The sequence below is a fragment of the Rutidosis leptorrhynchoides genome, chromosome 3 (assembly GCF_046630445.1).
Source record: "Rutidosis leptorrhynchoides isolate AG116_Rl617_1_P2 chromosome 3, CSIRO_AGI_Rlap_v1, whole genome shotgun sequence".
NCBI classification, from domain to species: domain Eukaryota; kingdom Viridiplantae; phylum Streptophyta; class Magnoliopsida; order Asterales; family Asteraceae; genus Rutidosis; species Rutidosis leptorrhynchoides.
This window is the reverse complement of record NC_092335.1, coordinates 35,176,931-35,249,019: the sequence shown is the minus strand read 5'-3', so window position 1 is coordinate 35,249,019 and position 72,089 is coordinate 35,176,931. Positions and strand designations below refer to the sequence as shown.

The window sequence follows — 72,089 nt, the reverse complement described above, 5'->3', positions numbered from 1 at the left end:
TACTTACTAAACCTATGATTTCACCAACGTTTTCGTTGACAGATTCTTCTATGTTTTCTCAGGTTTTGAATGCTTAGTGATACATGCTTCCGCACTCTTTTGATACTTGCTTGGATGTCGAGTATACATGCATTTTGGAGCATCTTTTGAACTTATTTAAACTGTGTCGCATAGTTTTCATTTGTACTTATAACGTTGTAACTTAACTTGTGGTCAATTACCTTTGTAAACTTTGAAACAATCTTTACACTTGAATGGATGCGACATATTTTGGGTCCAACGTCTGTTTTAAAGACTTATGACCAGGTAATGGGACCTACGTAGTCGACGCCGTCACTTGACGATTTGTCGGGGTCGCTACAAGTGGTATCAGAGTTTTGGTTGTAGGGATTTAGAGTTCATTTGTGTCCACCCCGAGTCATAGGGTACATAGGTGAATCTAGACTACAACCGGCATATAGACTGAAGTAGGAATTACTTGACTATTTGTGCATTTATACTCGAACTCTTCTATCATATCTAACTCGTATTCGATCTTGATCTTATGTTGATAAATTTTGTTGACGCGCCACCTTGACTTTATGAGGTAATGTTAAATGCACATGAGAATCAGGGTAATATAATTTCCGGGATTATATTACGGTGATTCATATGGACATTCCGACATTATGACATAAAGAATTTAAGGCGAGTCAAGGAAAAATTTTCTCTACATCATCATTCCCTATCATGATTAGTATTATTGAGAATAATAATCAACGATATTCTTGTGTCTTGAAGGAACAATGCCTCCCCGTCGCGGGCCACGTAATGAAACTTCCGAACAAGCTTTTCAACGCATGATAGCCACCGCCATAGGTGCGGCTATGGCTAGTATCTCCTCCGACATCAATAACAACCACAACCACAACAACCATGGAGCCGGTAATTCAAACGAGGGTTGCTCCTACAAAACTTTCATGGGGTGCAAACCTCACACCTTCGATGGGACCGGAGGACCGGTTGTGCTCACCCGATGGTTTGAGCAAACCGAAGCCGTTTTTAGCATAAGCGGTTGTCGGGACCAAGACAAAGTCAAATATTCCACCCACACTTTTGCCGGTATCGCTCTCACATGGTGGAATACGTATGTGCTGTCGGTGGGTATCGATGAAGCTCACACTCTCTCATGGGCCGACTTAAAGAAAAAGATGATCACCGAATACTTCCCGCGCGAAGACACCCGTAAGCTCGAACACGAACTAAGAACTTTAAAAGCAGTCGGGAATGACCTAAAGGCATATAATCAACGATTTTCTGAGCTATCCTTGATGTGCCCAAACCTCGTGACCCCCGAACCTCTAAGGGTTGAACTTTACATGGATGGTCTTCCCAAGAGCATCAAACAAGGAGTAATGTCATCCAAACCCAGTAATCACCAAGAGGCCCTGAATATGGCCCGTCAATTGATCGAAACGGTAGACGAGATTGAAGTGCCGGCACCTAAAGCCGAGGATGAGTCGGGTGACAACAAAAGAAAATGGGAAGCCCCCCAATCGAGTAACTACAACAACAACTTTGCCAAGGAACCTCTCACCCCCGTCGGCAAGAAAAGTTATGCCGGGACACGACCTTTTTGCAACAAATGCCACAAGCATCATTTTGGTGAATGTGGCAAGCTAATTTCCCATCGGTGCCAAGGTAGTGGTCATATTGCCAAGTATTGTGGAAGTACCGCCCCCGTCACTTAAAAGGGGCCCGACGCACCAAAGCCGAGTATTTGCTACAAATGTGGCCAATCGGGTCATTTTAGGAATGAATGCCCAAAGAATAAAGCAAAAACCAACGCGCGCCGTTGAACTTACAACATCGACACCTAGGATGCCCGAGACGATGATGGACTAGTCACGGGTACGTTTCTTCACAACAAACCGTATATTTCATACTTATTCGATTCGAGTACCGTTAGACGTTTTATAACCAAGGATTTGACTCGTGCTCTTTATATTCCACCTCTTTCCCCCAGATACTACTTAGACGATTTAAGTGACCGATGGAAATTATTGTGTGCCTATAAATTTTATCGGAGGATATGCGTTAAGAAATTGGACTCGACACCTATAGAACTAAGGAACTCAAAACCTATTCATTAAGGAGAAATTGTTGCCCTACATTTATGTATAGATTATCGTGAACTAAATAATTTCCGTTTAAGAACCGATATCCTCTTCCCCGTATCAACAACCTCTTGAACCGTTACACGGATCTCGCGTATATTCTAAAATCGACCTTCTTTCTGGTTATCATCAATTGAGGGTTAAGGGAGAAGAGGTCTCCTAAACCGCTTTCCGAACTCGCTACGATAGTTATAAATTTCTTTTAGTGCCGTTCAGTTTATCTAAGGCTCCGCCCGTATTCATAGACCTCCGGAACCGCGTATGCAAACTTATCTAGACAAATCCGTTACCGTACTTATAATTATAAGCTATTCAAGCGGAAAGGAAAAACGAACAACGTCTCCGTCTTACGCTCGAACTCTTGAGAAAAGAGCAACTCTATGCCGAATTCTCCAAGTAAGAATTTTGGTTAAACGAAGTCCAAATTCTAAACCATATTGTTAGTGGTCAAGGTATTACAGTAGATCTCGCAAAAAAAAAAAAAAAAAAAAAAAAAAAAAAAAAATTTAACATTTTCCGTGTCCGGACTTTGAACGTGATTTTTCACACCAACCTTACTAGATAAATTCGTGTGACACAAAATGGAACTCAAATATAGAAATACTTCTACGTGAACGCCTGAAAGGCAACCCCTCTCGACTCGAAATCAAGGAAGCTGAAATTCGTTATTTTACACGGAGAATTTGAATACTTATTTATGGATCCGATCAATATTCTCGTCATCACGTACCACACTACATACCTCTGTTATTTCACCGTTACCGTCTGATATTACTAGAAATTAAGATAACACACAATCCAACGATACTTCACTCTTCTTTGACTTAACGCCCTTGTGTTTCTGATAATCGGCCAACTATTATTCAACCCCGAACTATACAACTACGTGTACTATCTCGTTTCTCTTTCAGACTTCAACTTTTGACAACTAGAGGCACGTTATAGCAACCTCGAGATGCAAGCTCATCCTATTCTAAGTCCTCATTTCACTCCTATCCTCATCGCTCGCATTTCCGTTAAGGAAACTCCTTGTAACATTTCTCCATGGATAGAGAAACTCCTCATATTACATTAGTATTCGCCACGAGGGTGAATAGTCCTAACGAACATTTTTCGAACCCTAACTGACTTGTTCAAACATATCTTAGGAAATTCTATTCCAACACGGTGTATCTTCGTCATTTATCCTGTATCGAAATACTCGTTTCACCTCTAGTTTTACAAGAAACCTTGGAGACCCGCTTAGACATGAGTACCGCGTACCACCCACAAACAGACGAACCGAACAAACGAACGATTTACGTCTTCGAAAGACATGTTTCAAACTTGCATGGTCGCTTTTAGTAGATCCCTCTTACAACAGTAGTTACCACTCGTGTGTTCACACGCACTTTCCGAAACCCTATATGACCGCTAATGTCATACCCCTATTCGTTGGACCAAAGCATGTGGCAAACAAAACACCGAATCTTAACTCATCCAAGGAACAACTATTGAGATAATTCAAGTCCGAGAAGGGCTCAAGACGGCCCGTGGTCGCCAAAGGAGTTATACTAATGTTAGATGAAAATCTCTCAAATTTAAAGTCAGTAACCGTGTAATATTGAAAACCACACCTTGGAAAGGTGTAATCCGTTTCGGGAAATCGAGGAAATTTATATCCGCAATATTGATCCTTTTGAAATCTTGGGGCGTATTGGAATCGCTCCCTACCATTTAGAACTGCCGACTCAATTAAGTTTCCGTTTACCCTACATTTCGTGTAACAAACTTAGAAACGTGTCCTGCGGAACAGGAACGTGCAATCCTTCTAGATGCACCAACTATTGATGACAAACTCCTCCTCATAGGAAAAACCGGCTGAACTTGTGGATCGTAAAACCAAGCCCTAATACAACGTAACACCCCGACTATCCGGATTCGTGGAATGTCCAAGAAAGTACCTTCACTCATTCGTAGAGTTACTACTCTAAGTCTCGAGTAAGAGATATCGACTACTACTTCCAACTAAATTTCGGGACGAAATTTCTTTTGAGGTGTGGATAATGTAACATCCCGCATTTTTCCGTTAAATTATTTTTTAACGCCGTCTTTTTCTTTTTAGATAATATTCCTCGTATCTAGATTCGTAACCTCCGTTAGCTAACATTCTAAATATTCTCGTTATCGGATTTTAATACGCGTTTTAAAATATTCCGTTTAGGTATTTTCCGCACCCGACTACAAACTCGAGGGACTAAAATTGACACGGGGCAAACTAGTTGACTAGGTCACCTAGTCCACCCCAATCACCACCATTCAATCACCTCCATCTCTCTCTCTTTCTCTCTAGCAAGAACACACACACAAACACCCAATTCAATCATTCATCATCTAAATTCGATCTAGGAGGCTTACAACAAAACAAATTACATAATTGGAATCCTCTCTTCATCCTCTACAATTTGATACCAACTTCATCTCGTTTGGGTAACTTTCTAAAAACTCTAGATTTCTATAAATTCGTGTTTTTGACTTGAAATTGTGTTAGTTAGTGTCTATGGCTCGTGTCTAACATGAATATATGTTTTGTTTGCTCGATTTGTGGTTTGGAGTAACTAGTTTGAGTTTTTGAAATGGGTTTGCTTAATCCTTGATTTTGGATGAGTTAATGTTGTTAGATTGTTAAAGTGCATGTTTTAATTGTGTTACTAGTATCATTAGCCACATTTTGATGTGTAGGTTGATTAAGAAAACTTCAAAAACCCGATTAATAATTTTGTGATGTTTGACTAGGGTTTGATAGTTCTTGACATGAACTTTTGATGCTTGAATGCCATGAAATGTTAATTGTTAGTGTTTAGTAGTAATGTATGCTTCATTACCTTCAAAACAGCATATCATATGTGTGAATTGGATTCCCGAAACTTAAAATACGTTTTACGAACTTGAAACTTTGAAAATAAACCTTTCTTGATCAATTGACGAGTTTTCGGTTATTGTAATTGATGTTTTTGCTTGTGAAAGGTAGTTAGTTGTATTCCTCGTCAAAATACCTTTTCGACGATATATGATAGGCATTATAAGTGTTTGCGGGTCAAGAGTTGGGTTGGAAAATGTTTTGGTTCGTGCATACTTTGAAAAACAGGAAAGTGTCTGCCCAGATGGTGGCGCGGCGCGCCCCATCCCCGCGCGGCGCGCGGATTGGCCTGGCCAGATTCTGCTTTGTTTGGCGCATTTCACGCGAAATGTTTGACTAGCTACCGACCTCCGATTCACATGAAACTTGTTTTAATATACTTGTATATGAATAACTAGCATAGAAAAATAGTTCGGGACCCGACCCGAACGCGTTGACTTTTTCGTTGACTTTGACCAAGTTTGACTTTTAGTCAAACTTAACCAAACTTTTATACAATCATTCTAACATGTTTTTATACTTGTTTCTTGTATGAAACTTGACAACGTGATTCACATGCTATACTTAATCGAGTCGTAACGAGCCATAGGACTAATTGAACACATTTCACCCGACCTTGTGTCGTAACCGGTTAATTGACACAACTTACTTGTTTAGGTCAAGGCTAAGCAACTTTCATGCATACGTTACTTTGTGAAGTACTTTTATACTCGTGCACTCGAGGTGAGATCATAGTCCCACCTTTTCAACAACTTTTATACTTTTAAATCGTGGGCTGAGAAAACATATACTTTGTTACATCTTGTACTACTTACTTTTATGTTTTGAACACAAGTGTGAAAACAAACATTCCACGTGCGAGTTAGAACAAAAATGCCTCAATTCGATTATCATTAGTTACACTTGCAGGGTGTAAGCGAGAACTTATATTGTGTGGCCATACGGGTTTAACAAACCCTCATTCGGACGGTTCGCTACCGTTATGCGGATGAAATATATTTTTGTGTTTTAGTGTGGGTTCTAGCACTGTGTGATGGGGTAACGTTGGTTAAGTTTTGATAATTGAGTGCTCGCGTATAACAACACTTTTGGAATGCAAATGATTTGGATAATCTACGTTATAGAAATACAAAATCTTGTGGTTCAATAACAACGTTTAATACTTACTAAACCTATGATTTCACCAACGTTTTCGTTGACAGATTCTTCTATGTTTTCTCAGGTTTTGAATGCTTAGTGATACATGCTTCCGCACTCTTTTGATACTTGCTTGGATGTCGAGTATACATGCATTTTGGAGCATCTTTTGAACTTATTTAAACTGTGTCGCATAGTTTTCATTTGTACTTATAACGTTGTAACTTAACTTGTGGTCAATTACCTTTGTAAACTTTGAAACAATCTTTACACTTGAATGGATGCGACATATTTTGGGTCCAACGTCTGTTTTAAAGACTTATGACCAGGTAATGGGACCTACGTAGTCGACGCCGTCACTTGACGATTTGTCGGGGTCGCTACACTTGGATGGTTCTTCTTGTAGCCTTCCAGGATAAGGTATGCGAACTGGAGTTTCAGGGGTCAGCTTCTGAGTATATGTTGATTTGTTCTTGAGCCTAGTTGACCTTCTCCGTGGTTCTTCCTCTGGGATTACGGAATCCATTTGCTTTGCTTCTTCTATATGGGGATTCTGGATAGTATTACTTGGCAATCTTCCCTGCGGTCGGGTTTCAAGGCGTTGTGATAACTGTTCGAGCTACGTTTCCAAACTTTTGAGCAGAGCCAATTGATTTCTCATTAGTATCTCCGTCTGACCTTGTCTGGTTGCAATTCTCTGATTTAATTGTTGTTGTCCTTGGATGAACCGAGTTAACTGATCATCAGCTCCGAGAGTGGGGTTAGCTGCTTTTGTAATCTGGGTGGTAGGGGAATTTTCCTCAACTGGGGGACCAATGAGTGGAAGTGGTTGATCGTAGGTCAATTGAGATTGTTGGGCTGGATAAGGTAGATAGCGATATCGGAAAGGTTGATTGCTTCGCTGAAATTGATTAACCCTTGGTGGTTGATTGAATCCGGGATTTGGTGGATGAGCTGGGTATTGAACGTAACAGACTGAACCGTTAGGGTTTTCGTACTCAACTTGATAGTCTTCAGTAGGTTGCGGGTTGGTACAATTAACATAAGCCTGAGCTTGGTTAACCTGCTGCGGTTGCGTCTTCAATTCTCTGAGTTGCTTGGTAAGAGATTCCATCTTATCTGTGAGGGATTTGATGGCCTCCGTTTGATTGTTAAGTGCAGAGAGTGGGGCAGATGATGAAGTTGTTTCACCACTGTTCCGGTCATGATGATGCATCGTCATGTTCTCGAGCAATTCCCATGCTTCATCTGCGGTTTGGTTCATCAGATTCCCTTGAGCTGCTGCATCGATCGTCGTCCTATGATTTACCGTAAGACCATTGTAGAAGGTATAGATTTGGGCTGACCGTTCTAACTGGTGATTAAGGCACTTCTTCAGCAGGGTTTTGAAACACTCCCATGCAGTGTAAAGAGATTCATCATAACTTTGTTTGAAGTTAATGATGTCATTCTTCAGTTTGGTTTGTTTAGAATGAGGGAAATATTTGGTTAGGAATTTAGTCGCCATCTCCGTCCATGACGTGATGGAATCTTTTTCCAGTCCTTCAAACAAAGTTTGAGCATGATGAGTGAGAGAATAGGGGAACGAGTATAGCCGGACTATATCTTGTCCTATCCCTGGCTGTTTGTAGGAGTTTGAAAGAGATATGAATTTATCAAGGTGAGAATTAGGATCGTCATTCGGTAATCCATGAAACTGACAGCTATTCTGAATGAGCTGGATGATGTGATGTTTTAACTTGAATGAGTGTCCTTGAATCTCTGGAAATCTGATTGGTCCTCCTCGACCTTCAATCGAGGGTTTCGTGTTTTCTGCTAAAGTAACGCGTAACGCCATTTGGTTTCTGATTCGTGCTTCCTTGCGTGCTTTAGAGATTATTGCGTCTGGATCAGGTACGAATAACAACTGCCCTGGTCTAGATCGGGTTTGGGTCATACACTAGGTATGCCTTTTTGTTTTTAATTTTCGCAAATAAGCTAAATTATAATAAGCTAATCTAAACTAATCTAATTCTAAGGTAATCTAATTTAATCTAAGGTAATCTAAGGTAATCTAAGGTGGTCTAATCTAAGGTAAACTAGAGTAATCTAAAGTAATCTAATCTAATTAACTAACTATCCTATGGTGGAATATGTTTTTGGTTCTGGCTACTGATTCCCTGGTATTTCGGTAACAAAGTTTCGCACAAACTATTCAACAAACCAAGTGGCCAGGCTGACTACGGAGAGGCAGGATCCTTTTGGTCCCAATATAATTGGCGACTGTTCGGAAAATCCAATAACCAAGTCCGTGTATAATTGTCTTTCTTAGAAACCACTAAATGCTTGTTAATAAGTTTAATAGAGATCAGTATTGCCTGATACCAGTTCCCCGGCAGCGGCGCCAAAAACTAGTAGGTCTCTTGATATGGCCGAAACGGACGGTTTTTATTTGGGCGGTGTCGTTAGGCCGTGGCTCACCAGGATCAGCCACTCGTGGGAGAGGGTACTGTTTTAAATTTATATATAGCTGGGCCTAAATCTTACTACTCCTTATAAGTAAGGGAAGTATGACCTAAAGTCGTATTTTTGAGATATCAGTAACATCGAACCTATATTGTAGCCTAAGATAGTTAGGGAGTAGTGAATATTTGTTTTGGGATTTTCTAATTTATAAGATAGATAAAGTAAATGCGATAAAATTTGTAATTCAGATAAGGTTAAAGTAAGTGCATACTATGACTTCATCAGTTATTCTGCCGAGATTATGGAATGCTGGCTTATGAATAGGCAGAGGCCTTGTATTCATTACGCTGGTCCTAAACTCCCCTGTCATAAGACATGTCACTGGGTACTGCGTTAGGCTTGAAGATTCTGAATAGACAGCAACGTCCCTTACCCCCGACGCCCGTGCAGTCTGACTACAGGCATACACGTTCAGACGGCTCATCCAATTGAGCGACTCGGTTGGGTGACGTATTAACATTCCAAAATGGTCTAAACTTTCTTAAGCATAATAGAATACATGGTTTACCATATCCGAGAGACGTGATGTGCCTCAATGCTTTCGTTAATGATTGGTAAAAGATAGTTAGGCCCTTAAAAAGAGTTCAACCATAAGAACACCATGGCCAAGTCAAGTCTGACTTCCATGAACACGTTCGGTTATCCTAACGGTCCAATCCTTTATGTGTCTAAACAAACAGTTCCTTAATTAACTAAGAATCCCTCAAGCGGGGTGCAATACTTGAGATTGCGTTATGGTGCAGTGTACTGGTCAACACTAACCGTGTTCCATGGCCTTACTTATCAGAGATACAGCTTACAACAACCGATGTGTTTCAGCGTGCACGTACGAAGTTTATATGCTTGGTGACTACACTAGCATGGTCTAGGACCGACAATGTACTAGGGGCCTAGTCAGATGTTTCACTACGAAAGAGTCCTCAGGCAGAATCCAAAGCTCGATAGACTTACTACAACCGGTGTGCCTCGGTCGATCTTACGTTGTATCCGAGAGACTTCTCTTACCAAGGGGTGACACAGATAGTGTACTCTGAATCGGGGTTCGCAACTTCCCAATAACAGAGCCTATAACTACGTTCTATTAGTTGGAAAAGCGATTGAGTTTAAAGCATAATCGGAAAGCATTTCGACAACATACACAGACCATAATATTATTTTGGCATTATAACTGCTTACATCATAGCATACACTAAAGATAACTACTCACTAATCATGGTAATAATATCATAAAACATTATATAAGATAAAGGATAGAAGTACCAGTAGATTAAACGAGTTCTGAATACAAAAGTGACAACTTCAAGACTCCAGACCGCTCCTAATACAATCTTCAACGTTCGCCTCCGGGTACTTAATTTCCCGCTTGGAGGTGAGAAGGCCTTGAAAGTATGACTAATATTGTACAAGAGAGAGAAAGAAGTGAATTGAAGTGTGTGTTGGAATGAATGAAAAAGATCCTTTAAATAGACTTGGAATTTGCCAGCATACGCCTGGCAGGGCGTATGGCAGCCCGTTTTTTGGCAGGCCGTATGGTGGCTCGTGTGGTGGCACGTATATGGCAGGCCGTTTCCATACTGGCAGGCCATATGGCAGGCCGTATGGCAGGCCGTATGGCTTGCTGGTCAGCCTTGATTCCTTGGATCGTAACTTGATTTCTTGTCTTTCACCGTTTTCGCTCTAGAATCTTCGTTTTAGCTCCGATTCTCTTGATTCTTTTTGCACCGCCTTCGTAATTACTTGTTCTTCAATTCTAACCGACGAAGTGGGTATTTTGCCGATAGAGTTAGAATCTTTCTTGTTTTTGGGCCTTAATACCGGGGTGAAAACGTGACTTTTTAGCCGATATCAGACGCCCCGTACAAAACCATCGTGTACGATTCGTCAACAACAGGATCTTTACACGGTCAAATACTACATGCTGTTTGAAAACCATTTTTGCATTCATAAAAAGATAGCATTTACAAAAGATAACGTGATACAAAGGTCGTTACAAAGTCACTATTTGAAAATAACATAAGTTACGAATGCAAGATAAAAGTTTCATGATTGAGACATCTCTAAGTAATGCAGCAGAAATCTAACACAGCAGGTCCATAACAGCAAGTCTATAACACCAAGACAGCAAGTCTAACAGCGGAAGCAACATCATCTAAGCACCTGAGAAATACACGCTTAAAAGTCAACACGAATGTTGGTGAGCTATAGTTTGTAATCAGTAAAGTAATGTAGACCACGAGTTATCGTATTCAAAACAGTATGAAAAGTATATACTTATCCGTGGGCACCCGGTAACTAACTTAACGTAATAGTAATACCCCCTAAAAGTACACTTGGCGAGTGCGTATGTTCTCAAAGTATCAAACAACCGTTAAATGCTAGCGCGACTAGCCCAAGTGGGGTTGTCAAACCCTATGGATCCATATCTAATATTCGCGTTCACGGTTCAAAAACCAATGATTAAACGTTACCGTGCTAAGGGGAAAGTGTGATGACCCGGGAATTTCCGATCAAATTTAAACTTGAATTTTATTTGATTTCGACACGATAAGCAAAGTATGTTTTATTGGGTCTTAAAGTTTTTAGAATTGTATTCATATAATCAATTACCCGTTGACCGTGCTCGACAATTCACGAACAATTGTTTGTATATATTTATTTTGTAAAAATAAATATAAAGAATACTTAATAATTTGAATTAATAAAACACAATATAATTAATTGAACTAAAAATGTAAAAGTATTATATAGAATAATTAAATTACTATTAAGATAAATATGTATATATATATTTATGTAAATATGATTTTGAAGAATAATTGATGATCATATATATTGTATTAAACATTCAATACTGGTTATATAGTATATGATTAGTAAATATTATATATTTAATAATAAATAATAAATTAAAACATAATTGTTATGTTCATATCATTATGAGTACCTTCATTGTTATTATCAATACGGATATTAATACTAATATCAGTAGTGTTAATATTATTATTTTCAATAAAAATATATAGATATGAAATTTAACGCATTTAATTTTTCATCTTTACAAATCGTATTATTATTATTATTTGGAAAGGTATTTAATATTAATATCAGTGTTATCATCATTATTGTGTATATTACCTAATTATGAAATTTGATACAACTGATTTGTTATATTATTATTAATATTATTGATATCATAATTGGTAGTAAGATTACAACTTTAGTTATTATTAATAGATATTTATTATTATTATTGTCCTTATAAATATTAGTATTATTAATATCATTAATATTATTATAGTTATTATTATTAGAAAATAATACAACCTATTAGTAATATCATTAATAAAAATTTACATTCTTATTATTAATAATTCTATTAGTACAAATCAGTATTTTAATTAGTATTATTATTATTATTATTTCTAATATATATTTATTAATTAATTAAAAACTAATTATATAATTTATATAAAAAAAATCAGAAAAAGGTGATCATTCAATGTAAAGCAATTTACAACTTGTTGCTAAATTTTGTTTCTGTCTCCTGAGTTGTACGATCGATGATATGAGCATCCAAAACCCGTTACCCATCTCTTTCTCCTTTTATTTATTTTTTATTTTTTTATTATTTTTTTTTTGTATCTGATAGTTATCTGTCGTGTATCATTATATAACAATTCATTTTTCTCAAAATGTTAAGAAGTTATTCGAATTCCACACTACCAATATCAAATCACAATTTATATCTGTATCATCTGAGAAATTTAATTCAAAAATTTATAAAACAATTTAAATATCTCTGTTCTTGGGTAAAATATCAAAATCTCGATTTCGTTTTGTTTTTCAAAATCTATAAATGCAAAACTGTTATAAATCTTACACTTAAACTTTATGTAAAGTTTCAAAGCTCAATGTTTTGTATCGAATTCAAATTGTGGAGTCAAAGGTTTCGATTGCAAAAGTCAAACAATGTTCTTCATCCAAATTCGAGTTCTGTGCTATGAATTAAGAGGAATTGAGGATGGAGAAAGATTATGGGAAAGGTTTAAAACATATTTCGTGTAGGAATCTAGAGCTAAAACAACCTCGATTACAAAAATCAAAATTTTTTTTTAGCCGTGACAGTAACAGCTTTTTTACATTTTTTATATTTTTTTTTTCAATTAATATAAACAATTGATTCATTCTGATTAGTCAGTAATATATGTTGATATATCAAAAACCATTTTGTATTAAGTTGATCTTGGTTGGTCGATTATGTGTTGGGAAGAAGAAGAAGATAAAGAGGATAAAATAACGGGTTATATATTTATGGGATGTAATAATAATCAGAAAAGCAAGATGGTGCAGACGGTTTAGGGAGTGTGTGGGTTTTCGAGAGGTCTCGGGTTCAATCCTTGCTTGGGGCAGTTTTCTTTTTAAAAGGATTTTTCTTAAGGTAGCTTATTTATCTATTTATTATTATTATCATTATTTTTATTATTACTATTAATTATGTTATTATCATTATTATTATGATAATGATTGTTAGCACTAGAATTAAAGTTATGAATATTATTATTATTATTATTATTATTATTATTATTATTATTATTATTATTATTATTATTATTATTATTATTATTATTATTATTATTATCATTAAGTTAACAAACAATAGATATTTATAAAGTAAATATAGATATATAAATATATATACATATATATTTAATACAAAACTTAACTACATTAAATATATATATATATATATATATATATATATATATATATATATATATATATATATATATATATATATATATATATATATATATATATATATATATAATAACATACATATAAATTATCAACATAAAAATTATATCACTAATAATAAAGACATATATATTTGTTCGATTTCAATAATGTATATTAATAAATATACAAATGATATAGGTTCGTGAATCCGAGGCCAACCCTGCGTTGTTCAATGACGTCATATGTATTTTTACTACAAAATACAGTATCGTGAGTTTCATTTGCTCCCTTTTTAAATGCTTTTGCAATATATATTTTTGGGACTGAGAATACATGCACTGCTTTTATAAATGCTTTACGAAATAGACACAAGTAATCGAAACTACATTCTATGGTTGGATTATTAAACCGAATATGCCCCTTTTTAGTCTGGTAATCTAAGAATTAGGAAACAGACACCCTAATTGACGCGAATCCTAAAGATAGATCTATCGGGCCCAACAAGCCCCATCCAAAGTACCGGATGTTTTAGTACTTCGAAATTTATATCATGTCCGGAGGAGGATCCCGGAATGATGGGGATATTCTTATATATGCATATTGTTAATGTCGGTTACCAGGTGTTCAATCCATATGAATGATATTTTTGTCTCTATGCATGGGACGTATGTTTATGAGAAATAAAAATCTGAAATCTTGTGGTCTATTAAAATGATGGAAACGATTGTTTAAGTTAAACTAATGAACTCACCAACCTTTTGGTTGACACTTTAAAGCATGTTTATTCTCAGGTACGAAAGAAATATTCCGCTGTGTATTTGCTCATTTTATAGATATTACTTGGAGTCATTCATGGCATATTTCAAAAGACGTTGCATTCGAGTCGTCGAGTTCATCAAGATTATTATCAAGTCAATTATAGTTGGATATATTATGAAATGGTATGCATGCCTGTCAACTTTCGATGTAATGAAAGTTTGCCTTTTAAAAACGAATGCAATGTTTGTAAAATGTATCATATAGAGGTCAAGTACCTCGCGATGTAACCAACTATTGTGAATCGTTTGTAATCGATATGGACTTTGTCCGGATGGATTAGGACGGGTCCTTTCAGTTGGTATCAGAGCGGTGGTCTTAGTGAACCAGGTCTTGCATTAGTGTGCTTAACTGATAGTCATTAGGATGCTTTAGAAAGTCTGGACTTCGACCGTGTCTGCATGTCAAAAGTTTTGCTTATCATTTTTGTCAGAAATCATCTGTTTATCATCCTTAGGAAATTACCTGCTTATCATTCTTAGTCTAGACACATATTACTGCAATGATTGCATGAATAGTGTATAGACAAAATTCGTATCTTAGTGTATCTGCTAATTCATATCTTAGCATATCTGTTACTGTAACTTTGCTTGACAACTCCCGTAGATTCCTCCGTAACTTATGGGATTTTAGTACTATATATGCATGTGTAAATTATGTATTGCAGGGTACTAATCTACATCCTATAATCTATTTCTTATCGAAAATCCTTCATCTGATCGTACGAGATGAATACTGCAACCAGTTCGAGTCCCTCAGATTCCAATAGCTATTCCGATAGTTATTCCGACAGCTATTCCGACATAGATGTTCATCTAAGCTCCGAAAATAGCGTCATCGGCATGAATCAACCAATCAGCCATTATCAATTCATCTGATGGGTTCGTAGTCGACTTAATTAATGGAAATGCGCAGAAGGCAATCCCTTCCACCAACCGAATTCACCTCACAATGAACCTGAAGCTTTTACCGAACCTGTTCGAGACACCATTTTTAGTCTCATTTCCAGGGTAACTCGACAAGATCATATTCTATCCATAATTCTAAACCTTATTCATCCGCTCGTTCTGACCGACAATCATCCTGGAGTAATAAGTCAACGAACTTCGCGCTCGAATAATCAATTCGGAGAATATGGTGCAAAATGTACCAGCTTCAGCAACATCACCGGCACCAACAGTACCATCAATAACAGTACCAGTACCATCAAAAATCCATGCTTCAATATCGTCGGTTGTACTTTGAGTATGATCTTCGTTCTACGTATCGTTCTACCTCATTTATCTTCGTTCGACATGACGAATATGTAATCTCTAAAGTTTTAGAGATTATTTATTCTAGTTCCAACCGAAAAGCAAATGAGTTTAATATCATGTTAACTTATTAAATCCATGAATACATCTGAAGAAAATATATATGTATATACGTTTTCATAAAGATTGTAATTAAAAATTCTCTTGTACAAACTGTTAATGGTGAGAATATTTTAACGGGTAGGTAATACCCGAGGAATATTTAAAAATTTCACATTAATAAGTTACATTGTACGTTCTTCGAATTTGATTCAACAGTCATTTACTATCATATTTACATCCACCGATATACAAATTCGTTCACCACAGAATAACCATATTCATCCAATTTCAAATTTGGATTTTGATTTATCAGAATCCAACAAGTGGCATAATGAAGAAATAATGAACACAATAAAAATTGATTAGAAACAGACTAATTAACAATATGAAATTTTGTTAAGAAATCACGCTAACAAGATCCTAGCTAACTGTTCCTAGCTAACTGGTTACATTTTATTTATCACAATTTAATTATCGCAATTTACATTCTCGCAATTTTATTTATCGTCATTTAATTTATGTTATTTATTTTACGCACTTTATTTATCGTCATTCTGTTATTTACGTATTTTAAATATCGGGACACGTATACAATGTTTTGACATATCATATCGACCCATCTATATATATATATATATATATATATATATATATATATATATATATATATATATATATATATACTTTGAGTTGTGATCGAGTCTGAGACGAATACGGGTCACGACACGTATTGATTAATTCGAATATTATATATTAAATTATATATAAATTGTTGAATTGCTAACCGCGGACTATTAATCGAGGACTACCAACATTGGACAATTAAAATGAATTAAAATATTAATTATAACATATGAAACTAAACAAATCTTCAAGTTTGCCACTTGATTCCACCCTAAAACCTCATTTGTATCTTGACGATTACAATCTGCGTCCAAACCTTTCGTAATTCTTGAAAACACCTCAATCGAGAGGATAAACCAGCCGCATTTCTTCTACGGAAGAAAAGATTGATGCATATAACTTTTCACCTGAGAAACTCTAGGCAACTGAGTAAACATTTAAAACATAGCCATGCTAATTTTTTTGTGTTATTATTACCCAAAATAACTTTGCAATCCCTTTCTGAATTAGCAAATTTTGTCACAGCTCCAGCAAGTCAACTTTGATTTTTCGTTCAAAACAACCTTATTATAACCTTGATTTATATGTGTACTCTTTTATTATTATCGGAGAACCTGTTATATTCCACCATATTGCCGTCAGCGTTTAATCATCTAAAAACACAATTATCTTGAAATCATCTCAGAACGATAACCAATGATTCAGATATGGTAGCAGTAAATGTAGAGGAATCGCCAATCAGTACTTTGAAAACTCACATCATATCTACATCAACAATTGTATATATAATAATTATCTCCTAGAATTACGACCTTCAATTCAAAAATTTTGAAAAGGTACCCAGTTTACGAATCGATACTCTGTATGTTGAAAAAGCTGAATGAAGCAGCAGAAACTGTAGGCAATCGTAAACGACCTTAGTCGTCGGAAATTTGATGATAAAGAATAGTATGTTGGAAAAGCTCAGAAACGTTGGAACTGGAAAACGGATTGAGCTAACCATAAAGGAAACCAAGGAGAAATACAAGTAACATACCCTAAATTCATAGAACCCAGATAAATCTAGATCCGTTGAAATCTTTAGAGAATATCTTGCTCCGAAGTCATGTTAAAATCTGGCGGAAAATCTTTCTCCATCAACCATCGAACTTAGAAATTCCAAAATATCATCATCAATATCTTCGATATTTCCGAGAATATTTTCATAAATATTCTCGTCCGAAATTATATACCTCTTCGTGCTTCCTGTGTAACATTATATTGGAAACATTCAATAGAAAATTTAGTACCGAAAATCGGATCATGCGAAACTATGAAAGAAGCCATGGACAAATCACAAGGAATAAGTTTGACTTCAAAGAATCCAAATGATTCTGTTTCTGATGAAATCTTTAGCGAATACCTTGCTTCCGAATCTAAACCCTTACGGATAAATCTCCTTCATCATCCATCGATATTAGAAATTCCAAGATATCATCGTATATCCATTTATAAATATCCTCCATATTTCTGAAGATATCTTCATAACTATTCTTATCTGAAATCATTTATCTTTTTGTGCTATCAGTGTTACATCATATAGAAACTGTTAGTTTCTATATTCTGTAAACTTTCGAACTTAAAATATGAATGTTTTTGAAGTAATGTTGGGAACTGATGCATGAGTTAGTATAATATAATGACACTTGATCAACGTGATTATATTACAGTAAGTCATGCTGAGTTTCTAATGGAACGTGATGATTCACAGATCATAATGTCATCATGTGCCAGGTTACACGACTCATTCGTTCTACTTCACCTTCGGACATATCAAGAAAATATATTCTTGGTAGTTCTATTCTCAGTGATTCTGGTAATTTGACAAATCAAACTGTGCTATCACGTTTCTTCCTGCTTAGAACATTATAATCATTCGAAACTCTATATCTACAAATTCTGGACTATTATTCGTTTGACTTGAAGTCGGGAAGAGAAAACAAAAGCATAGAGCTTTGAAATATAAGTGAGAATATAAAGCCCGATAACAACACATAAATTACAAACCGTGTATATCAATGTTTAACGCAACATAAAGACACGGGAGAATTAAAAACATTATAAACCCAAGGGCGAAGTAGAAAAAGGTAGATTCCTCTGGTGGGAGTTGGAAAAGGAGAATGATTGTTGCGATAATAAGAATGAGGACAAGGATCAGAACTGGATTAAGCATTTTTCAGAATCTTTTGGATGTATGAAACAAGAAGGAAAGTATAGGAATGATGAAAATAATGGAATGGGAAAAGCCTAATTTATAATGGAAATATCAGACAAAGTAATCGAGACAGATCACCGTATTTAATTATAAGAGCTCTTAATTTCCTTATTCGCCAGAGAAATCAAATCTTTTAGATTTCTAAGATTTTCTTTAAATCCCTTGAATTCTGGGATTCAACCCTCTACGTCAAAAGCTATGACGCACCATATCTTCTAAATTCAACCATGACTAGTCAAAAGTTATGATGAAACTTGTCTTTCTCATTTCACTATTTTATGATAACTTCATTCGTACGCTTCACATAAACGAATCGTTTTATTCATATTAATCAATAATGATAAAACTCTATTTATCAACTCACATTCGTCATGAAAACATTTTTATTGTTAGCCATGACCATCCCACTCAAATTTCGGGACGAAATTTCTTTAACGGGTAGGTACTGTGATGACCCGGGAATTTCCGATCAAATTTAAACTTGAATTTTATTTGATTTCGACACGATAAGCAAAGTATGTTTTATTGGGTCTTAAAGTTTTTAGAATTGTATTCATATAATCAATTACCCGTTGACCGTGCTCGACAATTCACGAACAATTGTTTGTATATATTTATTTTGTAAAAATAAATATAAAGAATACTTAATAATTTGAATTAATAAAACACAATATAATTAATTGAACTAAAAATGTAAAAGTATTATATAGAATAATTAAATTACTATTAAGATAAATATGTATATATATATTTGTGTAAATATGATTTTGAAGAATAATTGATGATCATATATATTGTATTAAACATTCAATACTGGTTATATAGTATATGATTAGTAAATATTATATATTTAATAATAAATAATAAATTAAAACATAATTGTTATGTTCATATCATTATGAGTACCTTCATTGTTATTATCAATACGGATATTAATACTAATATCAGTAGTGTTAATATTATTATTTTCAATAAAAATATATAGATATGAAATTTAACGCATTTAATTTTTCATCTTTACAAATCGTATTATTATTATTATTTGGAAAGGTATTTAATATTAATATCAGTGTTATCATCATTATTGTGTATATTACCTAATTATGAAATTTGATACAACTGATTTGTTATATTATTATTAATATTATTGATATCATAATTGGTAGTAAGATTACAACTTTAGTTATTATTAATAGATATTTATTATTATTATTGTCCTTATAAATATTAGTATTATTAATATCATTAATATTATTATAGTTATTATTATTAGAAAATAATACAATCTATTAGTAATATCATTAATAAAAATTTACATTCTTATTATTAATAATTCTATTAGTACAAATCAGTATTTTAATTAGTATTATTATTATTATTATTTCTAATATATATTTATTAATTAATTAAAAACTAATTATATAATTTATATTAAAAAAATCAGAAAAAGGTGATCATTCAATGTAAAGCAATTTACAACTTGTTGCTAAATTTTGTTTCTGTCTCCTGAGTTGTACGATCGATGATATAAGCATCCAAAACCCGTTACCCATCTCTTTCTCCTTTTATTTATTTTTTATTTTTTTATTATTTTTTTTTTTGTATCTGATAGTTATCTGTCGTGTATCATTATATAACAATTCATTTTTCTCAAAATGTTAAGAAGTTATTCGAATTCCACACTACCAATATCAAATCACAATTTATATCTGTATCATCTGAGAAATTTAATTCAAAAATTTATAAAACAATTTAAATATCTCTGTTCTTGGGTAAAATATCAAAATCTCGATTTCGTTTTGTTTTTCAAAATCTATAAATGCAAAACTGTTATAAATCTTACACTTAAACTTTATGTAAAGTTTCAAAGCTCAATGTTTTGTATCGAATTCAAATTGTGGAGTCAAAGGTTTCGATTGCAAAAGTCAAACAATGTTCTTCATCCAAATTCGAGTTCTGTGCTATGAATTAAGAGGAATTGAGGATGGATAAAGATTATGGGAAAGGTTTAAAACATATTTCGTGTAGGAATCTAGAGCTAAAACAACCTCGATTACAAAAATCAAAATTTTTTTTTTAGCCGTGACAGTAACAGCTTTTTTACATTTTTTATATTTTTTTTTTCAATTAATATAAACAATTGATTCATTCTGATTAGTCAGTAATATATGTTGATATATCAAAAACCATTTTGTATTAAGTTGATCTTGGTTGGTCGATTATGTGTTGGGAAGAAGAAGAAGATAAAGAGGATAAAATAACGGGTTATATATTTATGGGATGTAATAATAATCAGAAAAGCAAGATGGTGCAGACGGTTTAGGGAGTGTGTGGGTTTTCGAGAGGTCTCGGGTTCAATCCTTGCTTGGGGCAGTTTTCTTTTTAAAAGGATTTTTCTTAAGGTAGCTTATTTATCTATTTATTATTATTATCATTATTTTTATTATTACTATTAATTATGTTATTATCATTATTAGTATGATAATGATTGTTAGCACTAGAATTAAAGTTATGAATATTATTATTATTATTATTATGAATATTATTATTATTATTATTATTATTATTATTATTATTATTATTATTATTATTATTATTATTATTATTATCATTAAGTTAACAAACAATAGATATTTATAAAGTAAATATAGATATATAAATATATATACATATATATTTAATACAAAACTTAACTACATTATATATATATATATATATATATATATATATATATATATATATATATATATATATATATATATATATATATATATATATATATATATATATATATAATAACATACATATAAATTATCAACATAAAAATTATATCACTAATAATAAAGACATATATATTTGTTCGATTTCAATAATGTATATTAATAAATATACAAATGATATAGGTTCGTGAATCTGAGGCCAACCCTGCGTTGTTCAATGACGTCATATGTATTTTTACTACAAAATACAGTATCGTGAGTTTCATTTGCTCCCTTTTTAAGTGCTTTTGCAATATATATTTTTGGGACTGAGAATACATGCACTGCTTTTATAAATGCTTTACGAAATAGACACAAGTAATCGAAACTACATTCTATGGTTGGATTATTAAACCGAATATGCCCCTTTTCAGTCTGGTAATCTAAGAATTAGGGAACAGACACCCTAATTGACGCGAATCCTAAAAATAGATCTATCGGGCCCAACAAGCCCCATCCAAAGTACCGGATATTTTAGTACTTCGAAATTTATGTCATGTCCTAAGGAGGATCCCGGAATGATGGGGATATTCTTATATATGCATATTGTTAATGTCGGTTACCAGGTGTTCAATCCATATGAATGATATTTTTGTCTCTATGCATGGGACGTATGTTTATGAGAAATGAAAATCTGAAATCTTGTGGTCTATTAAAATGATGGAAACGATTGTTTAAGTTAAACTAATGAACTCACCAACCTTTTGGTTGACACTTTAAAGCATGTTTATTCTCAGGTACGAAAGAAATCTTCCGCTGTGTATTTTCTCATTTTATAGATATTACTTGGAGTCATTCATGGCATATTTCAAAAGACGTTGCATTCGAGTCGTTGAGTTCATCAAGATTATTATCAAGTCAATTATAGTTGGATATATTATGAAATGGTATGCATGCCTGTCAACTTTCGATGTAATGAAAGTTTGCCTTTTAAAAACGAATGCAATGTTTGTAAAATGTATCATATAGAGGTCAAGTACCTCGCGATGTAACCAACTATTGTGAATCGTTTGTAATCGATATAGACTTTGTCCGGATGGATTAGGACGGGTCCTTTCAGAAAGTTTATGCCGTTATATAACCCACATATATGTAAAGTTTAAGTTCTCGTGTCAAGTAAGTAAAACATAAAAAGCGCATATATTCTCAGTCCCAAAAATAGAATAAGTAAAAAGGGAAGCTATAACTCACAGTGAATAAACAGTAAAGGTCGATATGAAACGTATGCAGGTAGTAAGTCGGTCCGAAAGGTCGTCAACCTAAGTCAATGGTCACTAGGTCAGTATGTTGTCCCAATAAGTTTAAAAGTGAATAAATTATGTTTAAGTGTCATCATCGACGTCATCATTATCATCATCATTCATCAATACTAAGGTAAGTTTAACAAGAATAGATATCGAAACAAAAGGCTGACTTCGGATAGCTGTTACGACCTTTATACAAATCGAAAAGATGCGTAGTCAGTGGCTATGGCTCCGTATGTGAGTTCTCTAACCGCTGACCAATTTTCAGAACCTAACACTTCTTCATTTGACCATGGCAACAGTTTAAGTGCGAGTAGGTCAGAAATTTCAACACAACGTTACAAAGGCGTAGTGACTTTCGGAAGGCTATAAATCCTAAACCGTATATCGGATTAAGACGAGGTCTAAACGAAAATTCATCTACTCGAAATGAACTAACTGAAAATCTATTTTACAGAAGTCCAGGAATCTGATAAGATCCTAAAAAACAGTAAACAAATGCTCCGGTGGGGTTCTTGGTGCTTGATGCTCATCACGGTTCTCATCCTTGATGCTTGTAGCTTCAAGTGTACAACTCATTGATGGGTTAGCATCACCTTGACCAAGATTCAACCATTAACACACAATATGTTAAGACCAAGTAAGAACACAACTCATTTAAGAGTCTTAGATGGATGATGAACCAAGGTTACATCATATCCTTAGTCTTAACACAAATACAAGTCCTATTTACAACTAAAGCTACAAACTTTACTTCAATCAAACAAATATGAACACAATCTAAATCAAATGAAGTGATGGATCCCTAAGCTAGAGAGCTTGGATCCTTTTCACACAAGTTATAAGATTACAAAGCTAGAAAGCTTGAATTTTTGGTGTTCTTGAAGACCTTGAAGCATAAAGCTTAGATCTTCAAGTTACATGAAGATCACAAACACAAGTTTTGATCTTTATAACATAATAATGAGATCATAAGTTAGAAAACTTAGATCCAACAAAAGATATGAAGATTCAAAGCTAGAAAGCTTGAATCTTGGTTGTTCTTGAAGATCTTGAAGCATAAAGCTTGGATCTTTAAGTTACATGAAGATTACAAACACAAGTTTGAATCTTTATAACAAAATAACAAGATTAAAGTTAAAAGATTTAGATCTACAAAATAGGTGAAGATTCAAAGCTAGAAAGCTTGAATCTTCCATGTTCTTGAAGGATTCAAATCTATGTTTGAATCTACAAGATGTAATCAAGATCAAAAGCTAAAAAGCTAGACCCTTTGATGATGATGATGATTTCGTGAAAGAGAAGAGAAGAAGAAGAAGAAAAATCAAATACTTACACTTTTTAGAGAGAGAAAGGCTAGAGAAAGAATTAGAGAGTAAGTGTGTGTAAATTACAAATGAAAGCAAGTGTAAAATGGATGGAATAAGGCTTGTATTTATAGGTGGTGAGGGTGTGGGAGGGGGGTGTGTGGCCGTGGGTTTCCAAGGGGGACACCTTTTTCACTTTTTGGTTAATGGTTGTCTAAAGTTGGTGCTTATGTTAGGATCTCATGCAACATTAAGGATAATACTTGACAAAAATGCTAGTATGTTCCCTCTAATAAATGGGCATTTGTCTTTCATTAATATGGGTCACTAACTTATTTAAATTGGGCTAATTAAATAGTCCACTAGCTAGTGTAGGGTGGGCTAAGGTCCAACAAGGTAGAAAGTTCAACAAGACTAACTAGTGTGCTCTAGTAAATTACTAAGCGTAATTAAGCATCCAAAAACCCAAGTAATTGTTATTATAAAATAACAATTAGTATTTCGTAGTCATAATATTCCGATTACGACAAAAGTTAAATGTGTACGCAGTACGCAGTTCGTTAAAAACGTCAAGTAACACTAACGGTCATAAAGGCTTTCGGGGTTTAAGTTAAGTATCCTACGTACTTAATGATACGTTTTAACATATAAATGAAAGTAATCAACATGTAGGGAGTTCCCAGAGTATAATATAGCTCAGTACGCACAAATACGCAGTTTCGCGAAAAAACAAAGCACAAAAGCAAGTCGAAAAAGCCGGGTCGTTACATTATTATTGTCGTATAAATTACAAGGATTGTTAGAAATAACCTTAGATTTTTATCTTTGACACGCTAATCATTTTTCATAATAGAAATTATGCTTATGACTATGATTAGTGCTACACAAATTTTCTTTAAATATCAAACCAGTGGCGATTTCGGGACTAGAACTCATCGGGGTCTCGAATTTTTTTCCCATACTAATTATATTTGAATGCTATTTTAATGATTTTTTTACTTTCAAAAAATTACAATTTCGAAAAATATATGTGGTACAAGTAGTTAAATTTCATGGTATCCTATACAATGTAAAGGAAAAACTTAAAATTCGAAAAATATATGTGGTCTTGCAGTTAAATTTAGTAGTGTTATATAAAATCGAAAGAGTATTTTTTACATAAAATTTTAAAATAGTGGTGTCGCGTGACACCACATGACACAAGCTACATGTTAACACCTATTTCCTTATGAGGTAAGGCTTAGTGTGTCAACAAGATACTAGAAATAATCTAGCTTTAGGAGGGCGGAGTGTTGCCGATTGATTTTTACCCTTGGGAAATAATCCCTGCAGACCCGGTACACAAGTGTTGAAACTTGTGGGGTGGCTTAATCAATCTGTCGTTCGTAGAGCGTAAAAGTGCTAGCCAGATGACTTCTAGTGAGAGAAAGTAGAGAGAGAGAGAGAGAGAGGTGAAGTCTCAGCTCTCAAAGTTGTCAGAATGTCTGAACTGTGTAAAATGACGACCCAAGGGGTCTATTTATAGTGTCAGATCCACCAGATTGTTCGGGGACACGTGTCCGATGATGATACGTTCTGTTATTCGTGATCTGAAATTTATGCTGAAGGTGGCGTTCTCCGGCCAGGGCTTACGTGCTAGGCGGCCTTCAGGGCTTACGCATGACGGAGCAGCCTGTACAGCGGAGAACGCTGGACGGATAACTCCACAAAACTGTTGTTTCCAGTCTTCCTGATGCTACTTTTATGCAACCATTATGCCTTTTATGTGTGTATACGATAGGATACACCATTAAGTCCCCCCAGTTTAATGACTTAAGCATTTGAAAAATGATTAAGTTGTTAAACTTTTAATAACGCATGCCAAACCAGCCTGTTCATTGCCCACTTGCATCGGGGATAACATTTTAGGCATTAAATGCAGACGAATTTTACTGACGCTGTTATGATTTATTTTGTTACGGCTGAGATCCTCCACGCGCCTCCAGCTGTAAAAAGTGTTATTTCGTACCCTACGTTTAAACGCACCCATACACGTGTCTCAATCATGGACATAAAAATTGCACCGATGAACCCCTATAAAAACCGTCATAACCCTTTTACCATCACTTTTTTACTTTTGCCAAGATCTAAAAAGCACATTTCTCCCCCAAAGCTTCATCGCCTTCTTCAATCTTCAACTTTTTAAGGTTTACCGTTTTCCAAGGTCAGTACACTCCATCTTACTGCTATTTTCTTCTTGTTGGTATCTTTTATTGTATTATCATGGCTTCTACTCCAAGTACTGGCCAAGAACATGCAAAGCTGTCTTCATCAAATACCGCTGACATTCCAGAAGTTAGCATGATGGCTTCATCATTGACAAGTGAATATTTAGATGGCTTAAAGATTGCCTTCCGCTATCTCAATCAATACAACCCTGTTCTTCCCACCAACAGACAAACTGCTGACAACCCTCCTGAGGGAAAAATTACTTTATACGCTTTACAAATTACCCACAGCAACCTCCGTGTTCCCCTTACTAACTTTCTTCTTCACCTTCTTAGATATTATAAGGTCTGTCTTAGTCAGATGCATCCCCATGGCCTTCAAAAAATCATCCTTTATGAAATGTATTGCAATGCTATTAATATAAAGCCTCGCATTAAAGTTTTTATCTCTTTGTTTAGAATTCGCACAATTAGTGATTGCTGGCTTACTATTGATAGTAAGAAAAATAATCATTTTGTTGGTACGAATAGAGTTTCAAATTTGAAGGACTGGAAAAGTCCATTTTTCTTTGTTGATGAGACTGTTATTCCGGAGGAGTACTCCGTTGTCCGGGAATGGGGTGCTATTGATGCTGGTGTGGGAAAGAGTGTTAAGATTTCTCCCGCAGAGCAGCGGATAGTAAATAGCTTGAAAGAGCTCCGCCTTCCGCCCAGATCATACGAAAGGTATGAGGGAATTCTTGTGCTGTGCAAAGTGAGTCAAGAATGGCCGAGCAATTCTGTGCCAGTACTCCGTGAGAAAAACCAGGGTAGGATGGGATATGATCATCCTACTGTATATAAATGCATGTCTATTGTTTGTCACATTTGCTTATATTGTTGTTTATGTTTTTGCAGCCAACTCCGTGATGCAGGTTCGTTCTGCTCTCTTATCCGTTGATCTTGATGATGACGTGGAGGTCACTGCTCGTGACAAAACTGCTGAAGAGCTAGAGGCAGAGAGAGCTGCAGCTGAGGCTAAAGCTGCTGAAAAGGGTGAAGGAGTAATTGTTAGCTGCTCTGATAGTGAGTCCGGGTCTGAACAAACAGACACTGAACGGACAGCGGAGGAGATCACCACCGCCGATCAACAAACATCAGGTTCAGTTGACATCACGGGTGAAACTAACCCCACTCCTCCTCCAACCCAAAAGACAAGAAAAAAGAGCATAGGCTCTAAAAGGGCGAAGAGTACAGAGGAGGGCAAAAAGCAGAAACGCAGAAGAAGTATGCCCATTCTGCTCGCACACATTATTTTTTTTTTAACTGTTATATTTATTCATAATGCTAATTTATTTTTGTTAGTGATTTTAGCAGAATCTGATGATAGCCAAGGGAAGGCTACTGAGGGCGGTGAACGGGTGCCGGAGGAAAATCTTGAAAGTGAAGGAGAGAAGGGCCTGAAAACTCCTGATCCAAACTTTACTCCATTCGAGGAATCTGAATTTCATGAAGATAGGCCGGAAGACAACTCTGCTTATCATTCTCCTCCTCCTAATATCACTAACCCTGCTATCACATCCTCCAATGTTCAAGAGCCAACTCTTCCTGCTCATGTGAGGGCATTGCAGGCCATCATTGCAAACCCTGCTACTAAGGATAAAGAATTTGCAACTCTTCTTCAGGTATGAATGATAAGACCATCTGCATGTATATGCTTGTAATTTATTGATGTGAGTTGCCTGAAATTACTCATAAAATTTTTTCTTGTACAGGGTTGTGTTATCCCTGAGCTGAAACCCCAATTCACCGCTCTCCGCTCTGATCAACTCAGGAAATCAACTATGGCAGCTCATGTACTACTAACCAATCATCTGGACTCTGTGCTGCAACTGTAGAAGCATCAGGAGTCTATTCTTGCTATAGCCCGTAAAGATATAACTGAAGGTGCAAATGCTCGTAAGAGAGCTGCTGATGCTGAGCTTGCCTTGAGTGATGCTCAAAAAATAATAAAGGCTAGAGAAGTTGAGCTAAAAAGTGCTCAAGATGTCGCTGTTGTTCTGCAAGGGGAAAGGGATGCTGAGAAGAAAAGACTTGAAGAGGAGCAGGTGAAAGTAAGCGAGCTGGAGAAGCAGCTGAGTGCAGAGAGGGAAACATCCGCTGAGCTTCTCCGGAGGGCGGAGGAAGGCGAGGGTAATTTTTCTGAGCTTAAGAAGGGGATACCAGGTGTGATAGCGAAGGTGCTTGGATCCACTCTTGTGGGAAATCCCTATAATGATTACGTTGATGCTATACGCACCCATGCTATTGCTGATGTAACAGATAAACTGACCAGACGCCTTGCTCCAAACATGTCTCTCCCTGCTGCTATTACAAATCTGATGCCTTTTGGAACCCTGGAGAAGGTTGAAGAAGCCAGAGACAGATTGATTAATTTGAAGATAAATGTTTACGATGAAGTATGTAACAGAGAAGAGTCATCTGCTCAGGATGTACTCAATATTCAATTTTCATAAACTTGTAACCACTTCATGAGCAGACGTTTGTAATAAACATTGACAACTTTGAATTCCATAAATATGCATTGCCTTCGATGAGCCTATCTCCTTACATACTTGTTTCAATTATTTTGTTGTTTCATGCTTAGAATAAATCTGTGATGCGCTGAAGCATATAATAAATTTTCTATGTACAATTGTACACTGTAAAACTGAGCGAAGCACTGTGATAATTATTTAAGGTAATTCGGTTTTGAATGTTTTGCAGTGTTAAGTTTAGCTGAATGAGCAACACTTAAAAAATTCACTTTGTAAACATTATATTTTTAATCATGCTGTAAGATATTCATACTTTGTTATATGCATTCGTCATCAAATTAATGAGGAATAATTATTATGAAGTATTTTTGAAGAGTGATTACAAAATAATCTTTCCGCCATACGCTTTCCATCATAAAGTATATGAGGAAGAATTTTTTGAAATATTACATAAATATTAGTTATGAGTTAGTGACTTGTCCGTCATACGCCTTCCGTCATAAAGTATATGAGGAAGAATTTGCTAAATATTTTTGCTTTTATATATAAAATATAGAACTTCGTTCTGTGAAGTAAGTTTTTTATAATGTTTGCCATGACAAGTATCTGAGTTTTGTATCATGCCTCGGTGCGTTCTAGTAAAACTTTAAACATTTTCTAGCCGATCCCTTGTGCCTTTTGCTGGCCGGCACAAAAGCTTCTTCCATCGGAGGTATTTTAAAAATACACTCCTTCTGTGGGCAGGTTATAAATGTAATGTTTTACATTTGTCACAGGCAGCACTTTGTTTAAGAAAAATATAAAATTTATTGTTCGGTACTGTGCAGTACATAAACGATTGATGACGAATTTAGGTGGATCAAGCCTAATTAGTACGCCATGAATGTTTAATGTATGCAATTGCTAACATATGCACTGTAAAATAACCACAATGGTTCACAGTAAATTGATAAACATTGCTCTTCATATAATGCGAAAATATGTTCTTCAAATGCCAAACATGTGTATTTTGGCATGAATACAATGATTGTAAAAGACAATGTCTTCATAAAAATGCTAAAAAACTGCTCTCATAATAAACTTTTGTTCTTGATAACATGCTGAGATTTGCTTCTTCACACGCCGAGCGCCCAGCTCTATCCGGCCTACACACTTGATTATGGAATGAAAAACTCCTGAACCTCATCATCACTAAATAACCGATCATGCTTTCTCCGGTTTACGTTGCCTTCTGGTAAGTTCACAAATGTGGATCTCTCCCTAGCCGGTGCCACATACTGTGAATGTATGGCGGCTACTCCGTTAGGAGTTGGGAACCTGATCTCTGCATGAGCTGTCGATGTTATTGCTCCGAATTTAGCCAACGCTGCCCTTCCAAAAAGGACATTAAATCGAGAATTGCCATCTATGATTGTGAAATCGATTGTTTCTGTTCTCAACAATGGGAATGTGCCCATAACAACTTCCAAACGAATCTACCCCATGACATTTACCGGTGTTCCCGTTAATCCAGAAACTTTCAACCTCATTTGCCTAGCTCTGCCCTGCACATGCCTTGGAAAAGTCTTCAAGCAATGCCAGTAAATGATGTCAGCTTCACTTCCCGTATCTGTGTAGATACAGTTGACAAACTTATTTGCTATCTCTGCTGAAATGATCACTGGTTGGACGGACAACGCCCAATTCTGAATTGGCTGAAAGATAATTGGAGCATATCTCCAGCTGTCCAAATTGCTGTTTGATGATTCACCTTTTTCATAATGACTGTCGTTGATCCAAACCATCCTGATTACAACTTCTGGAGTTGGCTCACGCTCTGTGACCCGGTCTCCGTACTGCGGTTGGTTCCGATTATCTCTTCCACCATGCTGCTCTATTCTGTTCTCTCCACGGCGTCCTCTGTTACCATCATTCCTTTGCCACACGAATTTCCTGCGAGGATCATTCCTCCTGTACTGTTTGCCAGGCAACAAATTATTCAGCTCTTCTGCCTTGATTTTCGCTATAATTTCTCTCATCAAAGATTTGCAATTGTCCGTATCATGGCCCCAAGCTTCATGAAAATCGCACCACAACTCACTCTTTGGACCCTCCCTTTCCTCCATAGGTGCTGCAGCATTGAAAGTGGTCCGAATTGGTTCAGTGAAGATGATCTCTTTCGGAGTTTTGGTAAGCGCCATTATCAACGGGTGCCTTTCTATTGGCCTTCTGTTATGGTGAAAATCATTAGGGTGATTGTTTCCTCTCCATCCTCCATTTGAATTATCATTCCTTCTCTGATTTCTGTCAAAATACCGCCCTCCGTTGTGCGGCATGCTACTGCTGCCAGTATCAAACTTGTTGAACCCATGCTCACCAGCTCGAACATGCCTCTGTGCAACCTCCAACGCCTGATGCAATGTTTTTGGCAAGTCATACCGTAATGCATGAACAAGTGCACTAAACCGCCTCTGGTCCAGACAGAAAATGAAACCAGATACAAGCCGTGATTCTGGACAATCAGGGATCTTCTGTGCTTCAAGTGTATAACGCTTCATAAAATTGCTCAAAGATTCATTATGATGCATTGTGATCTCGTGTGCATCAAGATGTGTCAGAGTACAGCTCCGGAGATTTTGGTATTGCATTACAAATTTTGCTCTCAAATCAAGAAAACTGGTAATACTCCTAGGTGGCAAACTAGCAAACCATTCGCGTGCCATTTTCTGCAGTACCATAGGAAACATATGGCATGCAGTTTCATCCTCCCAATGCTGCAACCTCATAACACCTTCAAACATAGTCAGAAAATCTTCCGGATCCGTTGGGCCATCATAAACTCCAATTGTTGGTATAGCAAGATTTTTTGCAATGGATAATTAGCAATTCGATCAATGAAACACTGTGTAGATTCTGGCTTGGCTGGTGGCTTGGTGGCTTGCTCTCCAGTAATGAGGACAAAGAAATTGTCCACGGCCACAGCACGGACGGCGGGCTGCGCTAAGCGTTGCTTATATTTTGCCGGAGCTGTCTGCTTAAGAATGTCGTTTAAAAGCAACACTGCCTGCTTCTCTGACATGAACTCATCTTTGTCAATTTCATCATCAGAGTCATTATTATCATAGCTCAGGTCGTTATCATCCCCAGAATCATCAATAAGACTGCCCAGCTTGTCGAGTAGCCTGGATAACTTGTATTTTGATATAGATTGCCTTTTCATTATTTGCTTGTCTTTGCCATCCGCCATCCGCCGAAAAGGTATAAATGATGGACATCGCCGTGGTTGCATCAATGGTCGTCGCTCTGGATTAGTAACAAAATTTGGAAGTCTTTCTGCACTTTTGGTTGTCGTTTCTTCGATTACTGGCCTTTTCTCCGAATTAGTTGCCAAATGTTTAAGCCTTTCTGCAGTTTCAGCAACTGTTTCTTCAATCGTACCATCTAGTGTCGGAACGGGTACATCTTCAACAGTTATCATGTCGTCAATTGATGGATTGTTGACTGCTTCAAGTACAAATGGAGCTTCACTTGTTTTTGTTCCTTTTCCGTTTCGTGTGTTCTTTGCATTAGTGGATGGCGCCATTGTTAACACCTATTTCCTTATGAGGTAAGGCTTAGTGTGTCAACAAGATACTAGAAGTAATCTAGCTTTAGGAGGGCGGAGTGTTGCCGATTGATTTTTACCCTTGAGAAATAATCCCTGCAGACCCGGTACACAAGTGTAGAAACTTGTGGGGTGGCTTAATCAATCTGCCGTCTGTAGAGCGTAAAAGTGCTAGCCGGATGACTTCTAGTGAGAGAAAGTAGAGAGAGAGAGAGGTGAAGTCTCAGCTCTCAAAGTTGTCAGAATGTCTGAACTGTGTAAAATGACGACCCAAGGGGTCTATTTATAGTGTCAGATCCACCAGATTGTTCGGGGACACGTGTCAGATGATGATACGTTTTGTTATTCGTGATCCGAAATTTATGCTGAAGGTGGCGTTCTCCGGCCAGGGCTTACGCGCTAGGCGGCCTTCAGGGCTTACGCATGACGGAGCAGCCTGTACAGCGGAGAACGCTGGACGGATAACTCCACAAAACTGTTGTTTCCAGTCTTTCTGATGCTACTTTTATGCAACCATTATGCCTTTTACGTGTGTATACGATAGGATACACCATTACTACACAACTTGATCAAACTCTTTTATATTCATTATCAATAAAATAAATTTTCACATAATCACAACAATATCACATGTCCAACCTGATGTCAAATTCGAACCCCGAACCATGTATTTGAGTGCCAATCAAAAGTTGAAAAATGTAAAATTAACGCGATCTATTTTTAGCCTTGACCATTACACGCGTTTTGGTAGAAGCTTATGAAGATAGACCAGGACTGTGGGCTCAGGGGCCAGGTCACATGGTCAGCAGTTAAAAGAACTCAACCATGGTTAGATAAATATAGTTACAATCTTTTGCCACTACCCCCTTTTCCTTAATTTGCTGGAGCTCCACCTAGCTCCTCTCTTCTCTTTCCTCCGTCCAGATCCCCGATCACCACCGTCTTCCAATTATTTTCCGGTAACCAATCCCTATTATTTCATCTTCTCCGTTCCGTCAATTAATTCGTTAATTCGCACAAGCGTGATTGCTATACATACATATATACATATAATTGATCTGTTGTTTACTTGCAGAATTTAGAATTGTGACCGTATTCGATTTGCGTCTATAGTTCTGTTGACCTATGGGACTGTTTGATGGATTACCTGTTCCTCAAGATAAAGCTGTGAGTTCTAATTTCACATTGTATCAGTTATTTAGGGCTACTTATTATGCTATACATCATCAATGTATGTATTTGACTATTATCAGCTACAGTTGATTATTAGGTTATTATATTAGAAGTAGTAGATATCATGATGGTTGTATGATTGTATTTGAGTTGAATTAAGTATTATTAGGTAAGTAATGTTTATTGTATGGTTTTGTGTTTGTTTTAGTATTTAAGAGATGATCTAGAGAATGTAGATGAGACTTGGACTGTTGCACGGTTTGATTCGTTACCTCATGTTGTTCATATATTGACTTCAAAAGATCGAGATGCTGAAATTCAAACTTTGAAAGATCAAAGTGATATTGTTGAGGAAGTTGTGGATGAAGTTGTACAAACTTATCATGGTGGATTTAATAGGGCCATTCAGAATTATTCACAGATATTACGGTTGTTTAGTGAGTCTACTCAAAGTATTGGAAAGCTTAAAGTTGATTTGGGTAATGCGAAAACAGTTATTAGTGCTCGTAATAAACAGTTGCATCAGCTTTGGTATCGGTCAATGACATTGAGGCATATAATTTCATTATTAGATCAAATTGAGAATATAGCTCAGGTGTGTCTTCATCTTTCAACTCGGTTAATTGTTTTATCAGAATTCCTTTGTTTTAAGAAAGATAGACCATCTGTCATTTAGGCCACCTTTGAGTGGTATTTTCCACTGCAAGTTGTAGAGTTGAATTGAAATTGTTCATATGTTTCAGGTTCCAGCTCGTATTAATAAGCTTATTGATGAAAATCAGTTTTACGCTGCCGTTCAAGTTCATGCCCAATCAGCTAGAATGCTTGAAAGAGAGGGACTTCAAACGGTTAGTCAAATATAAATCTCTTCACAAAGTTACTAGCTCACCATACTCTGTAAAGATAGATTCTAAATGTGATGCCCTGCCAGGTGGAAACCTATATCATTATTATGTTATATTATATGCTATAGATCAGGGATATATAGTTCGTACCTGATTATGTTGAAGTGATATGGAAATGCTTGTTCACACAAGAGTTTCGGAGATAAAACAACTATATGCATAGGGAGATTAAAGAAATTAACCTGATTATTTTTTTAGTTGATATACGCCATAAGATTAATCTTTCATCTCCAAAAATGTGTTCGTGACGAATACCTGGAAGTTTGACTCATGCTCAAATAGAAATGCAAACAAGTGTTTATTACTTAGCTCCGTTTTCAGCAATGTTTAACTTAGAAAATTGTATCCTAACTGGTTTTCCCCAGGTTGGTGCTCTTCAAGATGTCCGATCTGAGTTGACAAAACTGCGAGGAGTTCTCTTTTACAAAGTGCTGGAAGATTTGCATGCTCATCTTTATAATTCTGGTGAATATAGGTAATTGTCTTATTCTGGTTTTATCACTTTTGGCAATATTTAGTTTCTTCATTCTTGGCTTATGGTGTTGAGTGCTTTCTTTAACATGAATCATCGATGGAAGGGTTGAATTAATATGGGGATTTGTCTCATTGTGTTCCTATTGCTCTCTCCAATCCCACTATAGGTGTAATGACAATAGTTGTTCTAATATTCTATAAATTTGATTACATATGCAATACCATGTTTCACATAGTGCTCTTATATGATTGATGTGGTTACTCTTTTTAATCTTAAGTGCATGACTGCATGATAATACATGCATCTATGTGTGTGCCAATTTCAGAATTGTATGTTACATGCCGTTAATGTGAAATATTTTTTTGCTGTAATTTAAGAAGTACTATTTGGTTTTGGAAGCAAGTAGTCGTTGATTTTTATTGCTAGTTACTGTTGGGAGCCAGCAACCTTATTACAATAGATTACAGTTGGGTGTTGTTTGTTTTTTAAGATGTTTTTGTCTGAAGATCTGTGGACCATGTCTGTAACGAAGATGTGGTCTAAAGGTCTGTATGCTGAATACTGAAGACTGTTTGTTTTTATGTCTGCAAAATAACTTTAGAAGCACATTTCTAAGTCTGCGAGATTGCAGACAGAATAAGACATTATTGTATCTTATATCTTTAGAAAAACAAATAGTAAGGTCTGAAGACCGAAAAACATATGACACCTTAGAAGAGGGATTTTGTAGAACTGATAATTTTTTAGTGCAGCTCAGCTACCCCTAGCATGAATGAGAAAGATGATGCTATTCCAACTACAACTGTTGTTGCATATTCAAATAATTCACAGTCCCGCTCACGAAGAACAAGATTAATGAAAGGTGATAGTCATGTTGGTGCATCTGGATTCGCTAGTTCTGTTGATGGGGGGTAAGATGAGATCTCAGCTCTAAATAACATTAAGTTCGAAACCTCTTTTGCTTTTTGATCATATTCTTGGACCCTCTTTTTCGTTTTGTTTGTGCAATTTAAGGTCATAGGTATAGGTCAATTACTAAAGTACGTGGCCACCTTTTTCCTCTGTTTTTTTTTTATCATATTGCAGTTCCTCATATGATGGACATGATGATGATGACATTCACGATGAGAATACTGGAAAGGATACGAAGAATATTCCCCGTCTTCCAACATGGCTTCTGGAATCCACTCCTGATGAATTTGTTGTATGAGCTGTACTTTATATAACCTGACATGTAAATATGAAAAGGTTTTCTCTTTTCAAATACGGTGTGATATTGGGTTTCCATTGAATTACAGGAAACAATGAGAAAAAGTGAGTCCCCTATTCATGTGAAGTATTTGCAGACTATGGTTGAGTGCCTTTGCATGCTTGGAAAAGTTGCAGCTGCTGGTGCTATTATCTGGTATTTTTTATATATATATTTTTTGCTTCTTCTTGCTTATATTATTTACTGAAATTAATACATTTATGCAGTCTGAAGAAACTTCAGCAGAACATAATGCGTCTTATCATTTTAATTCTTTAAGTATTAGTTTTACATCAATACAATTATGTTGACTTTATTTCTTCTTTGTACAGCCAAAGACTGAGACCGACGGTTCATGATATCATCACATCTAAGATTAAAGCTCAGGCAGAATATGTAAATTCATCCCGGCCTGGTGTTGGCCAAGCTTCTCGAACAGCTACAACAGGTCTTCAGTACGTACAAGGGCAGTTATCAAAAGAAAAACATAAAACTGGTACATCTATAGCTGGATCTCTATTGGCTGTCAGCCCTGTTTCACCTGTGATGGCTCCCATGGGTGCAGCCCAATCTGCAGCAAAAGAACTTCTTGATTCTATTCTAGATGCTATTGTTCGCATATTTGGTTAGTATAAGTTACCTTAATGCTTATGTGGACTTGTTATAAATTTTATGTAATCATGATTTACAAGCGTCACATTTTTCAGAAAACCATGTGGTTGTTGGAGAGCTTTTGGAATCAAAATCTTCTCAACAAGTAAACATGAACACACCAAAGTCAATGGTGGCTGAGGTATCTGGGAACCCTGATTCTGAAGCATCTCAGGTCACAGGAGGCTACACTATTGGCTTTTCCATGACGGTATTGCAGGTAGTTAATTATGACAGTTAAGCTACTCCTCTTACCATCTTATAAATATTTATAGTTCCTGATGCTAAGCTAAAATGTAACAAAAACAGAGTGAATGTCAACAACTGATATGTGAAATTTTGAGAGCAACTCCTGAAGCTGCATCTGCTGATGCTGCTGTTCAAACAGCCCGACTTGCAAGCAAGGCTCCCTCAAAAGATAAGAGGCAAGCAACTATTATGTAACCCTTTTTATATTATTTTGAATACTTATATTATACTAGGAGAAATTGAGAATATCAACTATTGATATTTTGGTTGCAGGGACAAGTCAGAAGATGGCCTCACTTTTGCGTTTCGCTTCACTGATGCTACAATGTCTGTTCCCAGCCAAGGTACGTGAGGATGCTCTTTGCCTTTACATTTCTTATTTTGCCAAATCTTTTACTGTATGCTAAATTTAGCTTATATAAGGTGCAGATTTAATGCGCCAAGGACGGAATAGAAAAGGTCAAAATGTCCAGGAAGGTTATGGTTCGGCTTCCCTCCTTCCAGAGCAGGGGATATACCTAGCAGCATCTGTATACCGACCCGTTCTACAGGTTTGACCCGACCCACTTCAGTTGTGTTCTACTTTTGTTATTTGTGGAGCACATTATATTCTGGCTTATCTTACTTTCTGGCATCTGCAGTTTACAGATAAAATTGCTTTGATGCTGCCTAAAAAGTATTCTCAACTGGGGTAAGATTGGTTATGATTTTGTTTTTAATGCATTAGTTGAGTGATACAATTAACCGTCATCGTGCAGTATCTTGATGGATTGTTTTATGTTGCAGAAATGATGGATTGCTGGCATTTCTTGAAAACTTTGTAAAAGATCACTTCCTGCCAACTATGTTTGTGGATTACCGAAAAGGTGTGCAACAAGCAATATCAAGTAAGTTCTATGAATCCTATTCCTTACATTTCAGTTTCAAATAGTTGCTTTAAGTTGTCCCGTGCAATGATTAGACAATTCAATATTCAACATCTTGTTCACCGCATACATTTTTTGTTTGTTATCCATGCTTATTGTTTCTTTTGGGTTAGAAAAACTTTCAGTTGACTATCTTATCTTTCAAATAAATTATGTAGGCCCAGCTGCATTTCGTCCACGGGCAAATCCTGCTGCTGCTTACACCCCATCGGTTTCTAAGGGACGACCCGTTTTGCAAGGACTTCTGACCATAGATTTTCTGGCTAAAGAGGCAAGGATCTTTTTATTTTTATTATCTTTATAAAAGATACTGACATTTATTTTTGTTCACCATCTAATTCTCATTATAATGTTTTTTGACTTGCACAATGTCATTGTAGGTGCTTGGGTGGGCTCAAGCGATGCCAAAATTCTCTGGTGATTTAGTGAATTACGTGCAAACTTTCCTCGAACGAACATACGAAAGATGCCGAGCATCATACACAGAGGCATGAATAGTTGATTACTTGTTCTCTGAGTTTGAATTTAGGTTTATTCATTTAATGTACTAGTACGAGATAATTTTGTTATTTACTGTTTTTTTTTATCAACCTTGTATTCACACATTCATAAACAAGTGCTTTCATGTAAAAATGTTTTAGAATTTCCAAAAGTAGTAATCTTTTTTTAGGTTGATGAGCATTTATTTTTTAATGTTGCTAACTTTTGTGTGGGTTGGTTGTATATCAGGCAGTTCTTGAGAAGCAAAGTTACATGCTTATTGGAAGACACGACGTCGATAATCTGATGAGACGTGATCCAGCAAGTGCGTTTTTGCCAACTTCACTTGCTCACCAAAATGCAGATAACCATATTGCCAATGTTGATACCGAAACTGATGGGGTTGATTTGGAAATTAGTGCGCTACTCATGAAACTAAGGCCAATCAAACAGGTCTTTTCAACCTTTATTATTGTCCATCTGTAACTGTGCATACACCGGCACTTACATTAATCTCTTTTTTCAGGAGTCGTTGATTCGTGATAACAACAAACTTATATTATTGGCATCCCTCAGTGATTCATTGGAGTATATTGCTGATTCTATAGAAAGGCAAGTTCCTATTTACTCCTGCGTAGTCCTAGTTTTATGAGTTTTTAGTAAATGGTTTTTTTAAATCATACTATATGCTTTTTTTAAATCATATCAAATGCTTTACAACAATCTGCAATATACAGATTTGGGAATGCATCAGCAAAACCATCTGAACAAATCGAAAACGATGTTAAGCCGACATTTCCCCATCATAAACGAACTGGCAGTGTGCCTCATAAGGATTTGGCGTCATTCGCTGAGGATTACAGAAAACTGGCAATCGATTGCCTAAAGGTTTTACGTGTAGAAATGCAGTTAGAAACAGTTTTCAATATGCAGGTTTGTTACATCCGATATAATCCAATTAACAGTTGACACCATGGATTGGTGACATCATTTAACCCTTTTAACATTGCATGTTGACAGGTAATGGCAACAAGAGAATACTTGGAGGACCAAGATGCTGAGGAACCTGATGACTATATTATATCTTTAATCACCCAGGTGACTGTTGTTTATAGTTATCTTTTTTTAAACTTATAGTTGAATTTTTTTTTTATTATCTTTCTGATTATATATTTCGATGCTATAGATAACTCGTAGAGACGAGGTAATCGCTCCTTTCATTGCTCCAACCAAGCGGAATTATGTATTTGGTGGAATCTGCGCAGTTGCATCACATGCATCCATCAAGGTTTGTACATGTTCTAAAATCATGTCACAATATTAACTGTTTTAATCGGTTTTTATGATGATTGTAATATAAAAAGAATCACATAATTTTTATTCAGGCTTTGGCGGAGATGAAACACATCAATCTTTTTGGGGTTCAACAGATATGTAGAAATACAATTGCATTAGAACAGGTTTGTGATTTCTTCTGTGTGTGTTATGATGATTGTATTATCAACTTTACAAAACCTTCAATTATTTAGCTTTGTGTTTTGTACATAACAATCCAAAAATTATTGGTGTGATAGGCTTTGTCTTCGATCCCTTCGATTGATAGTGAATCCGTCCAAACGAAATTAGATCATGTCCGAACTTACTACGAACTGCTAAACATGCCTGTTGAGGTAATTTATCTAAATCCACATTTTGTTTCACCACACGCACCTTGTTACATTTGGAAATTACATTATACATGTGTATTTTTATTTGCAGGCTTTGTTTGCCTTCATTACAGAACATGACCGCCTATTCACTGCTATAGAGTATGTACTTTCTTTACTATTGCTTTACTAATTAACATGATATATTGATCATACACCACCTTATTTTATAGGTACTACAACCTTCTAAAAGTCCAAGTTCCTGGTCGTGAAGTTCCCGATGATGCCAAAGCTAGAATGGCTGATATTTTACCTATTTAATTAAATATATTTCCCAACGAATTGAGGATGAACATTCAGCTTATTCTGAATGGGGGCTTTTTGGGTCATGGTTCTGCTAGCTACCTTATGTTTGATAGAATTGCATTCTCCTGGTTTAAGATTTTTAAACCCTATGGTTTCCCACATACGTCCCTAACTCATGGTGGGGGGGGGGGGGGGGTGGGGGGGGGGGGGGGGTGGGGGTTTGCCTAGTTTCAGTATTCCATCTTTTCCGGCGGGTTGGTATCAATTTTTGTATTCATTTGTAGTGTTGTGTACTTGGTATAAGGCTCTCTTGATCGATCTGCTTGTCAGGGAGTCATAGTAAGTAGTATGTTTTTTCTTGTAAAGTAATTGTTGATTGTTTATTTTTATCATCTGAAAAACATGTTCTTTGACAATATTTTCATTTGATAGTTGAGTTTTTAATAAATCTGTCTGGTTCTATTCTCCATTTCTTTGTTTCCCACGTCTCTTACTGTGAAATTGAAGCTAGTTTTTTTCTTCATTATAAAAATCTGACATTTTTAAAAAGAGAAAAGGAAAAAGAAAATTATCTTCTATGGATTGAACCAAACTACGACAAAAGTAACTTCATCTATTCGCCAATCATCATTTCATTAGACCTCAATAATAAGGTTATATATGTCTATAACTCTATATATCGATTATCTGCAAGTGTAAGAAAACAAGTTAAGTGAGGATAAATAATCCACAAATGAACTCCTAAAAGTCTAAAACATATACATGCATTACTTAATATAAACCATTCTATTACTAAACAGGAAATTGAAAGTACAATTACAAGAGAAGAGTAAACTGTACTCCATGCTGAAGTCTGAAACCACCGTTTAAGGAAAGAAGCAGGCAGCATCTAATGATATTCATAATTTCACTACTGCTGAAGGGTCAAACCGTCAAACATTCGTCAAACATTAAATCGCCGTAAATATGGCATTTGTGCAAGTTTAATAAACATATTAAATTAATAATAACATGAATATAAGCATGGTTACTAAATTTCCTAAACTAAAGAAAATAAGCTCTCACTAATCCATTCCATAACCCTTACATGTCTGAAGCTGTTAAGGTATTAACAAGTTCCAACAAGTTCATATATTCATCTATTTCATGTGGAACTGCAACACGGATTCAAATCAGTACAAAATAGCAACCGTTTGCAGTTGTATATGAAGGATTTTCTTGTGCCCGAGAGACATAATAAATTAATGTGGCTTACATGTTGTGATCCAAGTCGGGTCATACCCAATAACAAGCTATCAACACTTTATGTATTTGTTTTGACAATCGGATCATTAAAGCAAATACACGACACTTGAATTTTAGAAATTGGTTTTCTAAAATAAATGCTAGATATAATTATTTGGATAATTATAAGTTACTACATGTTGTATATTATTTATATAGGTTATAAAGTGTATGTAACATATGTGTGTTGCATTTTATTTTATAAAAGGCTTATAAAATAAAATACTTACAACTAAATGCATGTATGTTTTATAAATATGTAATAAAATATAAAATAAATGGAAGGGGTGGGGGGCCATTTTTTTGAAGGCTCCTAGGTGCCAACCACCCTTCCTTGATTACTCCATATAATTATGACTAATACACATGCATTGGTGCAACTTTTAACACACTCTTTGACTCTAGCATTTTGAAAATAATACTTGCAATTTCCTTTGGTTGATTTTTGCAAGTAATTAAGTGTCTAAAATCCTAACCAAGTCTTGGGTGTTGATTATTGCTTGTGGGTATCAAAGATTTGAGGCTTCAAGTTAGAAGTTTTCTTCATCTACATCATCTTCTTCATCCTAGTTCTTCACCTCCATTTTGGAGTAGGTATAAACATCTAACTAGCTCTATTTACATTTAAGTGTATTTTCAAGACTAGATCTTTAATGGATTTCAAATTTAAAAGGGTTAAACTTTACATGCATAAACTTGAAATTGCTTCCGCTTTATATATACATATACACACGAATTTATATGTAACAAAATGGGTTTGTGACTTTGTTTATGTATTGAAATCCATCAATGGTATCTAGAGCCAAAGTCTTGTTAATATGCTTCTTGTTTTTGGCTAGTAAACTCACTTTCTTTACAATCTACCAACATGCATGAAAGTAGAATGTAAAAATATTGAGTTTTGGTGGGTGTATGGTGATGGCCGAAATATTTGGTCCCAAAAATGGGTTTGGGATTTCAAGTTTTGGCCATGTTTGATGTTATGTTCACAATCGAGCCTAGGCCATGTGTTTGTTTGGTTGATTGATTTGGTGATTATTCATGGGTGTAATATTCATTCATATGGCTTGTAATTATTTTGTAATTTTGGTTTGTAAAAGTTGTAATTAATCTTGTATTTTGTATGTAATTTGTTCTATTTTGGTTTGTAAAATAGAATAGGTTGTTATTTCATTTTCTAGAAAAATTGTATTAGGATATGATTTTGTAAAATGAAAGTGAAGATTCATGAAGAAGATTACAAGATGAAGTTTTGAAGATTACAAGATTAAGTGGGAGATTTTGGTAAAATCTCTTACTTTGGTTTAACCCCTTAGGTGACATTTGTTTATTGGCTAAACAAATGTCTACCAAAATGGCTCTTGATTGTGAACACTTTGCTATGCATGTTTGTGTATGTTTGTATGTTTGGTTGCTACAAGATCATCACATGATTACACTTGCATAATACATTATAAAATGGTTATAATAAAACATAACAAAATGACACTAATAATTGGTTATTAGACTTGAATAAAATGGTTTATTTAAAAAGGTAATGAAATGGTTAAAACTAGTAATTGGTTACTAAAAGGCACATGAAAATGGGTTTTTCATAAACATACTACACACCAAATGCATGTTGGTGTATAGCACTTTGTTTTCTAAACTAGAATGTAGAAAACCTAAAATCCCTTTACTAATACAAGATAAACAAGTTAAACGCCATCCTTTTTGTGGAAACACTTAGACATATTAGGAATCTCATGATGGGATAAAGGTCACCTAACCGTCATGAGTGAACTAATATGAATAAAGTACACTTTGCATGCTTGTGGGATAAAGGTCACCTAACCACTTGTATGTTAAGTCTACATGTCTACACAAGTAGGACGACTTGATTTGGGAATCATGAACTTAGGGTCACCGAAGCATGAGGAACAAATAGGCGTTGATGGGATTAATATGCCATGCAAAAGGATTGCATGATCCCATAACTTAGAAGTTGCAAAAGGATTGCAATTGTCATTATGACTACCTAGCTAAATCAAATGACGGGATAAAGGTCACCTAACCGAAATTTGATTTACCGTTGGATTCTAATATTTAATAAAACAAATTAAAAGGGTATTGTTTATTAAATCCAAATCGATACTTAAAAGAACTTTGTTGAATTTTGTAGATGGCCGCTAATAACAACAACAACATGAACAACGCACCACTTAACTTTAACAACCTATCGTTACGGTCTCTCCTCGAGAAAGACAAACTCAACCATACAAATTTTATGGATTGGTTCCGCAATCTTCGGATTGTCCTCAAACAAGAGGATAAAATGTATGTGCTTGAGGACCCCATTCCCGACCAACCGGATGAGAGTGATGTGGAGGCAATGGCCTCTTACGATAAGTATTGCCACGACTCCCTTCAAGTCTCATGCTTAATGCTTGGGACTATGATACCCGAACTCCAAAAGGATTTCGAGCATCATAGCGCTTACGACATGATAACACAATTGAAGGAGATGTTTCTCCAACAAGCACGTGTTGAGCGTTTCGAAACGGTTCGGGCGCTTCATGCTTGTCGTATGGACGAATCCCAATCGGTTTCATCTTATGTACTTAAGATGAAAAGCCTTATCGATCGTGCTAACCGTCTCAACCTTAACATATCTAATGAGTTAGCCACCGATCTTATCCTTAACTCCCTATCAAAGAGGTTTGATCAATTTGTAATTAATTACAACATGAATGGGATGGATAAGAGCATAGGTGAGCTTCATGGTATGCTTAGGACGGCGGAAACAAGCATGGGTAAAAGAGCTTTACCCGTGTTAGCAATCGATCAAGGTGGGTCTAAAGGTAACACCTCTAAGCCAAAGGTGGCTAAGAGAAAAGGACCCGTCCATCAAGGCAAAGGGAAGGGGAAGATGGTTACCCCAACCATCAACAAGGCCAAGAAGCAAAAGGTAGCCGAGAAGGCAAACCCCAAGGAAGACCCATGTTTCGGTTGCGGTGAGATGGGTCATTGGAAACGAAACTGTCCGGTCTATCTTAAAGAGTTGAAGGACAAGAGGGATGCAGGGCAAACCTTAGGTAATATATATATGGTATATATAGAGCTTAGTATTACTTCTTCTAATACATGGGTATTAGACACGGGATGTGGAACTCATATTTGCAATTCTTTGCAGGGGTTCAAAAGAAGTGATCATAAAGCGGGAACATCAAGTCTCTATATGGGCAATGGTGCAAAGGTGCATGTTAAAGCTCAAGGAGAATTTATTTTGAAGCTTCCAAGTGGATTGGAGCTTATTTTAGAAAATGTTTTGTATGCACCGGATTTATGTCGAAACATTATTTCTATTTCTCGCTTAAGACAATGTGGTTTCAATGTTAATTTTATTGATAATGATATCCATTTTTCTAAAGATGATATATTCTATTTCAAGGCTACGCCTTCAAATGGAATTTATGAATTGGTTCATGATGATGCATCATCTAATAGCTCAATATACCATACTAGCACCAAGAAACTCAAAAGGGATTTGAGTGATTCCTATTTATGGCATTGTCGCCTTGGACATATAAACAAGAACCGAATGCATACACTTCAAAGGAATGGACTTTTGAAATCAAATGAAATGGATTCGTTTGATGTATGTGAATCTTGTTTACAAGGCAAGATGACTAAAGCACCTTTCAAAGGCACTCATGAAAGGGCTAAAGATTTATTGGGTTTAATACATTCGGATGTATGTGGACCCTTTAAACCCATAACTAGGAATGGTGAAAGATACTTTGTTACTTTCATTGATGACTTTAGTCGTTTCGGATATGTCTATTTACTAAGACACAAGGACGAAACGTTTAAAGCATTCAAAGAATATCAAAACGAAGTACAAAATCAACTCAATAGGACAATCAAGGTACTTCGTACCGATAGAGGAGGTGAATACCTAAGCGATGCCTTCCAAGATCATCTTAGGAGTTGTGGGATCATCTCACAACTTACTCCACCCGGAACACCCCAACTTAATGGAGTATCCGAAAGGAGGAACCGAACCCTAATGGATATGGTTCGATCTATGATGGCTAGAAGCTCGTTACCTCTATCATTTTGGGGTTATTGTCTAAGCTCCGCGGCTCGTATTTTAAATATGGCCCCAACCAAGAAAGTGGAACGAACTCCTCATGAGATGTGGTTTGGAAAACCTCCTTCTCTTTCATACTTGAAAGTATGGGGATGTGAAGCTTATCCTAAGCGTTATGTAGCAAATAAGCTACATGCTCGATCCACAAAGTGTATCTTCATAGGATATCCCAAAGATGACATGGGATATTACTTCTATGATCCATCCGAGCAAACGGTATTTGTAGCTCGGAAAGCGGAATTCCTTGAAACCAAGTTCCTTATGGAAGGTGATGGTGAAAGAAAAATAGATCTTGTAGAGGTACAAGATCAAGCCGATGATACACAATTGGTTGACACTAGCACTCAACATGAGGATGCTGAAAATGATCAAGTGGATGATCAAGGTACACAAGACGTTCGAAGATCTAGTAGGATTAGTAATCCTCCCGAGAGATATGGGTTTCTCGTGGATGGTTGCTATACGGTTGATTTGGATGAACTGACAAACTACAAAGATGCTTTATCAAGGATAGATAAAGATAAATGGCAGGAAGCCATGAACGCCGAGATGCAATCCATGTATGAAAACCAAGTTTGGGAACTTGTTGAGCAACCTCCTAGCTCTAAGCTAGTTGATTGCAAGTGGATTTTCAAGATGAAAACCGACATACATGGAAACTTGGATACATACAAAGCTAGACTTGTAGCAAAGGGTTTCACTCAAACTCAAGGGGTTGACTATGATGAGACCTTCTCGCCTGTGGCAATGCTAAAGTCTATTAGGATATTATTTGCCATCGCTGCTCATTATGATTACGAAATTTGGCAAATGGATGTCAAAACCGCTTTCCTAAATGGATATCTTGAGGAAGATGTCTATATGGCACAGCCCGAAGGTTTTGTCGATCCGAAAAATCCTAAAAAAGTATGCAAGTTAAAGAAATCAATCTATGGGTTGAAACAAGCATCGAGAATGTGGAATCATCGTTTTAATGAAGAGGCAAAGAAATTTGGCTTTATTAAAAATGGTGATGAAGCTTGTGTATACAAGAAGGCTAGTGGGAGCTCCATAATGTTCCTTGTGCTATATGTGGATGACGTATTATTATTTGGGAATGATATAACCACAATGCAAGAGGTCAAAACTTGGTTAAAAAGTTGCTTCTCCATTAAGGATCTTGGAGAAGCACAATATATATTGGGGATTGGAATCTATAGGAATAGATCCAAGAGATTGATAGGCTTAAGTCAAAGTACATACATTGATAAGGTCTTGAAAAGGTTCAAGATGGAAAACTCTAAGAAAGGTTTGGTACCTATTCAAAGAGGAACCGTTCTCAGTTCATCTCAGTGTCCTACCACGAAAGATGAACAAGAGAGAATGAAGAAAGTCCCATACGCATCTGCTATTGGGTCTATCATGTATGCAATGATATGTACTAGACCGGATGTGTCATGCGCTCTAAGCTTGACAAGTAGATACCAGAATAACCCAGGAAATAGTCATTGGACTGCGGTTAAATGTATATTGAAATACCTTAGAAGGACTAAGGATATGTTTCTAATATATGGGTCTGGTGAGGAGGAACTCGTTGTAAAAGGTTACGTGGACGCGAGTTTCCAAACTGATCGAGATGACTCTCGGTCACAATCCGGTTATGTATTCATGTTAAATGGTGGTGCGGTCTCTTGGAAGAGTGCGAAACAGGAAGTTGTTGCGTTATCCACTACAGAGTCGGAGTACATTGCCGCCTCATTGGCAGCTCAGGAAGCTGCATGGATGAAGAAATTCATCGACGACTTAGGAGTGGTCCCTTCCATTCAGGACCCTCTTGAGATCTTTTGTGACAACGAGGGTGCGATTGCTCAAATCAAGGAACCTCGTGCTCATCAAAAGACTCGTCACATTGAGCGGAGATTCAACTACATTAGGGATGAGGTTGAAAAGGGAAAGATATGTATTCACAAAGTTCACACAGATCAAAATGTTGCGGATCCACTCACGAAGCTTTTACATGGGCCAAAACATGAGGGACATGTTTGTGCATTAGGGCTTCGACATTCTAGTGATTGGAATTGATCTACTTTATGTATTGTAACGGAACGAATTAGTTCAAACTCATTAATATAATTATGGTATTAATTTAAATTATGAGTCATGTTCCAATTTAGCATATTTTATCCATGAATAAATTATTATTCTAAATTCCGTAGTTGATCACATTTGTGGGAACAAGTGTGAGGTCTAGACTATTATGAACTTGGATTGGTTAACATTCAAATGGTGAATGTAGGGCAAGGTTGCAACCAAGGTTCATAGATATTTGTGGGACACAAATATTGGAAGACCCGCTCTCAAGATTACTATATGGAACCTTTGTGGTTGATCACATGTAATCTTGAGTAAAGGAGAATATCATTATATCCTCTGACCTGAGACACATATTGGGTTCAGATATTCACCGAGTATTGTGCCTTGATTCTTTCCTTCGCTATTCTGAAACATGGTAGTACATAAGGGAGGTTTCAGGTATGGTACGAAGTGTAATGTCTAGGACGTATGTAGTCAAGATGGAATTTGTCCCTCTTATTCGTTGAGAGTCAGATGTCTAAGGCCTGACAAAGTTAAATCTATAAGAGAGTGATCATTCTATGTCTCTTGGATTTAACATGACATCTAGGGCAAAAGGATATATTGAAAGATTCACCTAAATCATATTCGAAATGGAAACTCGAAAGGGATGATGTTATTGAATGGCACTAAGTCATAACATGTTGGGGGTGATGGACGGTCGTTAGGTGGTATCTGTCACTTGCATTAATTCCTTATGTTTCTCGTGCAAGTGGGAGATTGAAGGATTTTCTTGTGCCCGAGAGACATAATAAATTAATGTGGCTTACATGTTGTGATCCAAGTCGGGTCATACCCAATAACAAGCTATCAACACTTTATGTATTTGTTTTGACAATCGGATCATTAAAGCAAATACACGACACTTGAATTTTAGAAATTGGTTTTCTAAAATAAATGCTAGATATAATTATTTGGATAATTATAAGTTACTACATGTTGTATATTATTTATATAGGTTATAAAGTGTATGTAACATATGTGTGTTGCATTTTATTTTATAAAAGGCTTATAAAATAAAATACTTACAACTAAATGCATGTATGTTTTATAAATATGTAATAAAATATAAAATAAATGGAAGGGGTGGGGGGCCATTTTTTTGAAGGCTCCTAGGTGCCAACCACCCTTCCTTGATTACTCCATATAATTATGACTAATACACATGCATTGGTGCAACTTTTAACACACTCTTTGACTCTAGCATTTTGAAAATAATACTTGCAATTTCCTTTGGTTGATTTTTGCAAGTAATTAAGTGTCTAAAATCCTAACCAAGTCTTGGGTGTTGATTATTGCTTGTGGGTATCAAAGATTTGAGGCTTCAAGTTAGAAGTTTTCTTCATCTACATCATCTTCTTCATCCTAGTTCTTCACCTCCATTTTGGAGTAGGTATAAACATCTAACTAGCTCTATTTACATTTAAGTGTATTTTCAAGACTAGATCTTTAATGGATTTCAAATTTAAAAGGGTTAAACTTTACATGCATAAACTTGAAATTGCTTCCGCTTTATATATACATATACACACGAATTTATATGTAACAAAATGGGTTTGTGACTTTGTTTATGTATTGAAATCCATCAGTATACTCTAAGAACCCAATTAAATGATTTATGATCATTTACTCTCAGCAACAGCAGCAGATTCTTTCTTCAGAAGGACCAGCTCCCGCTGCTTCAGCCTTCTAACTTCCTGCTCTGGTTCTGTCTTGCTCAGATCCGGCAAGAATCATTCCTCATAAACTATTAGCAACTAAAACTAGCATGATGTAAAGATGTCACAAGCCTTATTTTGCGAGGAGGCTTAGCAGTCCCCGAGAGATGGGCAAGCTCAGCCTTCAACTCTTGCGTACGTGCGCGCACAAACACACACACCTCTCACCACACATACGTACACACAACCAGTAAGAAGTGAGAAGTGAGAAGTGAGCAGTGAGCACAGTTACCAGTAATCAGTTACGAGTAATCAGTTACCAGTAATTATATCAGTCAGTGGTATTTAGTACGGAGTAGTTGATAATCGGTAATAGTATCCGTAACTGATAACTGTATCACTAATAATTAGTGATTAATAATTAGTGATGATTAGTGATTAGTAATTAGTAATAGACATATTAAAAAAGAATTAATTATTTAAAATAGCTTACCTATTGCTGTATTTAACTTGTAACTTATAAGTAGAGTAGGTGATTCCCATACCGTTGTATCCCTCATTTTCTCAATCAATATGGACTTCCCAAGGCCTTTAGCAATCCAACGAAAAATCTCAAGCATTAGTGATTTGGATGAAGCCGGACATTTTGATCTTGACTATCAACACGTTGCGAAAGCATCTTCAAAATTCTCGTTGGTGGAAGGATCTTCGAACCAAACTTCCTTTGCGTACCTACATTGATACTTAATAACATCTTCAAACATCGTGCATTTTAATATAACCAATATAACGTAATGTAACTCTGTTCTTTTGAGAGTATAAGATCGCTAACCTAAGGAAGGCTACATGGAAGACGAAAACAACTGTACGTGAAATACTTACTACTATATAGAAAGTTAAGAAAGACCATAAAAATCAAACAGTATCATCATACTCGATATTCACAAAAGATTTGGTGGAATTCCTGAATGCACCAATTCATACGTATCCGTTTCAGTGGATAAATCTAGAATCATTGGAAACAAAAAAACATCAAATTAAACGCAACAACTTAAAGAACGTATTACGGTTGTACAGTTAGTTAATTAGTCAAACCTTAATGGATCACAAATTCACAATTGGGCTGGCATGCGAACAACCCTAATCACCAACCCAAATCCATCTTCTAATCTAATATACGGTTATAATTACATCTTCTGTAAATCAAGTTTTTGTTTTATATGATTTTATATTTATATATTTATATTGAATTATTTGTTTTAGGTAACAGCATATTTAAGTTTTTATAGAGTATATCCTACAAATATAATCCTTGGCAGACAACCGTACTCTTGGCAGACACGTATTGTCATACTTTTTTTCCATGATCGATCCAATAAAATAAAATAGGATGACCAAATTCATCACTTTGTGCCCAAGTAACCTAATATCACCTGCATAATTTAAAACCAAAACATAAACCCTATACATATTAACCGATAGAAATCCCATATTAATTGACCCTAATCAATCAACTCGAAACAATGATGAACACAGAAGCCAAATTCAACCTGGTCAATAAATCGGTGGCTGATGATGATGATCATGATTCCATCGCAGATCATTCTAATCATGAATCTGCAGAACTCATCGGTTCTAACGCGGACCTTCTTATCAAAATCTTTGTTGGTCTCCCTGTTAAGTCCATCGTTCGTTTCAAATCTGTTTCAAAACAATGGTTGTCTCTTTTGACTCACCCTCGTTTTACTCTCATGTTTGACAAACTTTTCAACTCTTCTGCTCTTTATTATCATGAATTGCATGCTTCCTTTGATGTTACAAATTCAACCACTCCCCCTTTTCGTACTCTTGATTTCTATCCCGATACCATCGGTATCAGAATTGTGCAATCTTGTAATGGATTACTACTCTGCCGTTGCGATAAAGATGTATATGAATATGAATATGAAGGTAGTGGTAACTACTACGTTTTTAATCCCACCACAAAGAAATTTGCATTAATCCCTCCTGTCATTGGAAGCCCAGATGCTGAAACTTTAATCCGTTTTATGGGTCTGGCCTACCATCCGACCGAGTGTGTTCATTACAAACTTGTATGCATTCTTCGTGCAGGATATAGTGTCCTTGATCAAGGGTATGATGAGGCATGGAATAAAATTTACAACATTCAAATATATTTGTCCCATACAGGGAAATGGAAGAAACTAAATCAAACTTTCACTCCCCTTGATGATACTTTATTCAGATATGGAGTTTATTGGAATGGAGCCTTTTACTGGGCACCCACGTGTCCTAATCCGATGTACTTGAGGCTGGATGCTGAACAACTACAAGAATTGCCATTGCCATCCACATTGCCCGTGAGGTATGCTTTTTACGTGAAGAGGCCACTTTACTTTGGGGAATCTCGTGGCCATCTACATCTAGTCGATACCTCGGATGAAAAGAACCCTTCAAGTTTGAATGTGTATGAAATGTTGAGAGATCGTTCCGGGTGGTTTATCAAGTACCAACTGGACTTCCATCAACTTTATGCCACTTACCCGAACATGACCCATACCTATAGGTCGTTCTATGGTGATAAATATGAGTTCAGAGTCTTAGATGTGGTTAGAGGTGAAGAAGAAGACGATACCTTCATGGTGGTGAAAGTTGTAGATAATATCAAGAGGTACAATATCCTTGACAAAAGTTTCCAACACTTGCGTGATATCCCCAATAATATTGAGGAAGTTGAGGGATGTTGCTCAAAAGCATTCAGCAAAACGTTTCATCCTTTTGTTGGTCATCGTTATATCGAGAAAATAGGATCTTTTTAACACAACTGGCGTTTGGATATGTATTCTGATCCACACTCATTATGTGATATTAAGCTTGAGTGCTTGATTAAAAATGAATGTTTGGTTTATGGAATTGAAGAGGCAAGTCTTTATGATTGTTTTATCCTTAATTTCGTAGTTCAATTTCTTCTTAATTATAGTGGTTCTAAGACGTAGAAAAACTGCTATGATGTAGTTTTGAAGCTTATTGTAAGATGTAAGATAATGCATCTCATTTCAATGTACTAAATTGTTATGCATCTCAAAACTTTTGAGTTTTAAATTTAATGCAATCCCATACTCTGAAGGTGTATTCACCATGGTAACCTGCCAACCTTTAACTTGGTTTTTCTTTGGGTATCTAAAGAGAAGATTTATTGTGATACTTTAACTATTTGCTGGTTAATTGAAAAAACAACGAATTATAGTTGAGCCATTTGAATTGAAACTAGAACAACATGAATTAAAACCAAATAAATGAAGTCTATAAACATATTGAAGGGTCAAACAGCAAAATTAGCCGTTTTACCTGACACATCCAATCCTACCCAACCATTGTCTTCATATAATCACGAATTGAATTCAATCCATCCTCATAAATAATATGCCTAGAATCCGTATATGCTAGCAAAATGAACTTATATGCTAGTTCCATAACCCTTACATGTCTGAAGGTATTAAGATATCAACAGGTTCCAACAAGTTCATATATTCATCTATTTCATGTGTAACTGCAACACCGATTCAAATCAGCACAAAATAGCAACCGTTTGCAGTTGTATACTCTAAGAACCCAATTAAATGATTTATGATCATTTACTCTCAGCAACAGCAGCAGATTCTTCAGAAGGACCAGCTCCCGCAGTTTCAGCCTCCTCAACTTCCTGCTCTAGTTCTTTGTCTTGCTCAGATTTGGCAAGAATAAAAAACATGATCAAATTTATTAACATCACTAATACATAGATATCTAGTAACTCGTTCCTATTATAGCTGGCAAATGGTTCAGGTTGGGTCGGTTTAGGTAACGTGTCAAAACGATTTTGGGTTGAAATGGGTCATGGGTCAAACGGGTCAGATTTTTAAATGGGTCCAAATGGATCAAGTTGGGTCGGGTTGAAATAGGTTGAAACGGGTCATGGAGTAATTAATTAATATACATATACATATACATAATAAATGATATAACAATGAATGTTTTCCTAAATGCTTGACGAATGAAACTTATTATGATCTTTATGCTTATGCTTGACCCGTTTGAACCATTCACAAGATCCATTAAACCTATGTATATTTATTGAACTTTAAGAATCAATACCCATTAGACCAGTTTCTTTATATTTTGTATAGGACCCAATAGGTTCAAGGGAAACCCACTGAATTTTTTTTTAAGGTATGGGGTTTACATTTTCAGCCCTTTTTATTTTCAAGACCCAACTGACCCAAATTTGAGGGTATGGGTCTCAATTGCAGGTATTCCTCATAATATATTAGCAACTAAAACTAGCATGATAAAGAGATGTCACAAACCTTATTTAGGGAGTAGGCTTACCAGTTCCCATGAGATAGGCAAGCTCAGCCTTCCACTCTTCTTCCTTGTGTTCACAGAAATACAGTAATAGTGTAATAGTCATATAAAAAAAATAAGCATTAGTAATTTAATAAAGCTTAACTACTTTACTGTTTTTCACTTATTATATGTTATAATAAGTGATCGCAATACCGGATCATTCTGCGTTTCCTCATGCAATATGGACTTCTCACGGACTCCAGCCGTCCAACGAAAATCTCAAATATTAGCCGTTTGCAAGAAGCCCAAACATTTTGATCTTGAGGATCAACATGTGGCGGGAGCATGTTCAAAATTCTCTCTAGAGGCACGATTTTTGAACCAAATTCACTGTTATAGAAACAAAGACTTGAATAAGATAAGTGGCAGATAAAATAAATCAAAAATATATTAGAGTTTCCTAGTATTGAAACTCAAACACTAACTTTAAGGCTTGATACATGACATCCATGGCAGAAACATAAGCGACATTATTCTTGATTGCTGTCTCCATGGCATCCTATTAACAAACAATTAAAACAAGAAAAGCGACAACATATGGTAAACGATTGTGAGTATGTAAATAAAGTGACAATACAAACTCTAGCAACACACACACACACACTAATTTTTGCAATCCATCCATAAGATTGAGTGGCTGCCAAACGCATACAGGAAATTTGCAATAATAATATACAATTATGTGAAGAAACCATGAGATTAAGTAAAAGTACTACTAGTAAAAATATACAAATACAAGGGTGTTGATACTATAGCAATCAAAAGTACAAATTATACTAACCCATGAAGTTTCACTGGAAATACAACAGCAATAAACATGGCAACTACTAAGTTTAAAGGATTTAGGTTATATCAAACACTATTAAGTTAATTTCAAATATATCAAATACAATTAAACACGGAAACCACCTTGCTCCAATTCATCAAAAATATTAGTACATCAAACGTACCAAAAATACATCCACGGCCTCCAATTCCACCCAAAGCATTAACACAATTTGTGCCTTATCCACCGTCTTTTGGCCCCCCGTAAGACATTTTTCCACAACTGAATCGCAAACCTCCTTTGTGTACCTACATTGATACATAATAGCATATTAACATCTTCAAACATCGTGCATTTTAATATAACCAACATGTTACTTCCAAATAAGTAGTACTTCCTTAGTTTCACTGTATTCCAGCATCATCAAAAACCCAGCATAGACTAAATTCGACATTGCAAACTTGAAAGAAATAAACATGAAAGATAATATCCAGTTGACACAATTGTCTAAGTGTATTCAACCATGCATAACCCTAGTTGTAGCACTAGGATCATACAACCGAAAGAAAGAAGAAAAATAACATCAGCAGTGAACTATCAACACAATTTCATACTTTAAGAATACAATACATATACGTATATATATACATACACACATACATTCATATTATTAAATAAATCGCAGGACAGAAACAAAACCTTCCAGCATCAGCATCAGAGGCTTTTAAGTAAGCAATTAGGGCATCAAGCGCCTTATCTTGTACATCCACATTTGAATCAGCAACCGACTTCTGAAAAAAAAATGTCCTAATTAAACAAACATTAATCAATATAAATAATCAACATACGTTACACGGATGGAGATTAAAACCTAACGAACTTCAATCTAAAATAACAAGAAAGTAAGAAGACGAAATTAAAAGTAGAAGATGAAAACCCTAACCTAATTCAAGAATACGTGGATCTTTAGGATCGGTGATTGAGTTACATAAAGCGGCAAGATCAATATTGGCATCATTACGAACAATCCAGTTCGTATGTGATAATCGATCTTCCAATGGTAACATCTTCGCTTCTTTTAATATTTTCTCATCTTCCGTCGACATTTTATTTTTTTTAAAGATTTAATAATCTGTGAAGGGAATCAAATATTACAACCATCTCTCATTCAACAAGTATTAATTATCTATTCATCTCTTCAGTCTCATATTTCAAATTCTTCACCGTTTTTTTATATTCTACATGCACCTTTTATCCATGATTCCGTCGATTTCATCTCTAACAAATTCATTACCGTTACAACTATCAAGTTATGTACGGAGTAAATAATTTTTAGGTAAAATTATACAGATGGTCCATGCGGTTTGCTTAACTTTCACTTTGAATCCTTAAAGGTTTTTTTTGTACTCTTCGTCTTCATGATTTCAATGTTTTGCACGAATAGTTTCTCAATCTAACGCTGTCAATTAATTTCGTTAAGCCCAATTATGTTGTGAACAGAAGCCGGTCTTTATTTTTTCATTTTCTCCATACGTCAACCAATTCTTTAATTCCACAAGCGTGATTGCGATACATACATATATATACATATTATCTGTTGTTTACTTGCAGAATTTGAAATTGTGACCGTATTCAATTTGTGTGTTTAGTTGTATTGACCTATGAGACTATTTGATGGATTACGTGCTCCTCAAGTGAAAGCTGTGAATTCTAATTTCACATTATATCATTCATTTAGGACTACTCAATTCAATATACATAATCATTATATTGTATGTATACAACTATTATCAGCTGAGCTGTTGGTTATCAGATTAGAAGTAATATATATCATTATGAATGTATGTACAACATTCAGATATATTTGTCACATACAGGGAAATAGAAGAAACTAATGTTGGAGTATGGAGAAATTTAAACAAAGTAGGAAAAAGCGCCACAAAAGGTGAGTTAAGGTGTCGCACGGATTTTGCAGATTTCGGTAAGCGTGAAACAGTGAAATGCGGCGCATCACTCATGGATGCGGCGCATCCATGCAGCATTTTTGGTTCGAAGGTTTTTAATGCGGAGCATCAAATGTGATGCGGCGCATTATGCTCATATGCGGCGCATCGTGCTCAGATGCGGCGCATCGATAGCTGGCATCAAGTGGATCAAGTTGTTAACTTTACATCCGGACATGTTTGATCTACCTTTCACTTTAGGTGCAAAGTGGGATACTTTACACCTAAAAATATGACTGTGAACATGCTATTAATTGGTGGAAAGCAAGCTAGTTGGTCAATAAGATGATTACTTGAAGCATGATGAAGATTCCTAGCTAGTTACATAGTGTTCTTGTTCTCCTATAAATTGAATTCATTGTATCATTATAAAACACACCACAAAATTACTGAAATACATTCTCTAGTTGGTCTGTGAACTAAAGCAATCACAACGATTGCATATAACCACGTTATCTCTTGTGTCAATTTACATTTTTCGCATTTATATTCTTTCGTTCATTAAGTGGGTGAGTGATCTTGAAGAATCACTTGCGTTGTTTGGGTCCTAATATCCTAACAACTGGTATCAAAGCACAAGGTTTCGTTAAGGGAACGATGGCGGAAGACGGGAAGTTTAGAATCGACCGATTCGATGGGAGAGACTTTGGCTTTTGGAAGATGCAAATTGAAGATTACTTGTATCAAAAGAAGCTACACCAACCTTTGTTAGAGACCAAGCCCGAAAGCATGAGCGATGCCGATTGGACGCTTTTGGATCGTTAAGCTTTGGGTGCTATTCGTCTTTCACTTGCTAAGAACGTTGCATACAACGTTGTGAATGAGAAGACGACGTTTTCTTGCTTGAAAGCACTCTCTAACATGTATGAGAAACCTACCGCTTCTAATAAGGTATTTCTCATGCGACAATTGTTCAATACAAAGATGAAGGAAGGTACGAGTGCAACGGATCATATCAATGAATTTAATAATATTATTTCAAGACTTGAATCGGTAGAGATTAAGTTTGACGATGAGCTAAAAGCACTAATCTTGCTTTCATCATTACCGGAAAGTTGGTTGGGTACGGTTACCGAGGTTAGTAGCTCTACGGGAACTACTAAGCTAGCGTTTGAGGGAATAAGGGACTTGATTCTTGGTGAAGATACTCGTAAGAGAAACTCGGGGGAATCGACATCCGGTTCTTTGTTAAGTACCGACAACCGTGGTAGGAAATTTAAACGCGGTGAGAAGAAGGGTAGAAAGAAGTATAAGAATAGGTATCCATCGAAAGATAGAAGTGAAGCCATTTGTTGGGGTTGCAATCAAAAAGTTCACTTTCAAAGGAATTGTAAAAATGGTCCGGCGAAAGGTGTGAACTTGACCGAAGAAGAAAGTGATGATGTACTTTTATGTAGTGTTGAAAATTCTATGGAGTCTTGGATTTTGGATTCGGGAGCTTCGTTTCATGCTACTCATGTCAAAAGCATGATGAAGAATTTTCGATCATATCAAGGCAATGTGAGATTGGCAGACAACAAGAAACTCAATATAGAGGGCATTGGAGATGTTGTTTTGAAGACTACTCTAGGCTCTAACTGGACCTTGAAAAATGTAAGGTACATTCCTAAATTAAAAATGAAACTTATTTCAGTTGGTCAATTAGATGATGAAGGTAATGAGGTTACTTTTGAAAACCGCCAATGGAAGGTGGTTAAGGGTAGTTATGTAGTGGCTCATGGACATAAAAGGGGAACTCTTTATATGGTTAAAGTGTTTGATGAAGACACGGTGATTGCTACGGTTAATGTTGAGTCCGAATCAACTCTATGGCACCGAAGACTCGGGCATATGAGTGAGAAGGGTATGAAGATGCTTGTTTCGAGTGGGAGGATTCCTGATTTGAAAAAGGTAGAACTTGGGTTTTGTGAACCATGTGTATATGGGAAGCAAAAGAAGGTGACTTTTGGGAAATCGGGGAATGCACCTAAGTTGGAGAAATTGGAGCTCGTTCATACGGATGTGTTTGGTCCAACCAATGTAGAATCACATGGAGGTTCTCGCTATTATGTCACCTTCATTGACGACTCCACTCGAAAGGTATGGGTTTATTTTCCTAAAGCTAAATCCGATGTATTTAATACTTTCGTGAAGTGGAAAGCTATGGTAGAAAATGAGACTAACTTGAAGGTCAAGTGCTTGAAGTCGGATAATGGAGGGGAATATGGTAGTCTTGAGTTTAAAGACCATTGTGCAAAGCTCGGTATTAGAATGTTGAAAACGGTACCGGAGACACCGCAACACAATGGGGTGGTCGAACGTATGAATCGTACGTTAAATGAAAGGGCTAAGAGTATGAGACTACATACCGGTTTGCCTAAGATGTTTTGGGCGGATGCGGTTAATACGGCGGCTTATTTGATAAATAGGGGACCCTCAACACCGTTGGGTTTTCGAATTCCCGAGGAAGAATGACAAGGTAAACAGGTGAGTTATGGTCACCTAAAGGTCTTTGGGTGTAACGCATATGTCAAGACCAAAGATGCGGATAGAGACAAGCTTGAGGCTAAGTCGAAAAAGTGTACTTTCATTGGCTACGGGTCGGATGAAATGGGTTATCGTTGTTAGGACAACGAAGCTAGAAAAGTAATTCGTTCGCGAGATGTTACTTTTGATGAAGATTCGTTCTATGGCAAACCGGAAACGGGGAGTCCTAAACCGAGTCAAGTTACTTTTGAAGATGTTTCTATTGATGATTGAAGTGTCCCGTTCATATTGATTATAAATGTTCCATATTAATTGATTTCGTCGCGAGGTTTTGACCTCTATATGAGACGTTTTTCAAAGACTGCATTCGATTTTAAAACAAACCATAACCTTTAAAATATTACGACGATTATCAAATAATGATAATCTAAAATATAGCGTTTTTCACACGACCATTACATAATGGTTTACAATAATATTACACATCAACATAAGTCTTCGAATGCAATTTTTAAACAATATTATACAAGCATGGACTCCAAATCTTGTCCTTAATTTAGTATGCAACAGCGGAAGCTCTTAATAATCACCTGAGAATAAACATGCTTAAAACGTCTACAAAATTGTTGGTGAGTTATAGGTTTAACCTACATATTATTAAATCATAATAATAGACCACAAGATTTCACTTTTATAACACATCTCTTATCAGGCATTTCGCAAACTGCATAGAGATAAAAATCATTCATATGTTGAACACCTGGTAACCGACGTTAACTTAATGCATAGAATATCCCCAAAACAGAACCTCTCGTCTGTATAATAATCTCGAAGTGCTAAACTGTAGTGCCCCGACCAAATCCATATGGACGAGAACATTACATATGATTACATCGCGAGGTACTTGACCTCTAAATGATACATTTTACAAACATTGCATTCGTTTTTAAAAGACAAACTTTCATTTCATCGAAAGTTGACAGGTATGCATACCATTTCATAATATCCAAACTATAAATGACCTAATCTGTCATTTACTTAATAATAATCTCTAAAGAACTTCAACGACTCGAATGCAACGTCTTTTGAAATATGTCATGAATGACTCCAAGTAATATCTTTAAAATGAGCTAATGCACAGCGGAAGGTTTCTTTCATACCTGAGAATAAACATGCTTTAAAGTGTCAACCAAAAGGTTGGTGAGTTCATTAGTTTATAGTAATCATTTCATTTTCATCATTTTAATAGACCACAAGATTTTATATATTATAAAACGTGCAGAAGTCTCATTCCAAATGCACAAGAAAAATATCATTCATATGAAGAACACCTGGTGAGGATTCAAAATATAATAGTAACCATCTGTGCCGGTCTTTCACTCCACGGCTGAATACATGTGCCTTCAAAATATAGAACCTCTGTGCCGGTCTTTACACCCCACGGCTGAACACATGTATATAAAATATAGGCCAACCGGTGCCAAAATGTCATAAATAATAAACCATTCATATCAACCAACCATCTCATAGCAGGCATTTCGCATCGTACTAGAGATAAAAATTATTCGTATCAACCCCAATTGTGACGATCGCTCCAAATCCATATGGACGAACACGTCATTCATTGATTTCATTGCGAGGTATTTATGACAACCCTCAAATTTTTTTCTTTTCATTTCTGCTATACCTATTGTTTCTGTTCCATTAATAGGATTGTTTGTAATTGTAAACTTCGTGTATTTAACAGCATTGATTAAATATTAACTTTTGATCGATACTTCCTGATATATAAAGTTTATGTTTTTGTGTATTATCTTTATTGATACAAACTATATATTTACATTATTACTTAAAAAGTGATATTGTATAAACTATAAAAATTTATACAAACAAATTGGAACAAATATAAATCTATTATAAGATTAGGGTCTAATAAATAAATAAAATAAATCTAACCCTAATAATATTAATATAAAAAAAAATAATATATATAAACAAATAAGTATTACGGTATAAAAAAAAACATAAACAATAAACTTAATCTCTAAGTTTTGTTAATCCTAGTTTAACACCAATTAAAGTTCTTGATCTCCAAGTATTTGAGTGGGATTAGAAAACCTACAAAACTATATAAAGGATCAAGTTTCCTCATGAAATCACGAGCCTCCAAACCTGCTGCATTAATCGACTTTTCCAGCTTACTTCCCTCACATTCTGTCGACTAAATAACCCCCAAAACAGTCCAACCTGCAGTCGACATACAACCCTCACAAAATCCTGTTGCAATCGTCAATCACCATCACCATCACAACCTTTTTCCTGCCTGCAATTCAGGCTGCACATTGGTCCCTGGTTGATGCGTTTTCTTTCTGACTTGTTGCTGCCGTACCTGCTATTTTTTGCAGTCCCAAAACAGCCCATAAATAGAGTTGTTTTCCTCCTGTTCTGCAATTTCTTTTCTGGTTTCCTGCTATAAATACGTGGTCCCAAAAGTACCATTGTTGCTGCAAAGTTCCTGCTGTACCTGCTGTGGTTTCAGTCGAACCCGGCCAGACCCAAAAAGACTTTATTGGGTCGTTGTTTACTGCTGCTACTGGTCTCCTGTTTTCGCACCATATTCATCACCAATCTTTGATTTAAATCTTGTTAAGGTATAACTAATAAACCCTAGTCTAATTATGTGTTTAAATCAATTACTTTTAAGATGATATAAGTATTATGATAAGTATTAATGAATTAAGAATGTGAATGAATAAATATAATAAACATGATTAGTTTATGAATTAATGAAAAATATAAAAGATAAAAGTATGATTATGAACATCATGAATGAATAATTATAAGTATGATCTTGATTAGTTATTATGTTAAGTATTAAGGTTTATTAATAAATGGGTTATGATTGTTGAAAAGATAATGATAATGATAAAAAGGGGATGAACTAGTATGAGATTATGATTATGATTTTATGTAGGTGAAAGTTAGGAGGTTAATGAGTTAAGTATGATTATTAAAGGTTAGGGTTAATGAAAGTAACTAGAAATTTTGAAGAAAGGATATGATTTTATGTAGGAATATGGCTATGATTTTATGTGAAAGATGGTTAAGATATTTAGAGATTTTGTATTGAGATTGGCTAAAAAGATTACTAGTTGATAAGTTAAAAACTTATGATTTTATGTCAAGTTATAAAGATTGTGATTAAAATTTAGGTTATGATCATGGTGTACGTGCATGCATGCATGCATGCATACGTACGTGTGTGCATGTATACACTGTATGTATATGTGTGTGTATTTGTAAATATATACATACGTGTATATGTATGTGTATATAAGTGTGTATATGTACGTATGAATGTATGTATGAATGTTCATTATGTAGGTTAATATGATAGTAAACCTAATAATAATAAGAAGTAATAAGTATATGTACCATCCTACGCTTATATATATGTAACATATACACCTACTAAATATATATACATATCATATAGTTATAAATAAATACATGTATGATAATAATAAAGAATGTATATATGTATTGTATCACATAGATAAAATTATATATGTAACACATAATGATAACTTACTCAATAGTTGAATGATTAATGTAACTAATAATACTATTATTAGTATAACATGTACACTAAATTATATAGTAACACTTAATAAACACTAATTATATTATCACTCATATGAATATAACTTTCTCGAAATATAGTTTACTATATTAATAAACAAACTTTATGTCTATTAGACATTACCTAATCGAACATTATATCTCTAGGTTGAGATCCCTGATTACACACTCCGATCATATATCTTGCGTGGAATATCTATCTGCTGTTAAGGTGAACTTCATAGCCCCTCTTTTTACTATTTCTTAACTGTTTTATAAACTTTGGGGTGAGACACATGCTTGTTTTTAAACTGTTTTTATGATTAGACGCAAGTACTCAAATTTTATCCATTACATGTTGTTTGTTAACAATAACGGTCACTGCTAATATAATTCGTTATATTAGTAAACATACTTTGTCTGTTGACAATAACGGTCACTGCTAATATAATTCGTTATATTAGTAAACATACTTTGTCTGTTGACAATAACGGTCACTGCTAATATAATTCGTTATATTAGTAAACATACTTTGTCTGTTGACAATAACGGTCACTGTTAATATATTCATGATATTAATAAACAAACTTTATCGGTCACTGTTAATATATTCATTATATTAATAAACAAACTATAACGGTCACTGTTAATATATTCATTATATTAATAAACAAACTTTATCGGTCACTGTTAATATATTCATTATATTAATAAACAAACTATAACGGTCACTGTTAATATATTCATTATATTAATAAACAAACTTTATCGGTCACTGTTAATATATTCATTATATTAATAAACACACTTCATTCTATTGATTGATTTTATATCAGTCAACCATAACTAAATCTTGTGGTCTAAAAACTTGTTATAATTATTAAACCTATGTTGTTCACTCAACCTTTTTGGTTGACACTTTAAGCATGTTTTGTCTCAGGTGAAGATTGCTAAAGATTATTTGCTATTTGGACTTTGCTGCTATTGGAGTCCGCATTTATACATACATATTATTGCATTAAAACATTTATTGTAATGACATAACACTTTCCGCTGCTTTAATACATTGGTAATCAATTAAAACGTCTCATATAGAGTCGTTCTCGTTTATACATACTTGTGTTGTGATATTGTGAAGTCATATTTCCCCGGCCCTATTTGGGGGTATGACAGTATTTGACCTCTATATGATACGTTTTGTAAACATTGCATTCTTTTGAAAAGGCACACCATAAATGAATATTTAAATCAAAGGTTTTCGACATCTGATGATTTCTACATATAGACAATCACCATAAATAATAGTTTACAACAGTACTTCCGTTGATAATGCAGTCAAAATAAGATACATGGTGATGATTTGGTGAATACAACGTTTCCTTGAAAAATATGTCATGTAAGAATCCATGCACATAGCTTGTCTAACATCTAAGCAAACAGCGGAAGACTTCTAGGAAACCTGAGAATAAACATGCTAACAAGTGTCAACACAAAGGTTGGTGAGTTCATAGTTTTAATGTTTTGCATAATCTGTACATAAAGGTGGATCACAAGATTTCAGTTGTTTCATCCAGAAACGTTTATCAAAATATTCTATGAAATTGAGCACCCTGGTAACTAAACTTAACGTATATATAATTTATACCCTTTGTATAATCATCTTAATAATACACGCAAACCAACGTGTACGCTTCTCAAATAGCATACGTCCGTTAAAAGGCTAGTGCTCTAGCTCGGACGGGGATATCAAGCCCTATGGATCCATATACTACTACTCGCGCCCACCAGTTCTTATAAATGGCAGTTACTAGTTACCAAAGCTAAGGGATTTTCGGTTCAAACTCAGTGTAGAATTTAATATGTACTTGTATCCATTGTGTTTAAAATAAAGTGCATGTATTCTCAGCCCAAAAATATATATTGCAAAAGCAATTAAAAAGGGAGCAAATGAAACTCACGCATATAAAGCTAGTATTTTCAGTATTTATATACAGTCGCATGTATTCTCAGCCCAAAAATATATTGAGTAAAAGGGATCATATGAAACTCACGCATATAAATCTAGTATTTTCAGTATTTATAAACAGTCGCATGTATTCTCAGCCCAAAAATATATTGAGTAAAAGGGATCATATGAAACTCACCTTAGCAGCATATAAAGTCGTTCACCAAAATGTGATCGAAACACGGATTACTAAATAACCGTTGATCTCAACCTAGAGAACATATGTTGGTCAATAAATGTCTATCAAGGTAGGTCAGGTCATAGTGTATCACAATCCTAATGCTCGATATTGACATACAAAAGTTATCCAATGTTGTTTTAAAAAGTCAATTTTGACAATAGTTTAACAAAACGAGACGTACCTTATATAAGGATTCATTTACTCGGTTGGTAATATTCAAAAATCCAATTTATCAATCTCGTAAACAAGTTGTTTAAATCTTAATTGTAGATTCAAAAGCAATTTCAATTAACTTCAATCATAATTCAGTTGCTCATATCTTTTAATCCGTTCATCGAAATTATTCGATATCTAAATGAAAAGTTATTGATTTTTCGTCAGCTTTCCAAAAACATGTATATCATATACCTTTTACCAGTAATATATGTATTTAATTCGTGGTACATCATAAACTGTTTAGCGACAAAATTTAGCATACAAGCATGTATAAATATATATACTCGAGCACTAGTCATGGATACACTATTAATATATATTTATATATATTATATATAATATATATATAATTTAAATAATTAATTATATATTATATTAAATTCACGTGCATAGTTGACTTGTAATTTTTGTCCCGATAATTCGTACGTTGTCACTTGACTTATGCCCCGGTTCCGGTTTCTCGAACGCATTTTCGTATGCTTAGAAAACTATCACTTTACGTTTCGTGACTCGTACCTTTGTCAAAATATCGTCTTAAATTATCAATAAACTATACCACTCGAGGTATAACTTATACATTTGAGTGTTTTGGTCATTTACTTCTATAAATCATCGTCTCGCTATTTGTTAATATATATATATATATATATACATATATACATATATACATACATTTTCATTTTGAAATAGTGTTTTACTGTAGCAATTCACTGCAGCAAAGTAAATTTTACTGTAGCAAATAGTGATTTTCGAAAACACTGTAGCATTTTGGGTACTGTAGCAATTTGAAAATACTGTAGCAAATTAGTGTTTTACTGGTTCATCTTAAACGCTTTAGTTAACTTATCTAAATATCAATCGAATCAATAAACGAATGTTACTATCGTTTACTAAATAACTTGAAATTATATATATGTATATATACATAAATCAGTTTTTAAAAACACATTGGAAGTTATTTATAATTAATTTTAATAATAAATATTTTAACTTATCATATATATTCAAATAGATATTTAAATTAATAAGTTTAATGTACGGTATCAAACAATTATTAAATTGTTACTTTTTCAAGTTATAGTATATATGTATCTATTTACATATAATTGTTCGTGAATTGTCAAAAACAACCGAAGGGTATTTAAATATATAAAAGTAGTTCAAAAATTTTGAGATTCAGTTTTACAGACTTTGCTTATCGTGTCGGAAATGTTAATCATACAAAGATTAAGTTTAAATTTGGTCAGAAATTTTCGGGTCATCACAGTACCTACCCGTTAAAGAAATTTCGTCCCGAAATTTGAGTGAGGTCGTCATGGCTAACAATAAAAATGTTTTAATTACGAATATGAGTTGATAATAGAGTTTTATCTACGTTTGAATAATATGGATAAAATAATCCAATTACTCGAAGCGTATGAGAGAAGTTATCGTAATCAAGTGAAATGGAGAATAGAGATGCGTCTTATCTCTTGATGTAGTAACGATTGATTTCTGGAGTTTAAGGAATAGAAAATTTTCATAATTTAAATAAGATTTGATTTTTCAGAATTTGCGGAAATTAGGATTTTCTTTGATAAAATTCGTAATCTGCCTCTATTGCTGCGTCCGATATTTTGCTATAAATTGACCTCTTCCGTTTCATTATTTTCACTACTCCTACATCTTCTTCCTCATTTCATACTTTCAAAAGTTTGTGAAATGCTTCATCCAGTTCTGATTCTTGATATACTCCTAACTTTCATATCTGTCATTCTTCTTTTTCATCTACCACCAGAGGAAATTACTTACTTCTACCATTACCTTGGGGTTATAGTGTTTTTCATTCTCCCGTGTCTTTATATTGCTATACGCATTGATATACACGGTTTGTAATTTCGGGGTTGTTATCGGGCTTTATATTCTCCATTATATTTCGGAGCTTCATGCTTTCGTTTTCTCTTCCCGACCGTAAGTCAAGCGGATAATGGTCCAGAATTCGTAGGTATGAAGTTTCAGATGAACATAAATAATGTTCTAAGAAAGAAATGGTAATAGTACAATCTGACTTGTCAAATTACCAGAATACCTCGAAAAAGACCGAATCATCAAGAAATATATTTTCTTGTTATATTTAGAGATTATATAGAATGAAAGAGTTATGTAACATGGTTCATGATGAGGGTGGGATCTGTGAACCTTTATCACGTTCCATTAGAAACTCAGCATGACTTACTGTAATATAATCACGTTGATCAAGTGTCATTATATTATACTAACTCATGCTTCAATTCCCAACACTACTTCAAAAATATTCATATTTTAAACTCGGAGGTTTTAGAATTTAGAAACTAAAATAGTTTCTTTTATGATGTAACACAGATATCATAAGGAGAAAATTGATTTCCGATAAGAATGATTATGGAATTATCTCCAGAAATATGGAGGATGTTTATAATGAAAGATATGATGATATCTTAGAATTTCTAATATTTAAGATAAGATCATGATGAAGAATATTGTCCGCAAATGTTTTAGAGTAAGGAGCAAGGTATTCGCTAATGATTTCAGCAGACACTGAATCATTTGGATTCTTTGAAGGCAGTTTTAATCTTTGTGATTTGTCCACAGCCTCCTTCATAGTTTGCTCAATCCGTTTTTTAGTTCCAAACCTTCTCTTTTTCTCAGCTTTACCACCATACTATTCTTTATCATCAAACTTTTAACTGTTAAGGTCGTTTACAGTTTTTGCTGTTTCTTCAGCATTTTTCCAAAATTCGGAGAACTAGTTTCATAGTTTGGGGTATTTTTCAGAAACTTCATATTCGAAGTATGTAAGTCTAGAAGATAGATGTTATCTATATATAACTGTTTTCGTAGAAAATGCTGCGAGATTCAAAATACCGATTGCTAATTCCCGATGGTTGGTATGGCAATTATTGTTATAAGATGTGGATGAGTACATGATAGGGTTTCAATGAGTATAAGGAGTTTTTGAAAGGTCAAGGATTAATAAAGTTGTTGGTAAATTTACTGCTAACGTGGTGGAACATGAAAGGTTCCCCAGTAACAAGAACGTATATGTCAAGGTTATAATAAGGCTAATCTGAAAAGTCAAAGTTGACTGGTTGGAAGTGTGATAAAACTGGATACTTTGAACAGAGATTGCAAGATTATTTTCGGTAATAACAATGCTAAAGGATCTTTCACAGTTTTAAAGTTAAAGTATAGCTTTGAAAGATGTAGATATCTAAGAATGATGTCACCGGTTCAGAGTTATGGCTTGGATTCTGATACGTCGATATCAGAATATGTGATTGAATTTGTATGAAATGATTGTGTATCATTGTGAAGATAGTGAGTATAGTTAATGATTTTGAATCAAAATTGAAGAATGTACAGTGTAAAATATTAATTGTGAACTTAAATATTTTTCGAGTAGTACCTACCCGTTAAAGATTTCACAATTAATACTTTGTATAAAAGAATTTTTATTACCGTCTTTATGAAAATATATGTATGTATAATTTCTTCAGATCTAGTACAGATTTAATGAGTTAATATCATATTAAGCTCATTTGATTTTCGGCTTGACTTAGAAATGATTAAACTCTAAAACATTAAAGATTACATAATCTTTGCGGAGTATTTCGCTAATGTAATTGATACTTCATTATTTATTCTTATTTCTCGGTGAAGGATGTTGATGCTAGTGGAATCTTTGTGAACCTTACAAGGCACAGATGATGTTTTCTGGAAAGTTTCGAGTACATCGAAAATGAAAATGTAAAATCAATTATGTAATTAAATAATACACTTGGTTTATTATGAAATGGAATTCATTAAGTTTAAACAGAGATTGTAGTTAACAATGGTTTAAATTTAAATTTGATCGGAAATCTCCGGGTCGTCACAGTACCTACCCGTTAAAGAAATTTCGTCCCGAAATTTGAGTGAGATGGTCATGGCTAACAATAAAAAATGTTTTCATGACGAATATGAGTTGATAAATAGAGTTTAATTATCATTGAGTAATATAGATAAAACAATTCGATTATTCAAAGAGCACGAATGAAGCTATCACCAAAGAGTGAAATGAGTAGGTATAGATTCGTCATATCTTTTGACGTAGATAGGATTGATTTTCAAGTTCAAGAGATTTGGAGAAAATATTTGTAATAAGATTTGATTCTTCGGTAATCAAGGAAATTAGGATCTCTATAATTAATACGGCACTCTGCCTCGATTTCTCTGTCTGATATTTCCATTATAAATTTTGTTCTTCCGTTCCATTATTCTCACCATTCCTATACTTTCTTTCTTAGATACATCCAAAAGATTGTGAAAATGCTTAATCCAGTTCTGATCCTTGTCCTTATCCTTACTATTGCAACAATCATTCTCCTTTTCCAACTCCCACCGGAGAAATCCGTTTTCTTCTACTTCTCCTTTGGGGTTATAGTGTTTTTAATTCTCCCGTATCTTTATGTTACGATAAACATTGATTTACATGGTTTGTAATTCATGTGTTGTTGTCAGGCTTTGTATTTTCCTTTATATTTCGGAGCTCCATGCTTTTGTTTTCTCTTCCCGACTTCGAGTCAAGCGAATAATGGTTTAGAATTCGTAGGTATGAAGTTTTGGATGAACGTAGTTAATGTTCTAAGAAGGAAATTGTAATAGCACAATCTTGATTTGGCAAATTATCAGAATATCCGAAAAGACCGAATCATCAAGAAAAATATTTTCTTGATATGTTTAGAGATTAGATAGAATGTAAGAGTCGTGTAAATGGCACATGATGATGGTATGTTCCGTGAATCATCACGTTCCATTAGAAACTTAGCATGAACTACTGTAATATAATCACGTTGATCAAGTGTCATTATATTATACTAACTCATGCATCAGTTTCCAATACTACTTCAAAAACATTCATATTTTAAATTCGAAGGTTCGCAGAATACAGAAACTAAAATAGTTTTCCTTTTATGATATAATGCGGATAGCGCAGAGAGATAATTAATATCGAACGAGAATATTTATGAAGATAACTTCAGAAATATTGAGGATATTAATAAAGAAAGGTACGATGATATCTTAGGATTTCAGAATCAAATTGTGATGAAGAATTTCATTCACGATGATTTAGAGTGGTTAAGGAGTAAGGTATTCGCTAAAGATTTCATCGGGAATAGAATCATCTGGATTCTTTATGTACAAGTTTAGTCCTTGTAATTTGTTCAGAGTCTCCTTCATGGTTTGCTCAATCCGGTTTCCAGTTCCAACTTTTCTGAGCTTTTATACTATTCTTTATCTTTATACCTTCGACGGTTAAGGTCGTGTACAGTTTTTACTGCTGTATTCAGCTTTTTCAGAATTTGGAGTATTGATTTGTAGACTGGGTGCTTATTCGGAATTTCAGAATGGAAGATCATAATTCTAAAAGATACATGTTATATGTATACATATAACTGTTGATGTAGAAACGATGCGAGATTCTAAATAATGATTGAAAATTTTTGGTATGACAACTATCGTCACAAGATGCAGATTGACACAGAATGGGGTTTCGACAAATATAATGATTTTTCGAAAAGTCAAAGATCAATGAAGTCGCCTGTAAATTTACTGCTAATGTGATGAGATATAAAGGGTTCTCCGGTAACAATGACGAAAGGCAAACTTATATATCAAAGTTATAATAAGGCTAATCCGAATGAAAGTCGAAGTTGATTTGCTGAAGCTGTGACAAAATTGGCTAATTTTGGAAAGGTATTGTAAAGTTATTTTTGGTGATAACACGCCAATGGATCTGGCACAGTTTTGAATTCAAAGTATGGCTTCGAAAGATGTAGGAATCTAAAAGTGATGTCTTCTGTTAAATCTTGTCTTGGATTTTGGTCGGTCAAAATCCGAATGTGTAATTAGATTTGAATGAAAATAATTGTTCTTTGGTGAACGGATACATATATGTGTGGTTGTATGTAGGATAGTAGGTGACTGTTGAAACTGATTTGAAGAATGTACAGTGTAACTTATTAATGTGAAATCTAAATATTCCTCGGGTTTTACCTACCCGTTAAAATATTTTCACCATTAACAGTTTGTACGAAAGAATTTTTATTCACAATCTTTATGAAAATATATATACATATATATTTTCTTCAGATGTAATTATGGATTTAACGAGTCAATATAATGTTAGACTCATCTGATTTTCGGGTTGAGCTAGAATAATAAATCCCTAAAACTATTAGGAACCACATATTCTTCGCAGAATATTAATGAAGTTATGGTTCAATACTTCATCGTTAATTGCTATTGGTACTCCTTGGTATCCATGGTGCGTATGATGTTGATGTTCGTGGGACAGATTGTGAAATTTAGGCTTGGAATGCGGATGTTGTTGTTGGTGGTACTGTTGGTGCCGGTAATGTTGTTGAAGCTGGTACATTTTGCACCATACTTTTCAAGGCTACAACTCGAGCGCGAAGTTCGTTGACTTCTTCTATTACGTCGGGATGATTGGCTGTTTAAACAAGTGGATGAATTAGATTTAGATTTGTAGATATTTTGAAATCGTTGCGAGATAACTTGGCGATGAGGGTGAAAATGGTGTTTCTGATAGGTTCGCTGGTAAGTGATTCAGATTTCTTGCCAAGAGGTGAATTTGTTTGGTGGAAATGATCGTTTTCTTTTCGTCTCATTGATTAAGTTGACTACGAACTCAGCCCCAATTCATCCAGAATTGACGATGGTTGATTGGTTGATTCCTTCCTGTTACACTGCTTTCGGAGCTCGAGTGAAAATCCATATCGGAATCGCTGTCGAAATCCGAGGAACTTGAACTGGTTGCAGAATTCATCTAGCATGGTTAGATAAAGGATTTTTGATGTGAAATGATTTTCGGATATCGGATGATATTCTAATTACATAGAACACCTAATACTTATATATAGTACAGAAGATTCCGTAGATTAAGGAGGAAAATAAGGAGATGTGTCAGATAAGGTTTAATGTAATGGGATATGAATTTGTCTGTACACCATCTATGCAATAATTTCAATAAGACGCGTCGAGACTGAAAATGATAGGTAGATATTTTTCTACATGGAATG

The 72,089-nt window shown here is 35.1% G+C and overlaps 2 protein-coding genes and 1 pseudogene across 2 annotated transcripts; 2 read left to right on the top strand and 1 right to left on the bottom strand.

Moving 5' to 3' along the window:
* Nucleotides 1-32,993: 32,993 nt before the first annotated feature.
* Nucleotides 32,994-40,340, top strand: LOC139895933 (exocyst complex component SEC8). Its single transcript, XM_071878483.1, has 26 exons — nt 32,994-33,058; nt 33,175-33,266; nt 33,481-33,867; nt 34,016-34,120; nt 34,543-34,652; nt 35,405-35,563; nt 35,739-35,856; nt 35,951-36,057; nt 36,234-36,526; nt 36,609-36,772; nt 36,862-36,977; nt 37,075-37,145; nt 37,231-37,352; nt 37,443-37,492; nt 37,588-37,688; nt 37,886-37,998; nt 38,108-38,215; nt 38,457-38,660; nt 38,734-38,819; nt 38,945-39,140; nt 39,228-39,305; nt 39,394-39,495; nt 39,593-39,667; nt 39,782-39,877; nt 39,966-40,015; nt 40,087-40,340. The coding sequence occupies exons 2-26, from the start codon at nt 33,225-33,227 to the stop codon at nt 40,172-40,174; spliced, it is 3,141 nt and encodes a 1,046-aa protein (XP_071734584.1). The 5' UTR covers nt 32,994-33,058; nt 33,175-33,224; the 3' UTR covers nt 40,175-40,340.
* Nucleotides 40,341-50,868: 10,528 nt separating this feature from the next.
* LOC139899862 (F-box protein At5g07610-like) lies at nt 50,869-52,164 on the top strand. The gene has a single exon (XM_071882690.1). The coding sequence runs from the start codon at nt 50,869-50,871 to the stop codon at nt 52,162-52,164; it is 1,296 nt and encodes a 431-aa protein (XP_071738791.1).
* Nucleotides 52,165-52,824: 660 nt separating this feature from the next.
* Nucleotides 52,825-55,603, bottom strand: LOC139899861 (protein MOR1-like; annotated as a pseudogene).
* Between the last annotated feature and the right edge of the window lie 16,486 nt (nt 55,604-72,089).

Excerpts from the sequence above, each read along its gene's own strand:
- LOC139899862 (XM_071882690.1), top strand. The coding sequence starts at position 50,869 with ATGATGAACACAGAAGCCAAATTCAACCTGGTCAATAAATCGGTGGCT.
- LOC139895933 (XM_071878483.1), top strand. The coding sequence starts at position 33,225 with ATGGGACTGTTTGATGGATTACCTGTTCCTCAAGATAAAGCT. Across the intron at positions 33,267-33,480 it reads CTGTTCCTCAAGATAAAGCT|TATTTAAGAGATGATCTAGA; the intron begins GTGAGTTCTAAT and ends TGTTTGTTTTAG. Across the intron at positions 38,661-38,733 it reads AACTAAGGCCAATCAAACAG|GAGTCGTTGATTCGTGATAA; the intron begins GTCTTTTCAACC and ends CTCTTTTTTCAG.